This window comes from Camellia sinensis, chromosome 5 (assembly GCF_055761805.1).
Source record: "Camellia sinensis isolate YWXY chromosome 5, ASM5576180v1, whole genome shotgun sequence".
Classification (NCBI taxonomy): Eukaryota; Viridiplantae; Streptophyta; class Magnoliopsida; order Ericales; family Theaceae; genus Camellia; species Camellia sinensis.
In genome coordinates this window covers 25,879,625-25,951,713 of record NC_138965.1, presented here as the reverse complement: position 1 = coordinate 25,951,713, position 72,089 = coordinate 25,879,625, and the positions used below count along the sequence as shown (strand labels likewise).

Below are 72,089 nucleotides of genomic sequence, written 5' to 3'. Positions count from 1 at the left end.
TCTTTCTAAATAATCACATACGGAAAAAAAAATTAAAAATTAAAAATTAAAAATTAAAAATTTAAAAAGTCAAAAAGTCAAAAAATTAACAAAAAATTTGTCATTTCAAAGTCAAAAATTCAAAAAAATCAAATAAGAAAACCAAACAAATAAAAAAATCTCAAACTAAAAAAGTTAAAAAAATCAAAAAATTAACTAAAAAAGTCATTACAAAACAAACCCTTAAAAGAATTTGCAAGGTTTTTAAAATTATTATGGATCCTATTTTAATTATTTGAATTGTTTATTATATAAAAGCTCCGTTTGGGATGCCAATCTTGAGACTTTTTAAAACTATTTTAGTCACAAAAAACAAAGTATGTTTTTTAGTCCAATAAGACAAAACATCACATCCAACCCATAATCATTACATTAATTTTCTCACAAAAAGCTAAAAAATCTAAAAGTCATTTCCAAACTAGGCTTTTTAACTCCAGGCTAAAATAGCCAAAAAAACAAAAAAGTTAAAAAGTCAACTCACTTCCCAAACGAAGCCAAAAATCTTAATGTTCATGAAAAGTATTATATACATTCAATAATTATAATATTTTTATTATATTACAGTTGTTTTAGAAAAATAAATAAGTATATTTTTTAAAATAAATTATTTATTTTCTTAAAAATAAACACAATAAAATAAAAAAATTATAATTATCAAATTAATTTAATTTTTTTATAAACAATATAAACAAAATTTTTTTACAAATTAAATAATTCAAATTATTAAAACATAACTCATAATAAAACCTACAGACCACTCAAACTCTCCCAAATTAAACCATAACCATATGTCCATATGCAGCCGGCGGCGGCTATCTAATGATGATTAGTAGATTTTAAATAATAAAAAATTATACATAAATGATAAACATTATAAATGTTAATAAAATTTAAAAATATTAATAATTTAAAATTTAAAATTTTTCATACATTTGTAAATGTATTTTTTAAAATCTCATTGAATTATAATTTTCCTTTTATTTTATAGTGTATTTTTAATCTCTTAAAGCATTTTTTTAAGAATAATTATGTGTTAAAAGTTGCCTTAAGTGATTAAAAAAATAATAAAAATAAGATTTAAATTTGTATGTTACGTATTTGTTAGTATAAAGAGTCAATGAATTCTCCAAGGGAATGTTTGTTTGCCTCTTATGAATAGAGAATGACTGGAGTATGAGCGAGGTGGGCCCCAATTATGGTATGTTTGGTTAGAAAAGTTATAAGGGAATTAGCACTTTGGAGTAGTAGTCCACTAGGGGTGGATTAGCAAAGATGGGTGAGAGATGGGATTGGATTAATTTTATTTTTACACACTTACTTATCTCAGTACATACACTTGATGAAACTTTATTTTAATGATAATTGTATCCTAAAGCAAAAATACTGTAATGGACATCAAAATACACTCACAATATTATATCAAAATTTTCTCTATACACATCTTTTTTAAAAATAAAAAAAAAATCTCAATACATATCTTTTGAGTAAAAAAAAAAAACTAAACCTACTTTTTTCATTGTACGTTACTTCCATTATTTCTCACATAGTCTCTTGTCCATTATTTGCTGCACACTCTATAGTCATCTATTGCTTACAAAGCAACACTCTCATAATAACTCTCATAGGGCTTTACTCTCTATGTATACTCCATTGTTTATATCGGCTTCTCTTGTCCATTATTTGCTACACACTCTATAGTCATCTATTGCTTACAAAGCAATACTCTCATAATAACTCTCATAGGGCTTTGCTCTCTACGTGTATACTCCATTGTTTATATCATTTTCTAATTAGAACCCACAATTATTTTTGATTTTATGATGGAAGAGTTGCAAACCAATGAAAGTTTAAATTCAAATAAAAATTTATCTGGTGATAGCAAAAACAGTGACGAAAAGATTAGGTTTTTTGTGTATAAGTTTAATTTTTTTTTTTTCGTTCGCGATTTTAATTCGACAAACCAGTGTCGAAATATTTTGCTCTTTTTTTTATATCAAATTCCGATACTAATAACTATATTTGAAAATCAACTGTCGATTTTATAACTTTTATTCGACAATAAACTTCCGAAAGTATGAAAATTATTCGGTTTTAAACTACTAATATATATATATATTTTTTCTGACTATAAAGTGCCGAACATATATGTTCTACTTGGCTTTGAAGTGCCGAATGAAATTTTATTTTTCCTCTTTAGATTACACGCACGTAAGAAATTGAGGTTCGATCTCATACGATGGTGGATTGTACTAGTCATTTTACAGCTAAATAGGTAACCTTTAATGATAATTTCATAGCTTGATAATTTTTTATTTGTTAGTTGTGACAACAAGGATGAATTGCTGACTTGGGTACGTAATATTAGAAGTGCCAATGGCTTTGTTATTATTATAAAGGCGTTAGATTATGGTGGCGGTCATAAGAGAACGAGGATTTATCTTGCTTGTGAGAGGAATGGCAAGTATAGATCACGTAATAAGTTGAAAAATAGCTCGAAAGACTTGTTGAGATAGACTCGTACGAAAAAGTATGAATGTCCATTTGATTTGAGGGTATATAAGTTGAAAACAAACGAAATATGGACATTGAATGTAGTTTGTAGACTGCATAATCATCTAGATCCATGCATAGCATCTCCAATGGCATTTATATGCAGGGAGATTATCAGCTAATGAGAAGTCATTGTTAGTGGATATGTCAAAGAGTCTTGTAAGACCAAAAGAGATATTAATTACACTCAAACAAAGGGATGCCCTTAATATGAGTACGATGAAAATAAGATTTAATTTTGTATGTTACGTACTTGTTAGTATAAAGAAATGAATTCTCTAAGGGCATGTTTGTTTGCCTCGATGAGTAGATGGATTGGATTATGAGCGAGGCGGGCCTCAATTATAGCATGTTTGGTTAGAAAAGTTGTAAGGGAATTAGCACTCCAATTGGAGTAGTAGTCCACTCCATTACTTGCTACACACTTTATAGTCATCTATTGCTTACAAAGCAATACTCTCATAATAACTCTCATAAGGCTTTACTCTCTACGTTTATACTCCACTGTTTATATTGTTTTCTAATAAAAATCCATAATTATTTTTGATTTTATGATGGAAGAGTTGCAAACCAATGGAAGTTCAAATTCAAATATAAATATGTGTGGTGACAGCAAAAACAGTGATAAAAAGATTAGTTTTTTGTGCATAAGTTTAATTTTTTTTTTCGTTCGCGATTTTAATTTGACAAACCAATGCCAAAATATTTTACGCTCTCTCTTTTTTTTTTTTTTTTTTTTTTAAATTTCAAATTCCAATACTAATAATTATATTCGAAAATCAACTATCGATTTTATAACTTTTATTCGACAATAAACTTCTGAAAGTATGAAAAATATTTGGTTTTAGACTACCGATATTTTTGTTTCTTTCAGCTATAAAGTGCCGAACTTATATGTTCTACTCGGCTTTGAAGTGCAAAATGATTTTTTTTTCCCTCTTTAGATTGCATGCACTTAAGAAATTGAGTTTCGATCTCATACGATGGTGGATTGTACTAGTCATTTTACAGCTAAATAGGTAACCTTTAACAATAATTTCATAACTTAATAATTTTTTTTTTGTTAGTTTGTTCTTATAAAAGTTGTGTAACATTATATACAAGTTTTCGACAACAAGGATGAATTGCTGACTTGGGTACGTGATATTAGAAGTGCTAATGGCTTTGTTATTATTATAAAGACGTTAGATAATGGTGGTGGTCGTAAGAGAACGAGGATTTATCTTGCTTGTGAGAGGAGTGGCAAGTATAGATCACATAACAAGCTGAAAGATAGCTCGAAAGACTTGTTGAGATAGACTTGTACGAAGAAGTGTGAATGTCCATTTGATTTAAGGGCATATAAGTTAAAAACAAACGATGAATGGACATTGAGTGTAGTTTGTAGACTGCATAATCATCCAGCTGCATAGCATCTCCAACGACATTTATATGTAAGGAGATGTTCAGCTAATGAGAAGTCATTGTTAGTGGATGTACGGGGGCGAAATATCCTCTGCTTTCCGTACCCCTTGTACTCCAAGCTTCTCTTGACGGCGTCTACTTGGTAACACAGAAACGGTGAGCTGCCCGGCGGTGGTGTGCCGGAAAGACCCTCCGACGATCAAGTCAGTCCACTTGAGGAAGGAGAAGACAGATAGAGAGAGAGTGTGTTTTCTCTGGGGAAGAAGTTGCATACCTCTAACGTTTGTCCTCCTCCCTCTTTCAAGGCTGGCCATGCAGCCTCAAGATTATGTGCGCACTACCTCTGATGTCCTTCCCAAGACAGGTGGCAGTGCTCGCCTCTCATCACCTTACGCGTGTAAAGGCTTAGTCCTCCCATCAGTACACGCAGAACTGTCTAACGGTATTGAGGCATGCGTGGAGTGGATGTCCCTTCCCTCGTGCCATTGGCCCAGGTGGCACACCTGACTGCAGTACCACGACCGGCCTATCTCCCACGAAGAACTATCACTACAGGCGCTCAACCGCATTATGCTCCACCGGACTGCCCCTTGGCAAAGGGGCGGCGAGGTGATGCTCATGGGCCGGGCAGGTATTGACCGGTTTATCGTGGCATACCGGTCGCGAGGCATGCCGGCCTCCGTCCATTCTACCTTCATCCGAGGTTATCTTGAATCTTCCCATTTCGGCTCACCGGTCAGAGACGCGCCATCCCTCCCTTGTCCACAGTTTAGCCCGAGCTATCCGTAGCCCGGTCTCGCCACTTAGCTGTGTGTACCGCCGAATGTTTGCTAGTCGCAGCTCGGCCAGGCTTAGTTCACGCCCGGTCAGCTGACCCTTTAGACCGAGCAAAACAGGCCCGTCCAATCTCTGCTCAGCCGCACTAACGGCGTAAATCTCCCCTCTCAATTGCCCCTCAACCCCATCCGACCTGGTCGTGACTGGGGTTACCATCGTAACCAAGCTAACGGATTGAGTCGCGCCATCACCAAGCCGAGCATGATTGGGGGCAAATCTATCACCGAGCTGTCCCGTTTGGTTGGCCATTTCCTCCGCAGTCTCATCAAAGGTCGTACAACCGTATTGATAGTCGTGTTTCCAGTGCCACGTGGCTTCACGCCACTGGGTCGTACAGCCAGCTGTTTTGCACGCACAAAATTCAAACGGCGCAGCCGTTTGGGGTTCCTTCCCCCCTCTTTTGTATTCCAACGAAGGGCCTAAAACCCTTCACTTTTCACCTTCTCTTCCTCACAAGCCCTAAACCTCCCAAGCTTTCGAACCACTGCCATTGCTGTTTCTGTGCCATATCCCCCATTTCAAATCCTTTCGAAGGCCACAATCGAGCTCTCGAGGTCGCGTTCACCCTCGCACCTGTCCTTCTGGTAAGTCATACTACCCCCCCTTGCATCTGTTGCTTCTACTTCTCAAAGTTTTTCCATACATGTTCTTCATTCCCGTGTCACTATGCTTCGTATTTTTGTTTATTTTCAGGGCCATTAAAGTTGCTTTCCCTTGCTTAGATCTTGCACACCCTAGGGAAAACAAGAATAGTAAGAATGGATGGGACTTTCATGCCCCTTGTTTCTCCTGGGTTCGAATGAGTTCGTCCTATCTCTGGGATGAACAGTTTGAATCTGGGTAGAACCGAGCAAAACGCTCGTTTAGATCCATAAATGACACATCGGCCGAGCAAAAACTAGTTTGTGACTTCTCGTAGAGGTTGTAGCCGAGCCAAACTACTTATTAAAACCGGTAATAGTACTGAACCGGGCGAAAACTTGAGGTCGTTACTTGGGCCTTGACCGAGTTAGCTCGTCAAGTAGAACCGACCGAGCTATAACTTTGATTGAGCCAACTTCGGAGAGTTAGAACCGAACTAGGAAATCGACCAAGTAGCATAACCGAGGTAGGGGTCGAACCGGCCAAACACCAATAATCCCTTCACTGAGCCAATTCCCATAGGGGCCGTGCAATTTATGCCGTGCTAACCCTTGGAATTATTTTTTAATCATGCAGAACAAATAGGACCGACCAAGCCAGTCCAGCACTAACTGGTGGAGCTCAGAGTCCGAGCAGACCCACCAACATTTTTGACCGAGATATACACTATATCAAATAAGACCGAGATAGATGGGGAAGTACCGCTATATGGTTAGCTCGCCCGGTGCGATGGCCGAGTTTCGTAGGGATTACAACATCCCAGATGACGTCATCTTAGAGCTCGCCAAAAAGGGAGACACCCCTTGGGGAGATCTAGACCGGTGCCCCTTTACGGTCGTGTCAATAGTAGAGGGAGGGCTCCGCTTCCCGGTCCAGCCTTTGATCTGCGAGTTTTTGAGGCAGACAAGGCTTTGCCCGACCCAAGTTTCAAATAACACTTACAAAATAATAAACGAGGTCGCCGAACTGAACCGGAGGCTCAGTCTAAATCTCGGTTTGGCTGAAATTTTCCATCAGTATAGTCTTAGTAGAAATAAGAGCGGGTTTTGCTGGTACCTCAAAGTGAAGAAGGGCCGAGCAAAATTAATAGAGGGTAACCCGGACAAGGAGACCAACGACGACGACTTCCTGTGGGTGTCTGGTCGCTATGAGAACACCGAGGCACTCATACCAGGATGGTATATTAGAAAGGATTTTGGTAGTGCCGGTAAGTTGCTCGGCTGGCCGCGCTATTTTCTTTATGTATCAATTTTTTTTCCATACTGATCTAACACTTGTCTTCTTTTTGCAGATAAACATCTAGCAGCAGACTACTACCGGGCCAACCAAGAGGCCATCAGAGTCCTGCTGTGCCATCCTACCGAGGAGAGGGAGGCTTCGAAATTGCTCGGCTTCGATCAGACCTACCATTACACCGCACCGCGCAGGAGCCGGGTTACCGATTTTTTGCGTGCGCCAACCCCAGAACCGGATCCAAACCTACCACCGATCAGGCTTATTCTACTCACCGCCGAGCAAGAAATGGCGAAAATCAGGGCAATCAAGTCCTTGATCACCGGGGAAGAAGATGAGCCCCAGAACCTAGAGGCAACCGGTGAGACATCCTCCACACCCGCCGTGCAAGGAGATGGGGCAGTGCTGGTGCTTGCCAGCGAGCAACCAGCTAGTCGGTCCAAGAAGCGGCCGAGGAACGAGAAAACCGGGCCGTGTCTGGCGGATGAAGACTCCACCGATCACATCTCTACCGAGCTCGGGGACCAGACCGAGCAACCACAGACCAGCAAATCCAAGGGCCTAGCCCCCCCGGTCTGGGCACCCGAGTTCAAATACCAGGGCCGAGCAGTTTTTACTGAAGACTCTGTGTATGCGGACAAGGACTACTCGCTTGGTTTCAATTTGACCAAGGGGTTGATCTTGCCCGCCGATATGAAAAAACATGACGAGCTTTCCGACCTCAAGGTCCTTTGCTCGGCGGCGAAATCCATAGTGCTGGTAAGTTCTCCATTTTTTACGTCAAACTGTTTGCTCGGTTTTTGCGCGGTTTTTCGAATACTGACGATCTCTCACTTGTTTTCAGGCCGCGCAAAAGAACTACTTGGCCCACGACCGGATGATCAAAGTGCGACAGAGCCTGCGGGATGCCATAGCCGAGAATAAGGCTCAAAAGGACGAGATAGCGAAGCTCAAAGCAGCGCAGGAAACAGTTGAGGCCGAGCGAGATATCCTGAGCCATAAGGTTGACCGAGCTTATGAGGACAAACTTTGGGCCGTGAAGTCGATAAAGGCTCGGTATCTCGCCGAGCTGAGGAAACTGCGCGATGCGCACAAAGCCGAGAAGGACAAGGCCGTAGATGATGCAGAAGACCGGGGATACGCGCAGGGCGAGAAGACCTACGAACGGTAGGTCCAAGCGACCAAGGACATCTTTTTCCAATGCGGCTGGAAAGCTGCCGTGGAGAAAGTCGGTCTTGGTCAGGATTCTGACATGTTCATCAATCCGCCTGCTGCCTATATCCCGGTCTACATGCAGGCGTACTCCAAGGCCACCCAAAATCGGCTCATCACGGATGCATGGAGAGAGGCCGAGGAAGAAGACGCTGCCGCGAAACTAGCCGAACAAAATCCTCCCGAAGCATCTCCAGGTGCAGAGGAAAAGGCTGATCGGGATGTTGCCGTGGTGGAAGGAACTGACGATGACGCCGAAGAAATCCTGCCCGAGCAAGACTTGGAAGAGGTCGAGCAAACAGTGCAAGTCGCCGAGCAAACGGTTGATGTAGATTTGGATTGACCCTTTCTTGTTGTTGTTGTTGTTGTTGTTTTTTTTTTTTTTTTTTTTTTTTTTACGATGTAACCAGGCTATGTTCCCCCCGTCTTGTACTTAAATATCCTTTATCAATGAAGATTTTTGGCTTTTTGCTCTCTCATCCTATTTCTGTTCGGTTTGCATCTGCATGGATTCCTTGATTCAATTGTTGACAATTCACAACTGCCAGGTCGGCTGTGCCGTACAGCTTGCCGAGCTAAAATCATCTCAAACGTTCTCTAATCAGAACTAGTAGTTCGGTTCCATGAACTTTCAAATGAACTGACGTTTTAACTCTTCCGAGCAAAATCTGCTCGGCCTTAATTAGTTTGTAAATTTCATGCAATTTCGACGTGGCCGAGCAAAATCAGTTCGCCTTTTAAGTTGGGCAAGCCGCCAACATTTCTTTTAGGCCGAGCAAATTCAGCTCGGCTTCTTATCGATTGGACAAAATTCCAATATTCCGAATTCTGCCGAGCAAACTCCGCTCATTTTCCATATTGGGCAAGACACCAATGTCCACTGGGCCGAGCAAAATCAGCTCGGCCCTTATACTAGGCAAAACACCAATGTTTCAGTTGAGTTGGTCATGACGCCAACATAATTGCCTTGCGTCCTTGCGAATCCATTGTACAAAGATGTAATTCCAAACAACAAGAGGGCTATTTTTCATTACAAAAGCATTGCTATCCTTTACATTAAGTGCCAAAGGGCTAAAGGTCCAAAAAAGCTAAACAACACAAGCAAATTACATCTTAAAAGTAAAAGACCTTAAGGTTGGCCGTATTCCATGGTTTGGGGACAGCTTTGCCATCTATATCTTCCAGATGGTACGCCCCTTTACCGGCAAGACCAATCACTTTGTATGGTCCTTCCCAATTCGCACCGAGCTTTCCTTCACCAGGGACCACTATGTTGCCAAGCACCTTTCTTAATACCCAGTCCCCAATCTTGAACATCCTGGGATGCACAGCCTTGTTGTACTTTTTGGAGAGTTCTTGTTGATAAGCTACTATGTGGATCAATGCTCGCTCCCTCCTTTCTTCAGCAAGGTCCAACTCCAAGGCCAACGCTTCACTATTCAGATCTGGCTGGAAACCTTCAGAGCGGATGGTTGGCATGCCAATTTCCAACGGGATGACGGCCTCCATGCCGTAGGCCAAAGCAAAAGGTGTTTTCCCGGTTGACCGCCTTGGGGTAGTGCGGTATGCCCAGAGCACATTAGGGAGTTCTTCAGCCCACTTGCCCTTAGCCTTCTCAAGCCGTTTCTTCAGCCCGTCCAAGATGGTCTTGTTTGAGGCCTCTGCTTGACCATTTGACTGAAGGTAGGCCGGCATCGAATTGTAGAACTCGATCTTCAACTCCTCACAAAATTCGCAAAAGAGTTTACCATCAAATTGAGTGCCGTTATCCGAGATGAGGGCCTTGGGAATGCCGAAACGGGTGATCACGTTTTGCCATACAAACTTCTTCACGTCCTTTTTCCTTATGGTCGCTAGTGGCTCGGCCTCAACCAACTTGGTGAAATAGTCGGTGGCGGCGATGAAGAACTTACGGTTTCCTGGTGCAGCTGGGAGTGGCCCAACAATATCCAACCCCTAAAGCGCGAACGGCCAAGGACTTGTAAGGGGGAGCAAATCTCTAGCCGGCTGGTGGATTTGGTGGGCGAACTTCTGACACTTCTCGCACCTGCGAACATATTTTTGTGCATCTGTCTGCATGCGCGGCCACCAATAACCGTGAGAAATTGCTCGGTAAGCCAAGGATCTGCCCCCAATATGGCTGCCACAAATGCCCTCATGTATCTCATAGAGGAAAGCCTCCACCTTGGTGGGGTGGACACATTTCAAATACGGGCCGGTGAAAGATTTCTTGTACAAGGCCCCGGACGGGGAGAGCCAAAACCGCTCTGACTTTGCCTGGATCTTGTGTGCCGCCTTCTTTTCTTCTGGTAGAATTCTATCTTTCAGGAAGGCGATGATAGGATCCATCCAAGAAGGGCCCAAGTCGGCGCAGAGTACCTCGGCTGATTCTGGTTCCTCAATGCTTGGCCGGGGTAAAAATTCTATCATCAAGGGGTTAGGAAAAGCTGTCTGAGCAGAAGCAAGTCCGGCCAATTCATCAGCCGCGTTGTTTTCCTCGTGGTCGATTTGTTCCAACCTTATTGCAGCGAACTTCTTGATCTCTGCGCGTACCAGCGCCTGATACTTGGCCATTCTTTCGTCCTTTGCCTCATACTCCCCTGAGACCTGATTGACCACCAACTTGGAGTCACTAAATACCATGAGGGCTGTGGCTTTCATTTTCAGCGCGCTTCTTAGTCCGGCAAGGAGAGCTTCATACTCAGCCTCGTTGTTGGATGCTGGGAAGCCGAGTGTAATTGCCTGCTCGATGATCAGCCTGCCCGGCGAGTTTAGCACGATGCCCAGCTCGGCCCCATGTCTGTTGGACGCCCTATCAACGAAGAGCTTCCACATTTCGCCAATAAACAGCTTCCAGCAATTAGAGGGGTTCTGGGAGCTTCTCATTTCCAAGTCTCTGATCGATTCATTCTGGTCCCTTTCCTTGTCTTGGTTGGGTTCATCGTCGTCGGACTTTGTTAGTCCAGTCATGCTTGTCCCTTTTCCTACTTGCGAACCAACACTCGTTTCTGTTGCCAGAATCATGGGTTGCGCTAAGTCTGCACCAACCAAATCAACCGGGCATACTGGATACATCCCAGGGGCAAATTCCGCCACAAAGTCGGCAAGTGCTTGAGCCTTGATTACGGTGCGCGGTCAGAACTTGATGTCATATTGTCCTAATTCCACGGCCCATTTCAAAATTCTTCCAGTGAAGTCTGCCTTTTCAAAAAGCACTTTAAGCGGGACTCGGTTAACACAACTATCGTATGGGCATGAAAATAGTGTGCCAGTTTTCTTGACGCCATCATTAGGGCCAACGCCAATTTTTCCAAGGGAAGATACCTCCTTTCGGCTGGGAGAAGAGTCTTGCTTACATAGAAGATCGGTAGGTGCTGGATGCCTTCAGCACGCACCAATACCGCGCTGGCTGCATATTGAGAGATAGCCAAGTAGAGGTACAACTCTTCGCCTGGCTGAGGTGTGACCAAAATAGGGGCTGAAGAGAGATATGCTTTCAGGTCTACTAGTGCGCGGTCGCACTCGTCATCCCAGAAGAACTTGGACTTCAGAGTTTTAAAGAAGGGCCTGCAACGATCAGAAGACCGGCTGATAAATCTGTTCAACGCGGCTACCATCCCGGCAAGATGTTGCACGTCCTTCGTGGAGTTGGGACGCTCTAGGTCTTGTATTCAATCCCTCGATTTGTGACCAGAAAACCCAGAAACTTTCCGGTGCCAACTCCGAAGGCGCACTTTGTGGTGTTCAAGCGAAGCTTGTGGAGCTTAAGTATGGCGAACATCTCTGCAAGGTCGGCGAGGTGTTGAGACTTCTCCTTACTCTTCACCACCATGTCATCGATATAGGCCTCCATTGTTCGGCCCAGAAGAGGAGTGAACATTTTCGTTACCATCCTCTGAAAAGTTACCCCAGCGTTCTTTAGTCCAAACGGCATGACTTTGTAGCAATATAAGCCTCTGGGGGTTGTGAACGACGTGATCTCTCTGTCCGGTTTATACATGGCTATCTGGTGGTAGCCGCGATATGCATCCAGGAAGCTAAACCTCTGATGGCTAGCGGTTAAGTCCACCAGTTGGTCAATTCGTGGGAGGGGAAAGCTATCCTTGGGGCAAGCTCGGTTGACAGTCTTGTAGTCAACGCAAACTCGCCACTTGCCGTTCTTCTTCGGAACAACCACCGTGTTGGATATCTACCGAGGGTACTGCACCTCCTCTATGGCCCCAGCTTCCAACAAATTCTTCACTTCTTTTGTGACTACTTCAGCATGGTGCAAGGCTGAGCGGTGCGTCCTTTGAATGACTGGCCGTGCATTAGGGAAGACATTCAACTGATGACAAATGAAGCTCGGGTCGATGCCAGGCATGTCGTAAGGCGTCCAGGCAAAGGCCTCCAAATTGGAAACCAAGAAGTTTACATAATCCATCCACTCGGCGCTAGACAAGGATGATCCCAAGAGGAAGAATTTAGTGGGATCGTTCTCGTCAATGCGCACTTCTACCAAATCTTCGACCGACTTTTCCTCGGCCTTTCTTCCTACATCTTCAAGGACCTCTTTACCCTCGGGCCCTTCAATCATTTGGACGAACCCTTTGGCCACTCGGCTGCCATTTACCGCAATGAAGCATTGTTTCGCCATCACCTGGTCCCCCCAAACTTCCTCTATTTGTCCGTTTGGTGCCGGAAAGCACATGACTTGGTGGAAGGTCGAAGCCACTGCTTGCATGGCGTGCAGCCAACCCCTGCCTAAGATCAAGTTGTAAGTTGATGGAACTTTAAGCACCCAGAACTCTACTTGCTTTACGACCGATCCCGCTTTGACCGGCAAAATAATCTTTCCGATTGGCCATTCTGGCTGCGAGTTGAAGCCGACCAAAGGGGACGTTGCGGGGGCCAAGTCCTTGTCTTCCAACTTCATTTGTTTAAATGCATCATAATACATAATTTCTACCGAACTCCCCTGGTCGATCAAGATTCTCTTGATGTCAAAATCTTTGACGCGAAGAGTGACTACTAAAGCATCATTGTGCGGCATCTGAACTCTTTCCAAGTCCTTGGTTGAGAACGAAAGGATGTCCCTTTCTTCGGTCTTTCCTTTCTTCACAGCGGGCTGAACAAAGAGCACTTCCCTCATGTGCTCGGCCTTCTTGATCATCCCTCTCAGCTCGCAAACCCTGACCGGTTCAATGATACCATGGATGACGTTGATTACACCTTGCGGGGGCGTTTCTAGGGCGGCCAGGCCGTTTGGCTCGGCTTGGTCCGCTGGCGTGGCCTTGATGCCCCCATCTATGTATTGGTCAAGATGCCCTGCCGCCACCAACTCCTCTAAGTGTTGCTTGAGCGGCAAGCAGTCCTCTGTTCGGTGCCCCCGTTCTTCATGAAAGGTGTAGCGATATTTTGAATTGAAGCCCCTCTGTGTACTCCCCAACTTGGCCGGCCAACGGACGAAGGGTTTACCTCGAATCTCGCTCAAAATGCGGTAGATGGGGATTTTAAATACCGTGGTGATCCCAGTCCGCGCCTTCAATTTTCTTTTGGCATCCTCCGCCGCATCACGGGGAGGGTCAGCCCGGTCGTTTCAGCGGCCCTTTGTTTCTATCATCACGGTTTGAACCATGGCGCTGGTCTTTCGACCGGTTGTTTGGGCGGTTATCCTCCTGCCTTATCGAGTGAACTTTCCCCGCAACCCTCCTGTCCGCCGCTACCGAATTAGCCTTCTCGGTCGCGGAGGCGGCATCATCCTCCACACGAATGTGCTCATTGATCCGCTGCATCAATGACTCCATGGTTGTAGGCTGATGCATCGTGAGTGAATCTCGCAGCCTATGTCTAACTGGGAGACCCCGTTTGTACTGAGTGATCGCCAGATTGGTGGGGCAGTCGAGGATCTCATTGTAAGTTTCCCAGTATTTCGCATTGTATGCCTTCAACGAGCATCCAGACTTCATCTTGACGCCCAGGAGATGGTCGACCTCCTTTGGCGTTCGTGTGTTGGTTTTGAATCTGGTGACGAAGGCTTTCGCTAGTTGCTGCCACCCCTCAATACTCCCCTCCGGGAGCCTTTCGAACCATTTCAAACCCAGCTCTCCCAAGCTCGCTGGGAATATGAGGCACATCAAGGCGTCGTTCCACCGGTGTCCAGCCATTACTTGCTGGTAATGGCTCACGTGCATGTATGGATCCGTCTTGCCGTCATACAAAGTGAACTTTGGCTGGTGGAATCCGGCGGGGAGTGGCGTACTCTCAATCTCTGGAGACAGCGGTGTGGCTGTAAGTCGCGCCAGCTCTTTGTCCACCAGCGCAGGGGCCATCACTTTGGGGGCTGGCATCGCCACTTCCTCACTGTAACGAACTGGAACGCTTAACCTCTGCAATGCCGGCACTCTCCGAGCCTCCCGACGGCGCACCCTTTCCTCCAATACATCCCTCAAGTCCCTGGAACGTGTGGATAAAGAGGATCCCGACGTTGGCGTCGGGTGTGAGGGGCGGTAGGTGTTGTCGCGAGAGAGGGACCTGCCCTCCCCTTGGTCGGAACCTCCAACCCCATAGTTCCTGGTGATAGAGAGAGAGTGAGTCCTTCCCTGGCGGCGACTGCTACAACGAGGGGACGGGGTGCGCTCACTGAGGTTGCCCTCTCCAGTAACACCCTTCTCTTTAATCTGGCGTTTCAGAAGCTCCATCTCCGCCGCCATCTTGCGAATGACGGCGTCTTGGTCCTTGAGTTTGTGCTCCAAGCGCTGCGTATGGGACTCCTCCCGGCGTCGGCGGCCCTCAGGACTCTGCGAGCGATCAGTACTCCTCCCGCGTTTGTCTCGTGCACTTTGCGGAGGAGTCTCTAGGCCCGCCATGGCTGGAATATTCGGAGGGCCTTCTCTCAAGCGGACGTACTCAGGTGTGACGCCATCGACGACGGACAGTGGGGCTTCGCCGTTGTTGGCCATGGAAATGGTCGAAGAAGCTCTAAGAACAAGGGTTGAGTATCAAAAAACTTCCCATAGACGGCGCCAATTGTACGGGGGCTAAATATCCTCTGCTTTCCGTACCCCTTGTACTCCAAGCTTCTCTTGACGGCGTCTACCTAGTAACACAGAAACGGTGAGCTGTCCGGCGGTGGTGTGCCGGAAAGACCCTCCGACGATCAAGTCAGTCCACTTGAGGAAGGAGAAGACAGATAGAGAGAGAGAGTGTTTTCTCTGGGGAAGAAGTTGCATACCTCTAACGTTCGTCCTCCTCCCTCTTTCAAGGTTGGCCATGCAGCCTCAAGATTATGCGCGCACTACCTCTGCTGTCCTTCCCAAGACAGGTGGCAGTGCTCGCCTCTCACCACCTTACGCGTGTAAAGGCTTAGTCCTCCCATCAGTACACGCAGAACTGTCTAACGGTATTGAGGCATGCGTGGAGTGGATGTCCCTTCCCTCGTGCCATTGGCCCAGGTGGCACACCTGACTGCAGTACCACAACCGGCCTATCTCCCACGAAGAACTATCACTACAGGCGCTCAACCGCACTATGCTTCACTGGACTGCCCATTGGCAAAGGGGCGGCGGGGTGATGCTCATAGGTCGGGCAGGTATTGACCGGTTTATCGTGGCATACCGGTCGCGAGGCATGCCAGCCTCCGTCCGTTCTACCTTCATCCGAGGTTATCTTGAATCTTCCCATCTCGGCTCACCGGTCAAAGACGCGCCATCCCTCCCTTGTCCACAGTTTAGCCTGAGCTATCCGTAGCCCGGTCTCGCCACTTAGCTATGTGCACCGCCGAATGTTTGCTAGTCGCAGCTCGGCCAGGCTTAGTTCACGCCCGGTCAGCTGACCCTTTAGACCGAGCAAAACAGGCCCGTCCAATCTCTGCTCGGCCGTACTAACGGCGCAAATCTCCCCTCTCAGTGGATATGTCAAAGAGTCTTGTAAAGACCAAAAGAGATATTAATTGCACTCATATAAAGGGATGCCCTTAATATGTTTGCAAAGCATAAGTACATTGAATGTCATCGATATGAGTAAGGCACTATGACTATCACAGACTTGTTTTGGACACATCCAGTCAGCTTGGATTTGCTTCGTACATTTCCTTATGTGTTGATAATATATTGCACATATAATAAAAATAGATATTGTCTTCCTCTTCTTGAAATTGTGGAAGTGACATCAACTGACATGACATTCTCTGTGGCTTTTGTGTACTAGAAAATTAAGTGGGTTCATAACTATGCATGGGCGTTACAAACATTGTGTGATGTTATGGACAACAATATTTTACCTGAAGTCATTGTCACAGACAGAGAGCTAGCCTTGATTAATGCCATTAAGAAGACCTTTCTGAATTCTCGACATTTGTATGTCGTTGGTATATTAGTAAGAATGTATTGGCGAAATGTAAGAAAATGTTTGAGACAAAAGAAAAATGGGAAAAGTTTAACATCGCATGAAACTATTTAGTATTGTCATCGACTAAAGAGGAATACACTAATCACCTTGCTATACTGCATAAGGATTTTAGTAACTATTCTGAGGCAATCAAGTATGTTACTGAGAGTTAGTTGAATCTGTATAAAGAAAAATTTGTTTCGATACATACAGACAAGTGTATGCATTTCGACAATGTTACAACCAATCGGTAATTTTTTTTTTTCATTTTCTTTTAAGTCATATTGTTTTTTTTTAATTATTATACTTGACTATTTTTTCTTTACATCCATATGAAGAGGGCTAAGAGTGCTCATGCTAAATTGAAGAGGCAATTAGATTCAAGTCAAATGACTTTTGAGGTATCATTTGAAAAAATACATTGTCTACTTGAGTTGCAACATGTTCACGTAAAAGCATCATTCTAGAAGAGTTTGGCTGTTGTACAACATCAATTCAAACCTTCTTATTTCAGAGAGCTTCGGGGTAACATGTCTATTTGTGCATTGGAGTACGCGTTAGTAGAAAGCATGAGAGCAAATTCAATTGGTATTAATGCTGCAGCATGTGGGTGTGTTATTAGGCACACGCATGGTTTAACTTGTACTCATACATGAGACAAGGGCATCCTATTCCATTTAGTAGCGTATATGCACACTAGACACGACTTAATATATGTGTACACAATCTTATGATTGACAAATTGGTATTGACTTGTATCCCAGAACTTGAATTGATTTTGAAGTGGTTCAATGAGTCTGATATTGCCATGTAATTGGATATGTTGAAGAAGTTGAAGGAAATTGCAAACCCAGCAAGCACTTTCCGTATTGAGCTTGATGTTAAGCCTAATCCATGTCAAGGATATAAGAAAGTTGATATATCTTGTCGTCGTGACGCGTGTGCATTTGAGTTGGTTGAAGATAGATATGATAGCTACTCAGCTAGGGATACACAGAGCACCTTGCCTTCAAGTCAATCAAAGAAAAAGCAAGCTTCAACGAAAAATAAGCAGAAGTGGAATGTGAAGACAAAGACATATCGTACTAGAACAAGTTTACCAAGTGCATATGTTGGTGACTTCGCCCCTATGTAGATGGTGATGGGAATTTTGATTTTAGAGTTATTACGGATTTACTTGGTCTTGGAGAGAATGATTGGGTTCAAGTTAGGCGTGATCTGCTACACGAGTTGCACAACCACAAATGTGAATATGTCGTACGAGAAAGGTTACATGAAAAGGTCGAGGAACTGACACACATCGTGCCATACTTTGAAGACAACCTAGGCTTTGATCATTGAATGACTATGCCCAACATGGGGCATCTTATTGCATTATTTTATAATGTAGTCTTGTACCACTTGTCATTGCAACAATATCTCGGTTTCTTACCTTTGAGACCACCGCCCATAACCCTAGTTGATCATCGTGAGATTGCTATTGGATTTGTCAATGGAAATCATTTTTTGCAGGTATAACCTATGTAATTACCTATCATTGTAGTTTAATAATTTTGTAATTGAAAATTTGATGAATTTGCTAAATATATGTAGTTTTTATTTTGATTATACTAAGTTGGTTGAATTCTCATTAGATATTTCATGTAGGTATTTTTGGAGCACGGTTATCCAGTTTCTATTGTTGTGTATTGGCGTGTTCACCGTCACCCTTGTACATCAGAATGGGAGAATGTATATGTTAGCTGCATTTAGAACTTCAAAGACAACATAAGACCTAACGTAGTTACTCAAGAGACATTTGATATAGTTAACATTAATTGATGTATTAGGGAGTAGTTCTCAGATATTTAAAAGATTTAAGATATTACTTTTTGTGATTTTTTATTTTGATTTATAGTAGCACGAATTTATGAAATGGATGTCATCATCTTACTGCATCATTTTGTCAGCTAATGGCCTTTTTTTGATCGAATGAATATGAGTTATAGTGGTCGTGTTTATGGAATGCTTATCATATTATTTCGCTTATTTGAACACAAAATGTGATGATAGTTTTCACTATTGTTAGTTAACAAGTATTATGTTATCCAACCAAGTGTAATTATTGTCAAAAAGTAATAATATTAATCAATAAGTATCCACAAAGCAATAATAATGTTAACCAATAGTTCAATTCACCCATATCATTACAAAATACATGTCCCATTGTACATCATCTAAGAATTGCAAACATATTCACTTACTATTAAATCCACCAAAGTCGTAATCGAATACATATTCCAAAGAGTAGTAATAATATTTGAGTACTATTCAATCCACAAATGCCATCACAAAATACAAAATATTTCAAAATATCACGTCTTCTTGACAATACTATCAATTACATAACCGGCAAGTGTAATGTGCTCCAAAACGACCCTGAGTAGAAGAGCTAAGTGAAGACTGACCCTGAGCAGATGTGCTGGGCGTAGCTTCACCAATGTGCTGATTTTAAAGAACAAGTTCAATTGCATCAACTGCATAGTCCTACCATGATATTGAACACTGTCCTCATAGTCATCCTTAACAAAAGGATAAGTAATTTGATAAATATGTGACATACACTACATTATAAGAACAAGAAAAACATTATATACAAACCTATAACATTACATAAATCATTCGTAGTAAATGAAAAACGATGATACCTGTATGTCTTGACTAGGATACTGATAATAACGAATATTTGAGTCCACTTGAGAATGACGCTCTGGGTTTTGAACATACATATGCATAATAGTTTGGTACTAATCCATGTAACCAGGAACATAATCCCAAGCATTGTTTTGAAAACTGGACCGGTGAGCGAACCGGAAAAGGGACCGGGTGGATGGGTCACTGGTTCAACCGTCGGGTCGAAGCGGTCGAACCGTGACGTCATAATTAATATTATATAATTAAAATTAAAATTATAAATTATAAATAAATAAAAATATATATAATTACTGAAATAATAAAAAAAAGTGTTGCATAATATTTACTAATAATATTTAATAAAGTCATAATTGTTAAAAAAAAGTCACTAGTTTTAAAGAAATTAAAAAAATTTAACATTCCCTCCAAACAAATTGATTGAATGCTAGATTTAATTTTGGAGGGAAATAAAATTTTCAACTTTCCCTCCAATCAAATATGATTCAAACAATTTGATTGAATCCCACATTCAATTTTTAGGTTCTCTTTGAACAATTGTTTTCCTATAAATAGGAATAGACTTTCATTATTTCTTCAAGCTTCCAATGAGACTCCTCCTCATGAGAGGAGACTCTTGAAGTAAGAATTTTTAGTCAAAATTTTGATATAATATATATATATATATAAATATATAAGAAAGAAAGAAAGAAAAGAAAGAAAGAAAAAAAAAGAAAACCGAAAAAAAAAAAAAATCAACCGGGTTGGTCCACCGAACCGGCGCCGGTTCACCGGTTTTCCCGGTTGGACCACCGGTTATTCCGGTTTTCACTAATAACACCGGTTTTTGGCCAACCCCGGGTCTTGAGGGTTTTCCGGGCCGGAGAGGGGACCGGTTCCACCGGTTCGACCGGCCGGGCCGGTCCGGGTCTGAAAACCATGATCCCAAGGCTGTCGTACCGGTGTACTCCTCCTTCTCTCAGATAACACATGGTTGTCCTATGCCTCTTAAATGATATCCAGATTTGCATACATAACATTGTTGTGTGGAGCTATGGCTCTTCGAGATGCACGCATAGGGCCAAGTGGTGAAATTGGTATTGTGTGCACTTTGCCAAACTGTCTCAAAACTTTATGAAGGTGTCATTGTTTAACTACTTCCAAACACTTTAGGCAACCGTTGTAGAACATAACTGGGTGACACGGATGGACATCTTTGCAACTCTGATAAGTGTCCCAAATAACTTACAAAAATAACAATTGTCAGTTATAACTTACAAATTTTTTATTATTTGGAGTTTCAACTTTGAAAAACTTTTTAACTTACATCATGTATACCCAATCTATCAAGCTCTTCTCGAAAAGCCTACAATTGTGTCTCTTCCCAGACTCTCTTTGAGAAGTCCAACGGTAAACGTGTGGCATGTCTTGAGAATAATTTATATTGAGGTGTGATCAGAATCCACGAAAATACTCAAAAATCCAACCCTCAAGGAGTGTCATGTAACCGGTTATTTGTTTCACACTGGATTTGCTAGCGTACCCCAACTGTTTGTATAAGTATGCCAATGCAGTAACACCTCAAGCATATGAATGTACAGTTGTCAAGTCAGACAACAAACTCAAATAAACAACGGGGACTCTAGTATCAGTCTTGTCACTAAAAAGTGTAGAACCCAACAAAAATAACAAGTATGCTCTACCTACACATGTAATTCTTTCCACTGAATCATCGCATGTAACATTATGAAAGTTTTCCCTCAACCACTCAAGCATCACTGAATTTTCCCCTACACTAGATATCTCATGTCTCACCTCTTGCTCATCAATTCCTAAGTTATTAACTACTAATACAATGGCCTGCCTTTCTGACAACTTATGCACACTAATATATTTGCCTACAATGGGAAGCTCTAGGATAATGGCGACATCGTCTAACATGATGGTCATTTCTCTATAATCAAATAGAAGATATTTGTCTTTGGTTGCCATCTCTCTAGACACAATAATCTTGTTGACGAAGCGGTACGTGCAACGAACTAAGTATGCAAGTCCTGACATCTCTACAATGTTTACAAATGTAGCTTTGTTGCCTTGTTCCCACCACACCTACGAACAAATCTTACTCGAGTGACTATAACACTTCAAGGCCCCTATTTCATCAAGACTATTCCAAATAGCTGAGGTAATATGACTTTTAAAACTTTTACGAATTGATGGATTAGTTAGCCCTCCTGAAAATGGCTTAGTAAAGATATCTTCATAAATATACCAGCATCGTCACCAATAGGGTCATTGTTCATAGCATTATTTTTCATAACTGGTGCATCATGTATAAGATCATCATCCATAGCAATGTCTGCATCATCATTATGCACTCGAGCACATCCACGTCCGTATCCACATTCACATTCACGTTCAGCATTCTCTAATTCACGGAATCTTTTGTTCGACGCTATTACTGATTGACGTTGATTGGGACCGGCATCCATCTACATAATGAAAATAGTTCTCATCAACCCAATAGAGCATTTATTGTGAAAACACTCTAATAAAAATACAATGAAACTTTCAAATTGTAGTTATCAACCTATATAGTAATAACTTATATCCTAGGAGTAATAGAAGTTGCAAAAACTTTTCAAAAACAATAAAATGTCAAAATTGATGACCTAAACGATAAAATTGGCCTAAAATTCAGCAGGGTCCAACATCCCACCAAATTTCACGCGACGTGCCATTTAATTCATATTAGTGTTTTTTACCTTGTTTGGCAACATGCTTGTCCATTTGATATAAGAATTGCGAACCAAGCACATTGCATTTAAATTCTTTTAGAGAAAAGTTAGTGAAATAAAGATAATATATACATACCACTCATCCAGTTCTTGGAAAGTTGGAAGTGATAAGAAGTTTTGTATGGTTGGTTTGGTGAAGGTGGTTTGTCAAGTTGGAGAAGAAGATTGCCAAGAATGAGATAGAAGAAGCTTGCTAACAATAGACAAAAACTAACATGTGCTATATTATTTAGGATTGAAGATTTGAAGTTTACCAAGAAGACTAGTTGCCTACAGAATAAAAATTTAGAGATTCACAGAAAAAAAAAAACAAAAAAACAAAAAAACAAAAAAACAAAAAAAAAGAAGAAGAAGGAGAAGAAGAAACAACTAGATGAAATTTCACATCGATATGAGTCAAGGTTCAACCATTAGGAATGTTTGTTTGATATGTATGAACTTAATGAATATTGCTCTACAAATGAAAACAAATATAATATAGTAGTTTAGGGTCCAATTCAACCAATTCAGCATACAAATAGCAACTTCATCTAATTCATAAGAAAAGAATAAAGAAAAAAAAAATCATTCGGCCTTTCAAAGCCAAAATTATACCTTTTAATCGAAGATCAAATGCCGAAAACATGTACCATATTCGGTACAATAGTATCGAAATATTGTAAAAAATTCAAATCTCAAGTGTTGAATGGATCATTTTATTTCGGAACTCAACGTCAAATGGAGCATTTTATTTCGAAACTCAAGTGTCGAATGAACAAAACAATTTCAGAAAACCAGTACCGAAGGCCCAAAATCCCAACTCTTCAAGGAAAACACGAGGGTTTATTGTAGGTTGTCAATGCACTCCACGGAGAAAATGAAATGATATGAAGCGCGATAACGAAATCGAAACTAAGTAATAGTCACCTTCAAGAGATTTCGGAACTCAAGTGTCGAATAAAGCAGAAGGGTCTTCAATGGAAGGTCTTTGGGTCTTCGATAGAGGGTCCCTTCAATGGATTTTCTCTTTACTATGTGTTGAACTGAAATAGGGTCTAAACCATTCCTTTACAATTTTGAACATGTGTATGGAAAAAGGGTTGAGGTGCTGTGTGTACAAGGATATGAGTTAAGGGTATGATTGGAAAATTTGGTGTTTGAAATGAGAACAATTATTAATAATCAAATTACCAAGTGTATGCACTGAGAAATGATGTACACAGAGGTAAGCAGATGTGTGGAAATAAAATTTTCTGTGGGATTGAGAATTAATCCCATGGGATTAATAGTAAAAAGACTATTTTGTCCCTTCGTTTTAATGATGTACATAGAAGGGTAATTATGTAATTTTACGAGTTTAATCCCAATCAATTAATACCACCACACTACTACGGTAATTCAATTTCCACACACTACTTCCTCTCTTTCCACACACTTAATGATTTTTTTTTTATTACATTTTTTTCTTAAAATTAAATTACTAAAATATCCCTTTCTCAAAACTCTAACTCTAACTCTCTCAAACCATTAGTTTCCACCATCACCATCCATGGTGGCCACCTTTCCTCTCCTCTACTCTTCCCGTTGCCTCTTCCCTACCACTGCGACCCCCTTTTGCTTGAGAAAAAGATCGGCGCACTACTGCGATCTCCCTCCGCCTTCAAGTTTTGATGTACCAATGAGCTCTTTGGTCATCAACAATGTAGGGCTGGTTCTTCCGAAGAGCACGCTCAGTCAAGTTGTGTAAATACTTCTGCTATCAAAAAAATGAACTCATATCATCACTGTCCAACTCCTGCTTACAACCAGGCGAACTCTTGATCTCCTCATCGAAGCAATCAGATTCTTTACTATCAACGTGTACTCCCTGCATGCACAATTTTACAAGTATCATTGATAGGCAAATTAAATGATTTTCAAGAATCTTTAATCCTCTATGATACATGATAACACAGTGTGTCACATAGCCACAAATTGAATACCTTTCATCCCAACCAACCAACCCAAATGGTAAATTAGTCTTTAAAAATGCTTAACAGCTTGTATAAATTTCTAGTTTCAACACGATCTATCACATTGTTAAACATATTGAATTACTACAAGAATGAAATTGTTAAACATATGGAGGTCGCGGAAGTGGTGTCGATGAGTGGAGGGAGGGGCGGGGGTAACGACTGGAGGTGAAAGGGAGGAAAGAGGTGTCGCTGTTACCGTCGGCAACAACGGTTGTGGCTTATTAGGATTAGGGCTTGGAGGATGAAAATGGTAAGGGTATTTTTGGTATGGTAGAATGTGTATTGAGTGAAAGTTGACAATTTAAATTTATTTAGTCTGTGTATTGAGAAAAGATGTGGAAAGAGAGGAACTAGTGTATGAAAATAGAATTTCTCTACTACTACACAAATAAACACACTTTATTTTATATTTCTAACTTAATACCACTACATTACTAATTTCCTTATTCAATCCCACCACACTCATAATCTCATTCAATTTAATCCGCCAAACAAATGTAACCTAATAATAAAGCTAGAATATGTGCTAAGTAGATATAAATTAAAAAAATTAAAAATACATCCTACTCCCCTCTCTCTCTCTCTCTCCTCCTCCTCCCTTTTTATCTAGAGTAACTAGCATACTACCAGTGCTATGCACGTGATTAAATTTCAAAAAATTATTTATGTGAACCTAATAAATACAATCTAATTTTTTTTTCTTCAAAAACATAAATAAAAAATACAATCACCATGTGATTGTATTCCAAAAACATGAATACAATTTTTTTTTTTTCAAAAAACACAGATTAAATGGAATGTAGAAAAACACAATCATTAAAAAAAAAAAAAAATCACCTTGTGATCAAAATGAAGTGTAAAAAAACACAATCACAAATTAAGCTAATTAAAAAAAAAACAATGTAGTCAATTGATAATTAAAAAATATAATTAATTTTTTTTTCAAAAAACATAATGAGTTAAAAACCCAATAAAAAATTAAGCTAATTAATAGTTAAAAAGCACAACTATTTTTTTAAAAAAAATACAGTGAGTTAAAAAATCTAATTACAAAATATAATCTAATTATCATCATCAATAGTGCATAATTTATGTGAGCCTAATGAATATAATCTTTTTTTTTTTTCAAAAAACATAGATTAAAAAAATAATCACCATATTGAAAAATAAATTAAGTCCAAACACAATCACAAAATACTATCCAATAATCATCAATCAAATAGAGTGTAAAAATAATATCACCATATTGAAATACAATGAAGTCAATTGGTAATTAAAAAATAAAATTATTTTTAAAAAAAACATACAAATTAAGTTAATTGATAGTTGAAAAGCACAACCTTTTTTTTAAAAAAAAAACAGTGACTACTTTATGTGAATCTAATAAATATAATTTTTTTTTAAAAAAAACATAAATTAAAAATACAATTACCGTGCGATTGTATTAAAAAAAAATATGAATACAATCTCTTTTTTTTTTCTTTTTCCCTTCAAAAAACACATATTAAATGGAGTGTAAAAAAACATAATCATTTGAAAAAATAAAATCACCTTGCGTAGTTTATGTGAGCCTAATGAATACAATTCAATTTTTTTTTTCTTTCAAAAAAGCATAGATTAAAAATACAATCACTGTATTGAAAAATAAATTAAGTCCAATCATAATCACAAAATACTATCCAATCATCATCAATCAAGCAGAGTGTAAAAATACAATCACCGTATTGAAAAATAATGAAGTCAATTGGTAATTAAAAAATAAAATTATTTTTTTTTTAAAAAAAAACATACAAATTAAGTTAATTGATAGTTAAAAAGCACAACATTTTAAAAAAAATAAAATTACAATGACTACTTTATGTGAATCTAATAAATACAATCTATTTTTTTTAAAAAAAATATAGACTAGAAATACAATAAGTGTGATTGTATTAAAAAAACATGAATAGATTCTTTTTTTTTTTTTTTTAAAAAACACGTATTAAATGGAGTGTAAAAAAACATAATCATTTTAAAAAAATAAAATCACCGTGTGATCAAAATGGAGTGTAAAAAAACACAATCACAATTTTTCTCATAAAAAAAAAGAAAAAAAAAAGCAATGAAGTCACTTGATAATTAAAAAATACAATTATTTTTTTTATCAAAAAACATATTGAGTTAAAAATCCAATCACAAATTAAGCACAACATTTTTTTTAATGAAAAATATAGTGAGTTAAAAAACCCAATTACAAAAAATAATCTAATCATTATCATCAACAGTGCGTACTTTATGTGAACCTAATGAATACAATCTAATTTTTTTCCAAAAAACATAGATTAAAAATAAAATATTGAAAAATAAACAAAGTTTTAATCACAATCACAAAATACAATCTAACATCATCAATAATTAATATTTTATGTGAATTTAATGAATACAATCATTCTTAATCAATTTAAAAATATAATCACTATATTAAAAAATAAATGATTTACTTACCGACTTTTGAATGTTTTTCTTCCAAAATTCTATCCCAAAGCTGCTACCGCTGTGATAAGAAGGCTCCAAGATTCTGTCTTACTTTATGTGAACTCTCTCTCTTGCCCAAATTTTTTCTTTAGGTTGCCGTGTGCTGTGGTAAGGTTTAGGTGAGTAGGTATTAATGGGTAATAGGATTTAGGGTTATACGGGAATTTAATGGGTAGTAGGGTTTAGGGTAATACGGGATTTTTTTTTTAAAAATCAAAAAATTAAGAAATTAAGATTGAAATAATGGAGCTCTCACAAAGTTTGTGAATTAAAAAGACCCTTCTCCTTATATATACAGATTATTTTGTCTTCTGAAAATTTCATATCAATGATGTGTCCAACTAATAACAAAAGATCTGATAATTACATGACACTAAAACAAGATAATGGAGTGTAGGGCCTTGTTCATTTTGTTTTTAGAAAAAAAAAAAAATTTAATTTTTTTTTGAAAAAATAAAAACTAATTTGATAAAAATAAATATTAAAAAGGTATTTTTAATTTTTTAAAAAATATTTATGATCTCCCAAAAGATAAAATTATATAAAAATAATAGATGTTTTTAATTTTTTTTCTAATTTTTTTTAAAAAAATTCTGAAATAAATTTTTAAAAATCAAACCAAACATGAAAGTTTTTTGGCGATGACATAAACTTCAAAGTGAATAGGTAGTTTAACAGTTGTGAAAAGAAAAAGAAGATTCATTGAACATATATATACATAAAAAGAATGATAAAGCAAGAAATGATAACTTGCAAAGAGGTAACCTAATTGGTCATTGGTATGTTTTCATATGCCTAACTTATGTCGACTTTAGTAAATCCCTCTTATTATAGCCTGAATTATGTGAATAGAGATGTCATTTTATTCTCAATTTTACGCTTTTAAAACGAGCTCAAAAAATACTGAGAACACAGTTCAAGTTATAAAATAATTTTTTTTAAAAAAAAAATGGCATGACAAAGCTATAAATGATAATATCTATGGAGATGATGAAAAAGCTTAGTTTACAATAAAATGCCTCAGCTAATAGAAGGCATCACATGTTATCATCCCTATCATGGATAAAATAATAATTCACACTGTTTGGTTTTTAATTTTTAAAAATTTTAATTTTAATTTTTATATTTTTAATGACTTTTTAAAATATTTTTATCAATTTTTTTTTTATAATTTTTAAATGCACTTAATCTTAATACACTTAAAAAGTAAGAAAATCTATACAACCAAATACAAAAATGTATTGAATTTTTATTTTTTTTTGTATTTATTGAATTTTTAAAGTTTTTTTTACAATTATTATATTTTTAAGTGTATTTACATTAGGTATATCTAAAAAATAAAAAAAATTGTGTAAAATATTTAAAAAAATCACTGAAAACAAAATAATACAAAAAAATAAAAACTCAATTTTTTGAAAAGTATACTCCATTTTTTGAAACCAAACCTGGTAAATGGTTTTTTGCTAAATGCATATCAATTAATGGTCTCATAAAAAGCAGTGGAAGATAAAAGGAAAATGTTATAGGCCCAAAATTTTTTACTAAATGAATGACCAAATGTCTTACATGAATATGGGATTCTGAACATAAAATCTGATGTGGTAATGGTTGGAAGATTTGGTTCATTTTAGCATTAATTTCTAATCAAAATATTGCATTATTTCAAGGCTTTCATACTCAAAACAGTAATAACAATTATTTGTCAAATTCAACCAATTAACTTTTAAGGTTTCGAGTTTGAGTCATCCCAATTAAAGTTTGTCAAGCCATTAATTTTAGGGTTTCATATTTAGTTAAAATGCGCACAAACTAAACTAGATACCTGGTTATTAAAAAGAAAGGCTAAATAATAGTTACTAGTTGGTTCAATTAATCAGAATATTTAAAATGTCTAATTTAAGTTCGAAATGTTCTTAGATGTCATAGATTAAGCATTTTCATACTTTTTAAATTTTTTTTTGTACTTTGTTATTTTTATTTTGTTGACATTTTGTGTAATAGCAAATTACTAATTAAGAAATGACCATGAGTAACGCTTTTTTTTTCTTGTTTTGATCATGTCTTTTTAATTTGGTAACACTACAACTATGATTTCATTTAGAACAGTTTATTAAAAGTTAATAATTAGGGTGTTAAAAAAATAGAATCTAAAAGCATTTTTAAAATTTTTTCAATGATTAATTTTTTTAATTTTTTTATTAAAAAAAACTGCAGCAAAGTACAAAGTTCCAAAAAAAAAAAAAGTAAACACAATCTACCAAACAAGATCTATTTCCTATTTATTTTCTGGAAGCTATAACAGTTCATTAATGAATCTTTTTCTTGGGTAAGTTCATTAATGAATCTCGCTCACATAATAAAAGGTAAAAATTAAACAAAAATCTGTTTTTTTTTCCTAACAACCAAATCTAGCAAAATCCTAATAAATATTCCAATTGTATGTTCTTTTTGCCGCCAAATTAGAGAGACCACCAAACTAAATTTAATTAGGGTAACTTAAGGTTTGAAAAAAATATAACTAGTTTCATATTTTTGATATAATTATACCAATCTCTCCTAAGATTTTAATTCACCTAATAGTTAGGTTCTCTTTCATCAATAATTTGTAAGTCGTATGAATGAAAAAATTGTATTGTAATTTTTTTTTATTATAATGTATATTTATGTTTATTTATCTCAGTACTTACCCACTATCTGTATTGTATTATCTTAATAAAAAGAATATATAATTTTAGGATAAATTACAAATATAATTAATCTCACACTTTTGACATAATTATACTGACTTCCTTTTTAGTAATATATTTTTTTTAATAGTTTTTTTAGTGTGATTAAAGTAAACAAAATTAAGCCAAATGATGAGTAAACATTAAAAGAGATCATAACATTATTTTTTATTATTAAAATTAATAAATTACTAATAAAAAAGAATTTAACTGTTATGCAAATTAAAATTTCAAGTAAAACTAATTTAATTATGTTAAAAATATAAAATTAACTGTATTTTTTTCAAATTACAAAAGTGGGTGTAATTTAAGGATGATTTGAGAAATTAGTTAAAAGTTGAGATTTTAGATATAAAAAATATGGGAAATAATATAACTAAAATGACAGGGGGGCAAATGATGACATCTGCAGTTCAAAGTCAAAAGACTTCTTTTTGAAAACAAACTCGTTTTTTTCATTGGCTTTTGTCAAACAAAATCACCTTCACTCTCTCACCTCCGAATTCCACTGCTTTCTGTGGTGAGGCTATATATATACATGATACTGAATCTAAAAAATTCGATTCTTGAAGTGGTTTTTTTTTCTTTGTTTTTTTTATGTGTGTGAATGAATTGGGTTTTGAGATAGAAAGAAATTAGATAATCATTATTTTCCTCCTAATGGTTCAAGAGCTTATTATTGGTTCTAATGAAGCTATGTTCAATGGTGGTTTCTTTGATTCTTCTGAACAATTTCATAACTCAGTACTAGATCCAACAACCAATAATAATGTTGTTTCTGGATTTCCGAGCACTGATTTCAAGAGAATCAAACTTTCCTCTGAGTCCAATCAACAGGTATTATATCATTTTGATCTCTGTTTCTGCAAATATACAATATTTTAGTGTTTATGTGAGGTAGGAGTGTTGAGATTTATGTGTTTAGTATTGTTTTCGTATCCAATATATTTCGTTTTTGTTTGTTTTTCATGTTTTTGAAAACAAAAGCATGGTCAAAAGTGTTTTCCTCAAACAGGGTGTTGTCAGAAAATAGTTTTCGAAAATATTTTGTCAAAAAAAGTTTGCAAGCTTGATATATGGTTTCAGCCATTATTTTTTTTTGTTTTTTTTCCTTTTAAATTTTTGTTTTTAATTGAAATTTCTGAGTTTTTAATTGAAATTTCAGTGTTTCCAATGAATGCAACACTCTTTAACTAGTTTTTTTTTTTTTTAAAAAAAATTTATTTATTTACTTTCCATTCCAATCCACAATTGTGCATTCATGAGCTCTCACTTTTGCTTTTCAACCTCTCTTATTCATTGCTTTCCTTTTTCTTTTTTCTTTTTAATCTGAAAAATGTGAGGTTTATATTGCTTATATGGTTTTGTTGCATTTGTTTTCAGCCATTGCATAGTAATTATTGTTCTTATATATATATATATATATATATATATAACACGCATTTTCTCATGCCCAAATTTCCCATATGAAATTGTCTAGTTTTTTTATTTTAAATTTTGATTTTTTCCACTTTCATCTACCTTCAATTTTTTAGATGATGGTTACAACTGTCTTTTTACACATATATTGCATGTGCATGTAACTTTGTAGTATCTATTTTATTATATAAATCACAAAACTATTTTGATGTGAATCTTTATTTTAAAATTTTGATTTCCAAAAATAGCGATGGAATTGCCAATGAAATAAATAAACATGTCACATTTTAATTAGTTTTCAAAGTCAACTCATATTTCTCACTTTAAAAACTGTCAAAAATTTAGATATAAAATTGCAAACGCATTACGTGTGCATTCGCTGCTAGCATGTATATGTATATTACGCTTCAATACCTCCCATTACTTAGTTTTTTTTTTTTTGGGGGGGGGGGGGGGTGGGGTGGGGTGGGTAGGAATTGGATTTTCACACTTGTGGAGAAGCAAGTCCTCTTGGTTTGACATTGAAGAAGACACCATCTTTTCTCAACTTGGTAGAGATGACCTTATCTCACTCAAGGAGCAAAAACTGCTCAACTGGGACACATCACACATCGTCGATTCAAGAACTTTGTCGAGCAAAGAAGGATGATTTTGTGTATCAACCGATGTATGAGAAGTTGAAGGCCTCAAACTTCCCTGCATTGTTGCTCAAAATTGGCTCGTGGGAGGTAAGAATATTTGGTACTAGCATTTTCATTTTGAATAACTTTGTTTTCTGTTTTTGTTTTCCGTGTTTTCAGTAACAAAAACAATATAACAAAAAAAAATTAAAAGGTTAGAGATTTTGAAAATTCAAAAAACAACTTAAAAATTTCCTAAAAAGTGGAGTGTTTTCAAGAAAATTTACTGAATGTAGAAACAGTTTGTAAAACAAATTTTTTTTGGGTGTGTCGGTTTCATTTTCTCTGTTTTCCAGAATGAAAGGCAACCCTCAAACTCAAAAGACGAAAACAATAATAATAATTTGACTTAATTCATGAAATACAGAGAAATGACTAAAATTTATTGAAATTGTTGCAGAGAAAATCTTTGCACGAAGGCAATTTGGTAGCAAAGTGTTATTATGCCAAGAAAAAAATTGTGTGGGAAGTTTTAGAGGGGGCTTTGAAGAGTAAGATCGAAATACAATGGTCTGATATTGAAGCGATTAGAGCCATTATTCGCGATGATGAGCCGGGAATTTTGGAAATTGAGGTTAGTGAATTTTATTCCCACTCTTCTAAATGATGACATTTAAGTTTAATTCTTCAAGAAATTTTTATTCGATTTTTTGGGTGAATTATGTTCAGTTAAACCAACAACCTCAGTTCTTCAAAGAGACAAATCCGCAGCCACGGAAGCATACACTTTGGCAACAGGCAATGGACTTTACTGGAGGTCAAGCTGCCATTTACAGGTTTGAAATAATCTTTCCTTTTTCACTGCTTCCTATTACTCTAGAAAAATAATAAATAACAAATTTAGCTTGAATAAAATATTATATAAACAAAATCTTAATTGGAATTAAGAACAATAGCATGTGAGATTCTGCATTTCCTCAAAGGTGTCAACGGAGTAAACAGTTTCTTTACTTGTCTTCCTGTTTGGGAGACAAGAAACTGTTTGTGAGATTGCTAACAAACAGGCCCAGGTGGTTTCAGTCAATTTTTATGTCAGCTGATGCAAAATATCAGTTCATTTCTAAAAACAGTTTTTTGCCACAGCAGACTGTGGTCAGTATCTTCAAACACATCTAAAAATGGTAGTGCTTTAAATTTTGAATACTTCCATAGGATGTGGACAATCTTGTAGATTTACCTTTCGAAATTTAAGCACTACCATTTTAATGAATTGTGACTAACAAAACGTTCATTTATCATACATTAGTTATCACATTTAACTTGTACATACAAGTGTATGCACATACATATGGCACATTTAATGCAATGATTTGTTTGATTTTTTTTTTTGGTAGGAGACATTACATCAAATTTCCTCCAAGAACGCTTGACAAACACTATGAGAAACTTTTGCAATGCGACAAACGATTGTTAGAACTCAGCCAAAAACCTTTCCCAAGGATGGAAACTCCTTATTTCTACTCAAACATCTATGAGGTTACCGACATCCCTTTTGATTTCACTGTGCGTCAATCACAAGTCCCTCCCACATTGCAACATTCTTTTTCAACTATTCCTAGATCTTTAGTTCCTCCTCATCCGATTCAAAATTTCAAGCTAACAACCAGACAACCCTTTGGTATTATGGACTCAAATTCACCAATGTCAGGTATACAATTTAGTCTTTTGAATTGAACCTTAAAAAAACTATTTGTGTTGATTTCTTTTCATCAAATATGTTTTTGTGATAACCAGTTATGGATTTTCCACGCACAGATGAGAACGTTAATGGCTACACGTTTGATAATCGAAGGATGGTGCATTGGGGTCAACAAGGGAACATTGTCGAAAATGTTTTAGCAAGGGAAGATCAAATACAAGCCAATGCCAATGCTGCCTTTTCTAGTCAAGGATATCCAAACACTGGGTTACTTGGTGACCTCGAAAACCATTTGCTAGGTGACTCACAAAATGTATGCTCCAATGAGAGAACGCTCCTTGCCAGAGTGAGTTCAATGTGTTCACTGCTCGATCCATTTGAGGTGGCAAACCCCCAAAACAACAATTCCATGAATCAATCGGAGTATAAACAAGGAAAATTTAGCGATGATCACTTAATTTTGGGTACAACCGAGCATTCTGGAGTAGATGGCGGGCTATGCTACCCACAACCCATTTGTTGCTTGGCTCCACGAGTTTCTGACGAGAGCCATATGATGCATCTTCCAAGGGACAATTCATCGTATCCGTACAATTTCTATCATCCTGAGGTGAATGATTATGGATTTGTTCACACTGGCCACGGGGTCCACCAATAGGCGTGATGTGGCGGCAAAAATGAGGAAAGTCGTGGACATAGCAAGGGGATGTGTGGGCTAATGTTATTACACCATCACTTGTTTGTTTCATGAGTACACATTTTGTATATAGGCAATGAAAATAATCCCCCAATTTTATCTAGTGAATAGGGTTTTAGTTTTTTTTATTTTATATTAAGTTTCCATTCTTGGTTATCTTAGAAGAAAGATTTCAGAGTTTGTTGATCATTTTCTATAGGGGAAGAGGGATGTTTTGATTATCTCCCTATTATCAAGTTTTTAAAAATGTTTCAAACTCCCATATCTGCTTAAACACAAGCAAAAAACCACCCACCCTTCCATTGTCTCTATTCTGTGACTTTTTGTGAAATTGTTTTGTTGTGAGCCCCACTCACCCTTTGTCTCTCATTTGTGATTGTTTCTATGAAATTCTTTGTGTGCAGGTATACTTTGTGTTATTGAGATTTCAATTTCGTGTAGTTTCTTATTTCTTCAAATTAAATATCTAACAACAAAAATGTCTAAACATTATTAACCTTGGCTGTCGGAAAAACATATGGTCAAAACCAAGATTTGACAAACAAAAATGATTTCTACAATGGCTAAAATTGACTCTTTTTTTTCACCAGCACACAATGGCTACAATTGATTTTCACAGTGCACATTTTATGATAGAGCTTAGATTTGTGTGTGTAATTGTGATGTTTAAAACGTTGTACTCTATGTGCACTTCATTTCAACAATGAGCCCTCCAATATTCAATCGAATTAATGTTTGTGGCTTGATGAATTATCCTTCTTGAAACAACTTTTATTTAGATGTTTTGTTTTTCACTCTGAGAAATTTGAACTGTAATTAAGTGTACATATTTAACGATCTCAAAGAAACTTGTCATCCTAAGTGCCCTCAACAGCTTTGTCCGCTGTCTTGAATGCCTAGGAGGGCAAAAAAGAAAGGGAAATTTACCAATAAATCCTATTTTACAAACTGTTATACCAAATAGTCCAACTTTTATTCTATTATACCCAATAGTCCTGCTGGTGTATTGATTTGGTCCTTTTTGTTTTTTTTTTTCTTTTTTGTTTTACTCTGTGGACGAGAGTGCCCTTTCATTGATTTACAAACTGTCATTTTTGGTTCACTGATTTGGTCCCACTTTCATTCCGGTGTGGCACACCCTCAGAGATTTGCGTGTGTGTGTGTGTATTAGTGTGTGTGTTGCAGAATGGGTCTCCATGAGAGAGATGAGTGAGGCGGTGGGTCACCATGAGAGAGATGTGTTGCAGAATGGGTCTCCATAAGAGGGCTCGATCAAGCGGTCATCAATTCGTACCCTCGGTTTCCATTCTCGAAGGATCGAGGCGGTGGAATCAACGATCCGATGTATTTGATCTGCTTGTGTGAGTATAAAGATGCTGAGATGCTGAGGCTGCTGCTGGGTGTGTGCGTTAATGGTGTCTTCTGTGTCTTCCAGTACGCCCAATCGCTCTGCCTCTCTTCGATCTGCTCCACCGCCGCCTCTCTTACCCTCAACTCCGGCTCGCGCATCATTCTCCGACTGCCGCGGAGGCTCGGCAGGCGACGCACGAACCGACGGCTCAGGAAGATTAGATCGGTCAGCAACGGCGTCCCTGTGTGTATCTGTGTGTGTGTGTGTCTGCCCTCACAATGTATGTGTGTATCTGTGTGTGTGTGTGTATCTGTGTGTGTGTGTGTCTGCCCCTCACAATGTATGTGTGTATCTGTGTGTGTGTATCTGTGTGTGTGCCCCTCACAATGTATGTGTGTATCTGTGTGATAGGAGAAAGAGCCCATGCCAGCCCCTGTGTGTGTCTTACGGTTAGATGAGGGTAATTATGTCCTTCACAATTAAATGGGACTAAATGGTTTAATAGAATAAAAATGGGACCAATTGGTGCATAAGTTCAAATTTTGAGATTTATTGGTAAATCTCCCAAAAAGAAACCAAGCTATTTGAACTTGAATTGTGTTGGACTAGTTAAAAACTTGTTCAAGATAACAAGCTTAACAGCTCGGCTTGTTATGGAAAGCAATCAAGCTTAAACACACTTTAACTAGAGTTTGACTAGTGCTCCGCTTGTTAGAAACTCATCCTAACAAAAGTGATAGCCCAAGTCTCATCTGAAGCAAAACAGTTACTTGCATCCAGAAGAGAGGTTAATAATGGATGTATTGACTTGTAAACAACAATTCTACATAAGGCTACCAATGCAGAAAGCTTATATGCGAAACTAGGGCTGGAGACTTCTTGTTACTGCTTGTTGCTTTTACACTTCATTGACACAACCATTAATTCATCAAATTCATTAGCCATCGAATTTCTGAACGGTTGGTAGTTTTGGTGAAGTGTATTGAGTCAAAGTGTCACTGCTCGAGTTTTAGTAAACATAAATTTGAAAGTCATTCGTGTCGTAAAATTTAACAATCTAAAAAACCCATCACATTAGATAATTCCATAAACTGATGCCGATATTCTACGCAGATCCGGTAATACTCTTGTAATATGAAAAAAAAAAAGAAAAAAAAGAGGATAAAAAAAAAAAAAAAAAAAACAAAACTATGATCAAGCTCAATGAATCAAAGACTCGTGTTTCTACATTATGCAGTGAAGTTTAAATCAATGAAATGCTCTTTTAAACTGTACTTTCGATGTACCAGCTGATCACATCCATTTACTAATGACAGATTGATTAAAAGTCAGCAAGATATGAAGAAAATAAGTACCACACAGATATGTTTGTCAACAAATGACAAGAAAACATATTTCAAATCATGGAAGACATTCCACAAATCAGGCAGGGCACTCACCTGAGAAGAACTGATACATTGTAAAAACCATTGAAACTTGAGAGCTCGATGCGAAAGGCATCACCCTTGCTGTAAGCTCTCCTCAAGGACTGCACAGAGAGAGAGAGATGGGGCAAAACAACTTGAAGTAGAGAACTTGACATACTCCTATTGAAAGCAACAATTGTGCAAATCCCCACAGGCTGATGATCAGGAAGCCATTGATGTCTCCTTTCAAACCTTAGCAGAAAGCAAGAAGTCTTGTTGCAGTATAGACGATCAGATTTTGCGTTTCAGGGAACAAATGTAAAAGGATACAACCCATGATGCAGAGAGAGATAGACTACACAAGACTTGTAGCGTTGGCAATGTTTGTGTAAAGTGTGTGCTGCTTTAACAGTTGAATCAGCCTGAGCTATAGAGTTTCAGAAACGTGTGAAAGTTAAAACTACAGAGTTCACTATGTGTAAAGGTATGCTAAATCTCATTCTAATCTCCAAGATCCACTGAAACAACTATATGGTTGGGTCATGCATTAGAAGCAGGATGAAATCAAACCTTACGTAAGAGTTGCTGTTCTTACAGCCCTCGAGAACTTGTGGTAGGACTAGCTTTTCACCAAGCCAGTGGTAGGATTGAATGTCCCTCATGCTTTCACATTGATCAGAAATTAATATCAATCCGTTAATGACAATCAATTCGAGTTTTGCCACTAGCAATTAGCTTAAAGGGGGGAAAGAAGAACACCTTCTGAGAAATTTTATATTAAGATTATAGATTAAGCACCTACAAATATCTGATCGAGTAACCTTTGGAGTGTATAACAAGCTTGATAAACTAAAGCATAACAGCTGATTTGACAAAATGTTAGTTTCATTAGAAGTTGTATGGGTGAATAACACAAGCTATTCCTACACCCAAAATTGATCCCAGGGTCTTGAGTAAACTGAGGCCACCCCAAACCTTGGGGTTAAATTGATCCTAGGGTCTTGAGTAAACACCACTTCTGACACAAAAAAGGCATGAAGACAATCAAGATTGTAAATACTCTCTGCTGGGAACTCCGAGCATCGATGAAGTCCTTGAAGCGACCCAAAAAAAGACAAAGCACCGTGTATTGCTGTAATCAGTTTAATGCATCCAACAAAGAGGTTATAGAAGATAAAGTTCATAAACTTCAGCTGCCAACCAAGCTCACTTGTAAGCAGGTCCCCAACTTTTTGGCTCTCATCAAAATCACTAAGCTCATGGAAGGCTGGGCTTATGTTGTCATACACTTGGCTGAGGCACTTTACTAGAATCTTCTGGCACGGCTGGAGGTTTGCTACTTCCATTTGCACCTTCTTATGCTCCCTCTTCAAAGCTCATCTCGTCGAATTTTCTTTTCTTTAATGGAGAGACCAAATTCTCCTTCCCATTTTCTGTCTCTTTCCCTTTTCCTTTCTCGTTCTCTTTCTCTTTCTCTGATTGGGTTTCAACATTTAGAGGAAACAAAGGAGGCTCACAGCCACTTAATCGACAGAATACCCTTTCAACTGTTTCACTTATTTCCTTCCCCAGCCCATTGTTGTCCAGAATCAAATCCCAAACTGATTTAGAGGATTTCTCAAGCACTGAAGTCCTGCAGGGCACCAACAAGGTACGAGGAAAAATGAAGTCAAATTAAAGTGCTTGCCAATAAAATGTCAGAGAAATAGGTTTAATGATTAATGACTCTTTGACTTATACATCATGAGAATGTAATGTACTGCAGTACAATACATAATGAACACCTAATGCATACAACCACAATTGATAGTTACTATAATTGAATCAAACAGTTCTCCAGAAACAAGTGCACGAGAATTAATGCAAGGAACTCTATTTGGCAGAGTAAAACTTACAGAACTGAGATAAAGAACTTCATATTATACTTGCTGAATTTTTTTTGGTAACGATAGCAATTTACCATTTTTTTTGTTTTCAAAAAGGCGACATGTCTATTTTTATTTTGTTCAAAACAAAAACAAAAAAACGTGGCTGATGCATAGGGAGTTGCCACAAGTGGTAAGTGACGGGTGCGGGTGGTCAGAAGTAGTAGCCACTAGGAGGTAGTGGTCGGAGGTGGTGGCCGGCAGGGAAGAGTGGGGGAGGGAGAAGGGAAGAGAGAATACAAACTTGTTTTTAAAACAAGTTGAAAATTATTTACATATTTTGGAAACGAAAAACATTTGTCAAAGATGTTTTTGATTGGAGTTTACATATTTTTTGAAAACAAAAACAAAAACAAAAAACAGTAAGGGCATGTTTAGTAATGTTTATGTTTACAATTTTCCATTTATATTTATAAAATTTTTAAAAACTGTAAATAAAAACTCGTTTGGTATCTATTTTGGTTTTCTAAAATAGAAAATTTGGCTATAAACCCCTTTTCCTTCCTTTAATTGTTAAAAGGATTAAGAAAAAAAATTATACTTTTTAAACCCCCTCATAATTATAAAGTTTTGCATAAAGGACAAAATTTATTATTTAAATATTTTATCAGACTATTATACCCTCAACTAAATCTTCCCACCTTCTCCACTCACTCTCTCGCCACCTCTCCGTCTCTCTCCTCCCCCTCTAAACACAGCTTCTCTTCATAGCCATGTCAGAGGCCACCCGTCGATCTCTCCCCCTTGTCGCCACCGTCCGTCGGTTTCACTCCCTCCATCGCTGCCACCCGACGAGATCTAACCACTACTAGACAAGATCTGGTCGCGTAGTGAATAGATCTGGTCCCGCCGCTGCTCTGCTCTTCCTCTGTCGTTGATGGCGCTAAATAATTGTTGCACAAGATAAATACATACATACACAGACATGGACATACATTCTGTATGTAGGTATGTATGTATACGTGGAGATATATATATGTGTGTGTGTGCGCGCGCGTGCGCATTTATGTATGTATATATGACTCATAAATACATGTGTATATGTATATATATAGGTAAGTGAGTGTATGTATGTATATCTGTGAGTGTGTGAGCGTATGTATGTATATCTGTGATTGTATGTATGTATGAGACAGATTTGGAATAGTAAAATTTTAATCTGGCTAAAAATATGTTGATTTTCTTAGCAACCAAACTATATTTGGTTTTCTTGTTATGTTTCTGTGATTTTCTCAACAACCAAACACGCAAGGTTATTAATACATGACACTTAATGTGATTCAAAGTGGATACTCTCCTTAGATCATAGTAAAATTGTACTTTGAGAGTAAAATTTTACTCTAAATCAGAGTAAAATTTACTATGATTCAAAGTAAAATTTTACTCTGAAATTTTACTCTGGTTAAAAACATGTTGATTTGTTAAACGATATAAAATTTTACTTTAAATCATAGTAAACTTTACTCTGATTCGGAGTAAAATTGTACTTTCAAAGTAAAATTTTACTTCGAATCATAGTAAACTCTGATTCAGAGTAAAATTGTATTTTCAAAATAAAATTTAACTCTGAATCAGAGTAAAATTTTACTCTGGTTAAAAACATGTTGATTTGCTTAACAATATAAAATTTTACTCTGAATCAGAGTAAAGTTTACTATTACTTTGAAATACACTGTGAAGATGGCTTAATAGGAGAGCTGATAGATATGAGGGTAATATAGTAAAAGAAACAAGTTTTAAAATGTTAAGGGATTTTGAAAGTACCAATATAATTCTTGTCCTTTTGAAAGACAAATTAGACAGTGAGGCGTCTATCACAAAATTCCCCTATTTTGTTTCATACGTCATTTTGATTCCCATATTTTTAATTGATTTAATTTTAAATTTTGCATTAATTCAATTCAATTAATAATGTCAATTAGTATTTTTGAAGTAAAATCGTTAATCATATGATTGAGATTGACTCACTTAGTTAAGAAAATTTACAATTTTATTTTTAAGGAAAATTCAAAGCAAAACCTCTTCAGTAAACCCTTATTTTGTGAAAATGACAGCTCAATTTATTTTATTTCATAAACTCCATAAGAAAAAAATACATAATTGAACAAAGACAAAATAAAATATCTTTTTTTTTTCTTGGATAATATTGTCAAAGTAATATGTTACTGTAAACCAGAGTAACATGTTACTATGAGACAGAGTAACAAGTTACTGTAACTATTTACATCAATTTCGACGGTAATAATTATTGTTTTTTTTAAGAATTTCATAGTCAACATGGATCTTATTTTATAGATTTTGATGAGAAGATTCTAAAAATACTAATTTTATTAAAAATCGACATCTACATCAAAAATTATATTATTTTAAAATTTAATATTTTGATAATAGTGGTATGTGTTGGACTTTTCAAGAAAAACTTTTTATGCTTATCCTTAATGCATTAAAGTTTTATTATGAGGGGGTTTTGACCAAATCCTCCTTCTAAAATTTGTAAACATTTTACAAATTTTACTAAATTTTTGTAACAATTAAAAAGTTAGTTTCACTTGTTTTTTTTTTTTTTAAAAAAAAAAAAACAAAAGCTTTCATTCTCCCACATCCTCAGACCACCATCCACTACTCATAACCACTATCGGGCACCCCCACCTTCGGCCACCATCGCCACTGACCTCTTATGAATATTAGCACCAGCCACCACCTTTGATGGCTGATGACCATCTTCGACCTTCAACAACTACCTTCAGCCACCACCTCATGCGGCTGTAACCACCTCCAACCACCATCAACCATCTCCAGTGGCCAACAACAACCTCTGATCACCACCTTTGCATGACCAGCAACTACATCCATCCAGCCACCATCTGTAACCCTTGACAACCACCTTCAGCCACCACCACATGTGTACCAAACATGTTTTTGTTTTTTGTTTTTTTTTACAAAAAAATAAATATGAACACGTTTAATGTTATTTGTAAACAAAAAGCAATAAACTGTAACCAAACAACACCTACGCATAAACATTGCCAAACATACCTTTAGGTAACTATTGAAAATTATAGGAAGCTAAAAAAAATTAAATTCAAAGAAACAACGATATTTCAAAATTGGCATAGTTTCAAAGAAAAGCTTATAGCAACCATATATAATCACTAGCAGTTGGAGCACGCTATGTGTGTGCAATTTGAAATAAGTAAAAATAAAACAAAATATTTACTATATATTGTGTGCCACCCAAGTGATAAGAGTCTTCTTCATTAAACCTAAGGTCCAAGGTTTGAGTCCCACACTCCTCCCATCTATCTAATTTTTTTGTTTCAAATAGAAAAATAGACACTTGGCAACATAAGGAGAGAAAGCTCAAGGCCGACTCAAGGGGGTTGCAAACAAAGCACTTACTTTAGGCCTCGATATAACAAAAGGCTTCATTTTGAATTGAAATCTTATAGGTAAAACAAAAAAATAAAATAAAATAAAAAATAAAATACAGAATGTCAGTAGCTTTTCCAGACTAAAAAAAGATTATCAAGTTTTCAATCAACTTTGTACATTGGCTATACACCCATGTGAGACCACATTCATATGTGTAATTGGTAAAAAAAAATAGTGATTTAGTAGAGATCCCTATCATTTGTGTAATAGCAAAAGTATATTTCCCACTCTCTCACTCATAAATTAAGAAAATAAAATTTAGTTAAAATCAAATATTCTTATGAACAATTTCATTCAGTAGATATTAATTTCACTAAATATAACTTGCAAGGAAAAATTTTAATTTTTTTTATACTCTTGACATTTTTAACTAAAAATAAAATTTATTGAAAAGACACATGAAAAAGGTTGAGGTATTCATTCGGGTTTCTCCATCACAAAGGGGCTTTTATGAAGGTAGGCAAATTTTAGACGTGGTTTTGGTGGCAAATGAGGTGGTGGAGGAATATAGGAGTTTAGGGAAGGTGGGGATTGTCTTTAAGATAGATTTTGAGAAAGCTTATGATCACATGGATTGGCAGTTTCTGGATTTTGTAATGGAAAGGGAAGGTTATGGTGAGAGATAGAGATCATGAATTAGGGGGTGTTTAGCAACTTGTAACATGTCGATGATCGTCAATGGTAAGCCAGGGGAGAGCTTCAAGGCTTCGTGAGGACTCAGTGTCATAGACTGACAAATTTTGATGTTGTCCCTCACTAGAAAGCCCTGGGAGATTGTGGAGATTGCTGGAAGCTTCTAGAACTCCCTAGAGTTCTGTAGATGGTTATAGATATTTGCACATCCTTCTAGATATGTATATTCTAAAATAGTCTATAAGATGGAGTTAGAGGAAGTGTCTAGAACAATCTTTATCATTGTAGTTATAGAATATTCTTTGTAGCCTATAAAAGGGGGAGGGCCTCATTTGCCCAAACAATCCAAAGCAATACAAAGCAAGCATTCTCCAAGAGTTTCTCTCTCTAGAATAGTTTCTCTCTCTAGAAATCTTCAAGTAGGTGTGAATCTCTCCTAGCTCTCTTCCACGAAGGCTTACTTAGTTACACAAACTAGGTGGGTGTCAAGCATCTAAGGCCGCACGGTTGGCTTGGAAAAATCAAGGCCATGACAGTTGGTATCAGAGCCAAGTTACGAAGGCATCGTAACTAAAGAAGGAAGAACACCATGTCAGAAGTAATTCTGACAAGAACTACGGAAGGAAGACTGCTGCTAATTTGGGCAAGAAGGCCAAAGATAAGTCATGCGACATTGTGAGTGCCATGGAGACTCGAGTGGTCAAGGTGGAAGTGGCCGTGGCCGATGTCAAGGAACGGTTAGATCGGTTGGAACAAGGGATGGAACAACTTGACGGCAATGTGCAAAGCCAAGTCGAAGAATTGCTTGAGTTCGTGCAGGACACCATCTGGACCAACTCTGAGACCCAAAAGCAGGAAAGCTATGGCTTCCAAGAACGGATCTTGAATGCTATCCCTAGAACTACATAAGGTAATTTATAATTTATGTAAATTTCAAGGGGTGTTGTGGCTCGGCTTTTCGCGCTCCCTTTCGGAAGAATGAATAGCCCTTACAGTTCGGACTCCACTTGTGTTGGTTCTGAATCTGATTTCACAAGTGCAATGTCAAACAGTGAAAACACGAAAAGAGTCCAAATCCAGCAATTTCTTTTGGGAAATCGATGTTTGAATCAAATGCCAAAAATGGACTGCTTTGCCAGATTTTAGAGTCGCCACCTAAATATTTATTTTGGAAAATTTCGGAAACCCGTGACTCATGCCAAAGGACATTAGTCCGTCGTCACCAAAGTGTCTTGGTTCGGGAACTTAGGTATGAGAGGGAAAGGTCAATAATTGAACACCCCACTCACCCGATCAAAGATCGGCCTCTACTAATCATGATGTGATTTTTATGTACAATATATGTTCTTGTTCTATATGTAACATACAAGTATAGACTAATTTCACGAAAAGTTGGAGCGTTTGATTTTATGTTTGTTTTGAAAAAAAAGTGTTTTGAATATGTATCACTTAAAATGGTGATCTCATATATACATGAATCAAAGTATCCCAATTCAAGTGATTAGCCTTCATCCATAGACATTCAAACAGGTATATCAAATAAGCAGTTAGCCTCATGGTAGTATGTTTGATATGACAGCATTCATACTTATGCAATATGCTAAAGCAAAAATGCTTACCTTAATGTCTGAAGGCGAGTCCAAAAAGAAAGCAAATAGTTAGAACAAAATGCATGATCCTAATTTAATGACTAATGCAACACATGCAACGTGCAATTTAAGGTTCGGCTACTAGTATGGGATGTGAGTCAATTCAAGGCATGTGATAGAGCATGTATGCAAGTAAGGAGTTTGAATTTGACATTTGAATAATATGATAAGCCAAACTTTTATGCATGCAAACGAATGGATGCAAATCATAGAAAATGCTAATTAAACATGATGTCCCTAATCTAACCATCATAAGCTGGTAAATAAAAGGGAGAAAGAATGGGGGTTGGAGGACATACAACTTATTACATATTTGTCCTTGCGAATGAGGGTCCGAATGTCCAGGTGTCCGAACAAATAATTATCACAAAGCCAAATGAATAATAAATGAAAGGGGCTGTCTAGTTTATTACAATAATAATATGCAATGATTGCTCGATGCTCCTCAGGAATTATTCTGTCTGCCTTGTTGGGATTTGTTTTGTTTCACCCCTAGTTACTGTTTTCAACCAAAAGTGTATTGTTTTGAAATTTATTGGAGCCTTGCTGACCCCAAAACACGACTCAGTCGAGCCCCAAATAAATCCAATACTTTGTTTTCTTGTGAAAATCTGTTTTTTGTACCTAAGGTGAAACAGCGCAGACAGGGTATTCCTAGCCATGTTTGTCTTCTTTTTTACCCTTCTCCATCATAAAAATACTCAAGAGAGGGTTGGAATCATTTCCAAAACCATCAATTAGCAAGTTGATTGCTTGATGATCTCGGATACAATTTGGACAATGATCAATAACTGCAATGAATAAACAACCACCCCTCCCTCCTATCATGAAGTGAATTCAAGAAGAGAGGTAGAGACACTTTAAGGTTCATCAAAATAGCATGAATTGATGTAAAATAAGCCTTGACACAATAGACTCGGTATAATGTCCGACTGAGTCCAATTAATCTTGATAATTCTTGATGTCGGTTGTAATCCAATTTTAACTAATTTTATTAGCCTTTTTTATTACCATTCCATTTATTTATCTTTTTTCCTGTTTGTGCAAAAGTGATATTTACGTCCACTATGTCCAAAACGCAATAAAGAGAAACAAGCATCAACTTAACCCGAGAAACAAATCTTATTTTCTTCGGGGGAAATTATAAAGGAAGAGTCAAACTTATTTACAAGCGATAAGGGATTCCAAGTCAAACTCAAGATGTGCAACAGGGATTAGTCAAACTCAAAAGAGTGATAATGACTTAGAAAAACCCAAACTTGAGTGATAATGACTTGAAATCCAAACTTAATAATAAGTGATAATGACACTTTCCTTGGTAATTTCCAAGGATCAATTAGTCTCTTAAAAGTAAACACACTGATGAATAAAGAGAAATGGAAAGATTGTGCTTTAATATAAGAACATGTATACATTTGGGGTAGTGAACCTCCAAAGAATTTAAACCGTTAAGTATAGAACGTTTTATGCCTTTGGTAGTAAATCCCCTAAGAGATTAAATCAGTAAGCATAGAGCATTGTATACTTTTGGTAATGAACCTTTATGCCTTTGGTAGTGAATCTCCAAAGAGATTAAACCATTAAGTATAGAATGTTTTATACCTTTGGTAATGAACCTCCTAAGCATAAAACGTTTTATGCCTTTGGTAGTGAATCTCCAAAAAGATTATACCATTAAGCATAGAGCGTTTTATACCTTTGGTAATGAACCTCCTAAGCATAAAACGTTCTATGCCTTTGGTAGTGAATCTCCAAAGCGATTAAACCATTAAGCATAGAGCATTTTATACCTTTGGTAATGAACCTCTGAAGAGATTAAACCATTAAGCATGGAATAGTTCCTTTCTTATACTTGAACCACAATCTTAATTTTTCATAACTTTTTAATCGAAATAAGCAAAGAATGGAGGGAGGTTGCAGAGATGATTATGCGAAGTTGATTAATTGGTTAGTACAAACAAACTTGATATTTAAAACATAAATCATTGAAATAAATTAAACAGCCCCCTAAATAGCATACAATAGTGTTGAAATTAAGCTATAGAAAGCGAGCAAAATTAAATAGGATCAAGTTAGTAAACAAGTAGAAAGAAGGGTGGCTAACCCCTCCACTTTTACAACTTCAAATCACATAGTTTAAATGTTGAAAAACAGCCCCAAAATAGTCCCAAATCAGCCCCAAAACAGTGGGAAAAATTAGCGAAAACAAGTGGGAAACACAAGGATTCAAGCTTGGAATAAGGTTTAAAGAAGGGTGATTAACTCCTCCACCTTTGGGTAGCTTTTAATCACAAGTTTCAGCCCTCAAAACAGTCCCAAAATAGTACCAAAATAATAGGAAAACACAAGAAAAAGATGAACAAAGATTGAAATGAAAGTAAGGAAACTTTACCTCTTGTAGAGAAGTGTTCTTGTTATAAATCAAACTTGATTCCAAAGTACCCTCAAGTTTGAGTATGATTTTCAATTCTCAAATCAAGATCCAAGTTCAAGCTCTTGTATGGTATGGATGGATGGAAGAACAAGGAAGAACAAAGATAACACCTTGATATTTCTCTTCGTTGATATTTCTAACTTGGTATTTCTCTTTGATATATGATATTTCTAACTTGATATTGTTTTCTTAACTCTTGATAATGTTTTTTTTTCTCCCCTAAAACATCACTTTGAGCCTTGTATTTATAGGCCTTGAGCTGCTGCTCCTCAAAATATCAGCACATTTCGACAGCTTTGAAAAGTCAAAAGGGGCGGCATGACCTCGGTGAGGTCTGATCGGATTTCAGAGTCTGCATTCAGGCCCGACTTCAAATAGGCATATCTCCATCATCTGGACTCTGTCTCAGGTGATTCTTGAGTCTAAAATGAACCCCTAGAAGTCCTCTTTCCAATGGAGGTGGCCTCATATCTAAATTCTAAGTTTTCGAAGAGATATTCCTATTTTAGTGAATGTTGCTCTGTTTTGACCTTATCGGATTTATGCCTAACTTCAAATAGCCATATCTCCCTCATCCGGACCGGTTTGAGGAGATTCTTGAGTCTAAAATGAAGCCCCGGAAGTCCTCTTTCCAATGGTGGTGGCCTCACATGTAAAGTCTAAGTGTAGAAAGAGATAAGCCTGATTTAATGAAGGCTGCTCAGTTTTCTCTTAACGATTTTATACCTAATTTCTCCCCAACTAGTTTTCTTCCCTTTCCTTCAATTTTCTTCAAATCCAAACCTTTAACTAGGATGTTTTAAAGATTTTTTTCTTTTTAAAGAGTTCCCCTCCTTTCATTTATTTCCACTTTGTCCTTGCTCGGTTTACCGACAAGTGTAGTTTTAAATGAAATGCGAGCCTCGGAACATCGTAGAAGCATTTGGACAAATATTTTGAAACAGGGTTTTGGTTTAAAATAGTTTGGCCAAAATGGGGTGCAAGGTTTGGGATTAGAGCTTGAATCCAAATTTCTTCGCTGAGAATTCAAAAGATTGCATAGTGTAACTTTTATCATCGGGTGTTCGGAATAAAGCGCCTAAGTCTTACTGTAGACACCCCATTTTTGACCGCCCTTAAGACTTGGGCTCTACTGATTGTTTACTTGGTGATGAAAGGTGTGTAGTGCAAAGGTTCGATTTCTTTGACAAGAGGAGAGTCAAATCCTAACCTCACACCCCATTTTGGACCAAAGCTATTTTGAATGGTTTTTAGACCTTAAAACCCTCTTTTTCAAAATGTTTTTGAAATAAAGTTCCTACGATGTTCCAACACTCGCATTTTGTTAAATGTTGTGCTTTTCGGTAAACCGGGCAAGGGCAAAGTGAAAATGAATGAAAGAGAGGTGAAATCTTCAAAAATTCTTTCAAAACATCTTGGTTAGAGGTTTGGAGTTGAAGAAAAGAGGAGAGGAGAGAAGAAAGCAAGTTGGGGAAGAAGTTCGGCATGAATTGTTAAGAGAAAGTCGAGCAGCCCTCGCTAAATCATGCTTTTCCTTTTGTATTCTTGGATTTAAGTTATGAGGCCACCATTGTTCGAAAGAAGACTTCCGGGGCTTTATTTTTCACTTAAGAATCTCCTAAAGTCGAGTCGGGATGGGGGAGGTATGATTGGTTAAAGTTGGGCATCAATCCGGATAGGACCGAAACTGAGCAGTCTTCACTAAAAGAGTGATATCTCTTAGCACACTTGGAATTTTGAGGTGAGGCTGCGACCATTGGAAATATTACTTCTGGGGCTTCATTTAGACACAAGAATGACCTGCAAAGGAGTCTAGATGAAGGAGTTATGCCCATTTGAAGTCGGACCTACAGAGCAGAATTTGCAGTCACCCAACATTAGTAGCTGGTCGGCCATCACAAGTAGCAGGTTGGCCTCAAAGATGGCCGGCCGGCCAAGAGTGAACCAAACTCAGAATTTTTGAAGATATTTTTTCCTCCAGTTGTTTCCAGGTTGTGCCACCTGTCCTAGCTCAGATATTTTTGACCAAATGCTCTCTTTTTGCTATATATGAAGCTATATCTCATATATTCAAGGGGAGAACATTTAAAGCAATGGTGGGAGCCTCTCTCTCTAGAAAATTTTCAGAGCTAAATCTCTGCCTCTCTCTCTAGAGTTCACTCTCTCTTGCCCTTTTGTGCATGAAAGCTTAAATACACCATACATTTGCATACAGGCCCTTAACCAAATTGAACCACCTTGGAGCTGAGGCCTCATGGGACTTATTTTGGGCTGTTGAAGGGTCATTTGAGCCAAGAAAGAGGCTGTTTTGCTGCTGTGCATCAAGAGGTATAACTCTCATCTTTTGTATTTGTTTTGCACACTTGTTTCACCAGCCTTTTTCCATTGTTTTGGGCTATTTTTTGGGGTGGTGTTGAACTACAAAAAGGTCTGATTTTTAGTCTTAAAAATGTTGGTTTAAGCCTTATTTGGCTAGTGGGTGTTTCCTCCCTTTTGCTCCTTGGCTTGTAAGGCCTTTTGAGCTATCTTTCAAGCTTTTCAAACAACTTCTTTTTGGCCTTAAAACCACTGAATTCTAGAGGAATTTCAGTGGTAGAAAACTTGTTTTGAGGCTCAAAACAGGAGGGGTTGGTCCCCCCTCCTCTTGTCTTGTTAGCATGTGTTGTTGGCCTATCAAATGAGCATGTATTTCTCCCTTCTTGAGGCTTAGTTTGAGCATGTTTTTGTGACTTTTTGGGCATGCTTTAACTCTGATTTTGTCTGGTTTGGTCACTTCTTGCTTGCATTTTGTATTTGTAGTGCAAATCGTGCTTACTAGCTTAACATGCTTGATGTTGTAGCCTATTATTTTAGCATATATTGGCTCCATTCCAGCACATTTTTGATAATTTTTTGACATGCTTTAGGACTATTTTGAGTGGTCTTGGTCATATGAGCCATGCTTTGTATAGCTATAGTGCAAGTGCCTTCACTAGTCTTAAGTTTTGAGGCACTTAACATGCTATATTTGTGATGTGTGCATGATATGACAATCATTTGGTATGTAATTTCAGAGCTTATATCTTTGCCATACTTCCACTTAAATCACTCTTTCAATGCTTTTGAGAAGTTGTGCCTTATGCCTCGTTTATGAGCCAATACGTATGCATGCTTGTCTAGGCTTTTGGGCTACCATTTCAGCATGTTTTGGTCTTTATTTTGGCCTAATTGAGCTCTGTCCAGAGCTAGTTTGGACATTTATGCTATGTATTGCATGCCTATTGTGTAGTGCCCTTTATTAGCCTTGTGTTTTAGGCCTCCTAGCATGCCATACTCGTGTTATTTGTGTGATTTGGCATCATTTCTCATGTGATTTCAGAGTATAAACTTCTGTCATACTCTCATATTTATCACTCTTTAATTGTGTTTAAGAGTTATGCCCTTATGCCTTGTTGATGAGCCAATGCATGAGCATCTTTATCTTGCCTTTCATGCTATCATTTCAGATCATTTTGGCCATTGTCTTGGCATGCATGAGGTCTGTTTAGGGCTGGTTTAGTCCATTTAGCAATGTATTACATAGTCCTAATGTTGTGTACTTCATTAGCTTTGATGCCTAAGTCTTCTAGCATGTCTTGCATGAATTGTTTGCATGATTTAATGTTGTTTAGCATGTCATTTCAATGCTGGAATGTATGCCATTGCACTCCATTAATTCACTCTTTCATGTGCTTTGAAAATGGACTTAAGCCCTTTGTTGGTTTGAGCACGAAATTGATGAGTTCATGCCCAATGGCATGATGCTTCTTTCATGCTCAAGAAGCTTGTGGCTTGGTCCGTCTTTCAAATTAGAGGACTTCTCACTTTTGGACTTAACCGGTTAAATGGCTTATCGGTAATCTAAAAAGAGTAAACAAATGAATCAAAGTAAAACATGCCAAGATAACATGTTCGTGATACATTGCATGTGTTTGGATCGGACGTTAATCCAAACACAAGAAATGAGAGACGTTTCATACTTGAAGTGACGAAACATGCCTCATTTCTTAGTTGCCGTCCTCCTTGATTGTGCATGATAGGGTGGAGGCCTTTTGAGTCTTATGTGTGTATTCATCAACATTGCGCAAGCTTGACTCTTTGGCCATCATGCATTGAGATGTGTGATTGATGGCTTGAGAGCTGAGCATTACACTCTTTTGAGCTTGAGACATGATAAGGAGTGTAGTTGCACACTCATTTCCTTGCAAATACACTGCTATGCCTCTATTTGTGCTTTGTTGTAGTAAAAGGAGAAATTGCAGGAAGGAGTGGCCGACCGGCCACCAAGGCTGCCGACCGGCCACCAGTACTGGCCGATGGCCATCCCTTTTGGCCGACCATCCCTTAGCATGTTCCTAAGGTGGGTTAGAAGCATTCTGGAAGTTGGCATAATTTTCAGAAGTACAGAAGTGTGCAAACAGAGGCATTTAGAGGCAAGGTAGTGGATTTTCGGGAGGACGCGACCGAGCATGCATGCCCTCCACTCGTCCGCAAGGCTATTTTGTCACTTTACTAGCTAACTGTAGTTAATTACATGTGTTGTAGTTAATTAGAATATTTGCTTTGTAATATTTTAAATTAGCTTAGCGCAGCTAATTTTCAATTTGTGTTGTAATTAATTAGCTAGAATAGCATAGTTAATTAGTTGATTTGTAATAAGTAGTTTAGCTTAACGTAGCTAGTTAGCCCTTATTTATTTGGACCCTCCGTCGAGAGGGTACAATGTTGTAATAAGGGTGTGTACGTGTGTTCATGTCTTCTAACCCCCATTTCTTTCTCCCTTTTACTTATCAGCTTTTGATGGTTAGTTTAGGGCATAGTTCAATTAGCATACCTTATGCTTTGCATGCGTGCCTCATTCATTTGTCTTGCATGCATCGGGCTCGGCGCATCATTCAAACTGCATCGTATTTCAATTCCTATTTGAATACATGTATTAATTGTAGCATTCATATGTCGTCTTAAATAGTCGAGCCTATTTAGTTGCATTTTGTATGTGTTGCATTAGGCATTGTTGATATAGTTAGGATCATGCATATTTCTAACTAGTTTCCTGTTTTGGCTCGGAGTACACTGTAAGTGTTTACCCTTTAGCATATTGCATAAGATGTGTATGTTGCCATGTTAGCATGCTTGCCATGAGGCTATTTGCTTAATTGCTATAACTGCATGAATGCCTATGGATGAAGGCTTGATTGCTTGAATTGGAACAATTCATCAAAATGTGTGTTTTAAACCCATTTGAAGGTGGCAAAATCATGTTGTTTTAAGCCCACTTGAGGGTGGCAAATCCGCGTTTTAGCTTATTTGCGAGTAGCACTTTCAAACCATTTTCAAACAAACAAACATGTGATGTTTTGTTCCAACTTGAGCGATTGAGTCTATACTTGTATGTTGCGCGCATCACATAGTAAATTAGATTAATAATCGGAATAAGAACACATGTGTTTTCAAAAACAACATATCATGTTAGTAGAGGCCGATCTTTGATCGGGCGAGCGGGGGTGCTCATTTCAAGACCTTCCCCTCCCGTACCCAAGTTTCCGAGCCAAGGCAACTTTGGTGATGATGGACACGTGACCCTAGGCACGAGTCAGGGTTTCCTAAATTTTCCAAAACAAAATATTTAGGTGGCTACTCTGAAATCTGGCAAAGCAGTCCATGTTTGGCACTTTTGATTCAAAATCGATTTTCCAAAACAATTTGCTGGATTTGGACTCTTTGGTGATTTATCAGTCTTACATTACACTTTGTGAGATTAGATTCAGAACTGTGACAGAAGTCCAAACTATAGTACCTAGAACACAATTTGCGCTTTCGCGTGCGGAGCGGAGTTCGAGCGGTCTACACTTACGAGCAGTCAAAATTGGGGTGTCTACAGTTGCCCCTCTTTGACAGAACTCGAAGTCATTTCGTGACATGAGTGAATGTCAAAGCCCAAAGACGACCCATTTGATAGGATCGTAAGACTTTGGCAAAACAAACAGATGCAAATAATTGGTTGAACCTGAGGGTTGCCTACGTGTCCCGTTTGCAAGGAATCAAACCTGCATAGTTCAGAGGCAAGATGTAGAATGATATGTAAAACATAACTTATGATCATGCAATGAAATGCAAAACATAACTTATGATCATGCAATAAAATGTAATCAAGACAATGATGTGACACTGAATGAAAGCATAAATGTTAGATGTAGTGAATGCGAGATCCAAACGCTTCGTACGTGAGAGGAGTATGTGAACTTAAGATCCAAATGTGTATGTCATATGCGAGAGGAGGAATAGTGAACTTGAGATCCAAACGTGTCTTACGCGAGAGGAGTATGTGAACTTGAAATCCAAACACGTTTTACGCGAGAGGAGTATGTGAACTTGAGATCCAAACGCGTCTTACACAAGAGGAGTATGTGATCTTGAGATCCAAACGCGTCTTAATCGAGATGAGTATGTGAACTTGAGATCCAAACGCGTCTTACGCGAGAGGAGTAGGGGTGGTGTAAACAGACAGGCTCGCCTACTGTTTTTAACCGATTTACAATCCTAACACGTCACACGCGAGAGGAGGAGGGGTGGTGTAAACAGGCAGGCTCACTCGCTGTTTTTAACCGATTTGCAATCCTAACGCGTCTCACGCGAAAGGAGGAATAGTAGTGTAACCAAAAAATGTTCCTAGCCGTATCTCATACGGGGAGGGGGAAGGTTTTAACCAAGTAGACTTGCAATCCTAACACGTTTCACGTGAAAGGAGCAAAGTTGGTGTAACCAACAGGCATACCTAACCGTATCTCATACGGAGAGGGGGAAGGTTATAACCGAGGAGAATAGCAGGGAGTTAAGATAATGCGAGTTAGGTGCACAAGACAGTGCGATGCGCAAGATAGCATGATTGAATTAATGCACAAGACAGTGCGATGTGCAAGATAGAGCGATTGAATTTGAATTGTGCGGTAGATGCTCGAAGTAAGATTATTGTGCGATAGATGCACAGAATTTAAACCAAATACCGTATACATATACCATATACATAATATAAATATGTATACAGGCACACACATGCAAGCTAAACCATATATGGAGATACACACACACATAGATATATAAATACACACATATATTTACATACGGTATACACATTCATATACAAGCAAAATACATACAGATATATACATACGATATACATATATACATTTACAGACAAAATACACACAGATATGTACATACTGTACACATATACAGATTCATAGAATATTCTGTTTGCGGCCGTGAGCAAAAAGATGGTGTTACTGAGAAGGCATATTCCGTTTACTGATGTCAACACGCGTACGCACGAAAACACAAAATGCAAGGACACGGGGGTTCGACCCTTTGATCTCAGGTCCTCAACCACTGAGCCGAACCACTGAACCAAGCAACTCTTGTGACAAAATATTCAAACAAATATATATATATACTTATGCAAGACATATATACATAAAACCAAAACAAAACAAAACAAAAGAAACACTTGTTGCTATGGAGGTTCGAACCTCTGACCTCAGGCTTAGCCTTTCAACCCTCAAACGCCGAATCAGACCACTTTACCAAGTCACTCTTGTGACAAAAATAGTCCAATTAATGTATATAATACATAAATATACAATACATATACACATATATATGCAACTCTCCCGCTTCTCCTATTTTTGTCTCACTCTCTCTTCCTTTATCTTCTTCGAGCGTCGTGTCTATCGCGCGATTTTAATAATCGCGGCGCCTGACCGATAGGCTATCCAATCCTGCGCCGACTGTCAATGATCGTCTCGTCCTTCCTCCTTCTTTGTCTTCTTCTTTGGTTTCATCCTCTTATTACGTTGAGGCCTGCGAGAGACGGCAAAGCAAAAGCCTGCAAACTTTCTTTGCCACCATTCTGCGACCTCTTTCTTTTGCATTACTCTCCCTTGTCATGGCCTCTTTACACGGTTCTTTTATACTTTTTCCAGACTTGAATGAGTCCACGATAGAGATGACCGATTCTGACTCCCCTGAACCTCAACCACGGGCTCCTCCTCCTTCCCCTGTTTTCAGCTTTCCAGCGATGTCAGTTGAACAAATCATGGTGGCACAGTCTGACATCGAAGCAAACTCGTACACGCTGAGGTCATGTGTGGAGACCGTGACTGCGATCTCCAACTTGTCCCGTCGACTGTAGAATAGGACGTGTGAAGTACATCAGTTAAATGCACAACTCTCTCTCCTCCAACGTATGTACAATGACGCTCGAGTAGAAATTAGTGCGCTGAAAAAACAAAACAAAGAACTGAAACGACAGGCCACCTCTGTGGCTCGATTCGGAGTTTCTTCGCATAACCAATTTGATGGCCGGCGACGAATAATCTCCTTCAAAAGCTTTGCCAAGGCCGAGGCAAAGTCTTCAAGAGCTTCGAAGGAGTAAAGATGAAGTGAGGTAGCTGATGATAAAGTCAGGCAACGAAGCTGTGTGCAAATGAAGTCAGTTGTAATCTTCGCCGCCGAGTTGCTGCCAAAAAATTAAGAAAATGCTACTCTCTTTTATTTTTTTTCTTTTTTTTTTGCTGTTGTTGTTGTTGTTTTTTTTATTTTTTTTTCTTCTGTATATATTTTGTACAAATATGATCAGGGTTAATCCCCGAAATTAATAAAATGAGTTTGTTTGTGAATTCGAATGGCAAATCAGAATGGTTTGAATATTTAGATATTAGAAATGGTTGTATTTCAAACTAGACAATTTGAGCCTATTACTGAAAACGTAAAAGAAAACTCAATGAACTAAAATTAGGCAAAACACACTTGCGAATAAAAAGGACACAAAACGGACACAAAACCAATTTACGAAATTTTTATTTTATTTTATTTTCTTTATTTATCTTTTTTTTTGTTTTTTCTTTTTTTATTTAAACAAAACAAAACGAAACAACAAAAACAAAATTTTGTTGTGATTGTAATACACAAAATAAATTACGACCTATCGGGACAAAAGAAACGAAAACAAAACAAAAATAAAATGCTTCTCTTTTTTTTTCGTTCATTTTTTTTTTCAGATAAATAAAAACCCTTTCCTTTTTTCTTTTTTTTTTTTATATTCAGGTAAACTAAAACCCCAACAAACCCTCTCCTTTTTTCTTTTTAGATAAACTAAAACCCCAACCAAAAACCCCTTTTGTTTTTTATACTTGTTTTGTAGTTTAAACACTAGCTTCAGATAGACTCTTTTCTTTTCGAAAGACTTCTCTTATATTTTTTATTTTGTAAAACAATGATCGGGGTTGGACCCGCTAGTTTTATCAAGTGTTATTGTGGATGATCTCTTCTTGCAAATATCTTGTACTGTGTTTGCATATGATGACTGGATAACACTTGCATGATAATCTTTGAAGAACACTTACGCTTGAATTAGTTCATGAATCGGATAATAATATCAACCAGACAAAATGAAAAAACTACAACTTGATAACAAGAGAAACATAATGAAAACAACTTGAAACAAAAGACTTGGTAATAAAACAAGACTCAAAATACAACCACAACACAAGAGGACAAAGAGAATCTTTTGGGAGTGCACTCCACAACTACAACAGAATGTTTGGCCCACCCACCACTAAAGGCTATCATCACTACTCCATCTAAATTCTATAAATGGTACTCCCATAATGTTGTTTCTGGCAAAAGAGCAAGGTTTTACATTTTGCTCTCAAAATGGAGATGTTGCCCACCAATAGGCTCCAAGACTAGATAACCACTTTGGATGGCTCGGAAAAGATGAACTTTTGCGGTTTCAATCTAAATGCTCTTTTTCCGTTGAGACACACGTCACTTTGCTTTCCATTTCTTTATGCCGTTGCTCGGTGCTGTAATCCAATCACACATATATTTCGTTTCGGTTCACAAGAGATGTGTCCGACACTCGAAGAATTTCAAGCATTGATGGAATCTCAACGTGATGAAGAAATCATGCTTCAACCCTGTTTTGGCCATGCTCAAACTTTAGGACGAATGTGTGGGCTTACCTTACATGAAGCTCGATCCTTGGCTCACAATAGGGAACTAGATATTCCAGATTTGATTCCTCGGTTTTCCATCACTGGTGACAAAGACGACCTCCTTTGGCGAGGTTATCATCAGCATGCCCTTTGCTTATGCTTACTCGCACATTTCCCTCTTGCCCCTAGTCGCGGTGGAGTTAGCATTAAACTGATTGAAGTAGCACAATGCCTTAAGGAGGGTAAGAGTTGTATGGGCTTAGTGTTGGCCGAGACTTTGACGGGCTTAGATGCTTTTCAACGGGGAGAGACTACTCGATTTGCGGGGAGTCCATTACTTCTCCAGGTATTGCTTCCCACCCTCCTTATTTATGATCCTTACATCACTCAGCATTCAATATCTCTTTTTTTTTTTTTCTCTCAAAATCCTTTTCTTACTTTTGTCTCAACGTACATCTCTCTATTCTTTTATCTCTCTTATTTTTCATCCCTTTTCCCTAGATATGGTTGATGGATAAGCTGAAAGTGGTGGATCCTTGCCCCAAGTACTCGGCCAGGACTTACTTTCTTCGTCCACAGCTAGTGGAGTTCTCCTCAGAGGGAATGTGGTGTGACTGGATGCACAACAAATCTGCGGCTGACATTGCTTGGCGTAGCCCCTAGCTTAACTTGGCTAAGATGAGTTACAGCATGTACCGGCAACCAGGTATACAATTGATTGGCCTTACACACTATGTATTCTATTTTCCATTCAGGTTCAGACGCTAGTTTGGACGTGCTCAGATTTGTCCGGATGAAGGGATAAAATACCCAGCTTCATTTCTCGTTCGTGGTTCGTACTTGCCTTGGTACCTCAGTGCTTGGAATACGAGAGAATTTCTGGCCCATGCCCTTACATTCAGTTCTATCCTTCTTGACGAATACTTGATTTAGCTCGAGGATGAGGAACAGATTAGGCCGACCTCGGTTACAGAAACTTCCACAGGCATGAAAAAGAGACGAAGAACTGACACTTGACTCATTTATGCCCCTAGTTTATTACTTTGTCTTTTCTTTTCAAGTTTTTATGTAAAATCAAATTTGGTTTGGAGAATGTACTTGTGATAAATCCATAAAATTAAAGTGAGTATTAAAAAGTTTCCTTTTGTGTTATAAACGGTAAAGTTTTGAGAAGAAAAACAAAAATTGAATTAAAACTTTTCAAAACAAATTTTTTTTTTTTTCGGGAAATGGTCACCACTGGATACATACGGAATTAATCCTAAGGCTGTACAGCGCCAAATCAGAAGATCATAACCAAGTCGACAAACGGTAGAGAATGACGGATTGATTAAACCAGATGAATAGGACAATTGGGTTGAAAAATAGTGATGGCCGAACTTCAGGATGAAGATGCCTAAGTATCCCAAAGATGAGAATCAGGCTTTATGTAGTTCGGAGAGGGTTCACTCAAGTATTTATTCTCTCCTTTTGCGCTCTAACTTTTTCCAAGGTTGCCCTTTCGGGTTTTCGGCCTTGCGAGCTCAGTTTTTCTTTATTTCTAATTTATTTATTTATTTATTATTTTTTTTGTGCTCTAACTTTTTCCTAGGTCGCCCTTTCGGATTTTCGGCCTAACAAGCCTCTCAGGGGTAATATTTCTTCAACTTGTCCATGTTGATCGGTTGCGAAAACTCCAGGCCATCCAAATCCATAAGAATAATTGCTCCTCCGGACCAGATTGACTTGATGATATAAGAGCCAGTCCAATTGGGTCTGAACTTGCCCCTAGGGTCATGGATGGGGGCTCGGTTGTCTTTAAGCACCATGTCTCCTTCCTTGAGATTTTTGGACTTAACTTTTTTGTTAAAAGCCCTCGCAATTCTACGCTGGTAACCTTGGATATGATACAATGCCTTCAACCTGCTCTCATCAAACAACATCAATTCTTCAAATCTACTTTGTTGCCAGTCTGCCTCCGCTATCTGACACTCAACCATAATTCTTAGCGACGGTACTTCAATCTCGATTAGCAGAACAACTTCCATCCCATAAACAAGAGAATAAGGGGTTGCTCCTGTAGATGTTCGGATCGACGTTCTGCAACCCCACAGTGCGAATAGAAGTTTTTTCAGCCAGTCCCTGTAGGTTTTTACCATTTTCTGCAAAATTCTCTTGATGTTTTTGTTTGCAGCCTCAACAGCTCCATTGGTCTGCGGCCTGTATGTTGATGACTTATGGAAAGCCACGTTATATTTCTCAAGCAGGTCTATTACCTCTTTCTTGAAATACGAGCCATTGTCTAAGATGATCTCGTTGGGCACCCCATACCGACAGATGATGCTGTTCTTGATGAACTTAGCCACATGCGACGCCTTTAGAACGGCATAGGATTGGGCCTCCACCCACTTTTTGAAGTAGCTGATTGCTACCAAAATGAACTCATGCCCGTTTGACCCCTTTGGCGTGACTGCACCGATAACGTCAATTCCCAGACTGAGAAAGGCCATGGTAAAGTCATATTGTAGAGTTTCGACGGTGGAATGTTCATGCGATTGGCATGGATCTGACATTTGTGGCATCGCCGTACAAAGCCAATACAGTCCTCCTCCATGGTTGACTAGTAGTAGCCTTGTCTAAGGATTTTCCGAGCTAGCATCACACCATTCATGTGAGCTCTGCACTCTCCTCCGTGGATAGCTTCCATAAGGCGCCTTGATTCTCCTTCCTCAACACACAACTTATGCATTCCAAGATGGTCTCTTTTGTACAACTTGTTTCCGTAGATGATGAATTGGATGGCCAGACGCTGTATTCCCCTTTTGTCCTTGGCACTTGCCCCTGGTGGGTATGCCTTTTTGTCTAGGAAATTCCAGATTTTGTAATACTAGGGGTTCGTGTCTTGAACCTCATCTATCACGGCGATGGTCTCATACGCCGATGTATACTTCTGTTTAATGATGATCGGGTACATCTTCACTCCAAGCGGAATGTCCACCATGGAGGATAAAGTTGCCAAAGCATCAGCAAATCGGTTGTTCTCTGAGCAAATGCGTGAATGTCAATTTCACAAACCTTGGAATTAACATATCCAGGGCTTGATGATAAACCTTTATTTTCTCTTCCTTAACCCGCCAATCTCCATTATCTTGAGACACAACCAAATTCGAATCTCCGATAACATCTAATCTTATTGCCCCTAGTTCTAGGGCAGCTTCCAAACCAGCAATACACGCTTCATATTCTGCTTCATTGTTGGATACTTTAAACTGGAGTTTGAAAGCTAGAAGTATGTGTGAATCATCGGGTGCTATGAGCAATACACCGATCCCATAACCAAACTGATTAGACGCTCCATCAAAGTACATTGTCCATGGTTCCTCTTCTATTTGCAGGATGTTTTCATCTGGGAATAGATACTCCACTGCTTCATCATCTCCTACTACTGGGTGATCCACTAGAAATTCCGCTACAGATCTCTTTTTGACTGATTTGCGACATACTTGACGTCAAACTCAGAGAGAAGAAGCAACCAACGAGCTAGCTTACCCATAAGTGTTGGTTTTTCAAAGAGATATTTGATGGGATCTAAGCTCAAAACCAGAATTACAGAATGAGCTAACAGGTAGCGTCTCAACTTCTTCATTGCCCAAACCAAAGCTAAGGAAGCTTTCTCGAGAGGAGTGTAGCGAGTTTCATATTCTAGCATCTTCTTGCATAGATAATAGATGGCCTTCTCCACATTCGCTTCTGATTCTTGCGCTAGCATGCACCCCATGGTTGAATTTGTTACTAATAAATACAAGATCAGTGGTTTCCCTGGCTCTAGTGGCAAGAATACAGGAGGATTTTGAAGGTACTGTTTAACCTGCTCGAAGGCGAACTGACACCGATCATCCCATTGGAATTTCTTTCCTTTCTTCAACAGTCCAAACAGTGGTTTACAAGTCAAGGTTAACTTTGAGATAAATCGTCTTATGAATTGCACCTTACCCAGAAAGCCGCGCACCTCACTTTTCAGTCCTTGGTGGTGGCATTTCTACTATGGCTTTGATTTTAGAGGGATCTACTTCAATTCCCCTTTGTGTAATCAGAAATCCCAACATATTTCTTGCAGTTACCCCAAAGGTGCTTTTCTGTGGGTTTAACCTCAGTCTATACTCCTTGATTCGCTCAAAGAATTTTTCCAGTGCGGTGTAGTGACCTCCTCGCTATTTAAACTTGATGATCATATCGTCCACATACACCTCAACCTCCTTGTGGATCATGTCGTGAAAAATGGTGGTTGCGGCCCACTAATATGTAGCCCCAGCATTTTTCAGTCCAAAAGGCATAACTCTATAACAGTAGGTATCCCACGGCGTAGTTAAAGCAATTTTCTCTTTGTTCTCTGGTGCCATCAAAATCTGATTATACCCAGGAAACCCATCCATGAATGAAAGCAAAGCATGGCCAGCTGTGAAGTCTACCAGTTCATCGATGTGTGGCAATAGAAAATCATCTTTCGGACTTGCTCTATTTAGATCTCAGAAGTCGATGCAGACCCTAATTCTGTCGTCCTTCTTTAGAACCGGAACGATATTAGCCAACCAAGTCAGGTATTTAGAAACCATCATGAAACCTGCATCAATCTATTTACTGACCTCTTCTTTGATCTTTAATGCCCAATCTGGGTGAACTCTGCGCAGTTTCTGTTTGACTGGTCGAGCCTCGGGATTAAAAGGGATCCGGTGCTGTACAATCTCAGGATCTATTCCAGGCATGTCTTCGTAGGACCATGTGAAAACATCTTTGAAATCTTTTAATAAAGCGATTAAACACTTGCGTTCCTCCGAAGACAACGCGGATCAGATCTGGACCAAGCGGGAATCCTCCTCAGTACCCACATTAATTGCAGTGATTTCATCTGTGCAGGGCTTAACGCGCCTCTCCTCCTCTTGGTCAACCAAATTTTTCAAAGCTCGAGGAATTTCTTCCTCTTCGTTTAAGTCAAAATTTTGAAAATCAAGATCAGTGCAACAAACTAAAGGCACAGAGAAGTAAACAAACTCTACAGCATTCCCATTAGTAAAGTCTGGGTCCTCTGTTACAGTTGACTCAAAATATAAACTAAAAGAAGACTTTGACAGGACTTTGGCACCCGGGTTACCACTCCCGGAAGTACCAGACTCAGAAGAACTCGAATCTGACTCCGACTCTACAGACTCGATGGAATCAGATTCGAACTTATTATCTGATTCAGAACTGCTGATGATACCCTTTTCAAATTTCCAGATTAGGTGTGGAGCCTCAGATGCATCCACAACAAGTTTAGAGAAATCCGCTTCTGGTTTATCCCCGATCATTGAGATAATAAAACTATCCCCCAAGTTGTCAGACTTAGTTCCGACAATAGAATTTGCTAGTAGGTCAGTCAGTGTTTTTCCCAACAACTTTTCTTCTTCAACGTTCACAGTTATAGTCCTGCCTTGACCTGTATTAGTACTCAGGTCCATCTGCTCATCTTCCTCTTCCGGTAACTGGTGCCCGAAGAAGATCTCGAACTCGGGATAGATTGTCTTCGTCTCGTGGTCAAACCAAGGCTTTGGAAATCCACAAAAGGGAAATCTTCCCCTTGGCGAACAAAGCGTCCGTTCAAGGTTCCCCGTATTGGTTTGTGAACTAATTCATATTGTTTTCCATCCTTCTTTGCTTTAATTCTTCCTCTCAACTCAGCCCACTTCCTTTGCCAATCCTTAGCAGTAGGTTTGTATCCCAGCCCAAAAGCGTGGGGGTTGTGAATTAGCTCCTTGGTAACAGCGCCTCCTTGCCTACCACTCTTGCCTAGTCCTGATCCAAGCATATGCCCCCGTTTGTTCATCATGTAGATGGACTGAACACTCACATAGATTCTGTCAACTTCTGCCATGATAGATTGGACTACCTGGGCTTCTGTTAGTGAGAAGCCAGAGAGGAACATCTTCTTCCCCGTGTATGATTTCCAACACTAGTGTGGCAGTTCCTTGGGGAGGGTGGATCGACGAATTACCATACACTGTAGTAATCCCACCTTTGAAGGGGGTATTTCACCAACTGATGGACTGTTGATGACACATCTTTTATCTGATGCAGCCAAGGCCTTCCCAACAATAGATTTAAGGTAGCTGGAACATCCATTACATGGAATTCTACCTCATGTTCAGACGGGCCGATCAGGATATGGCTCTTGAATGTTCCTATGACATCCCGACTTGTATTGTCATAAGCTCGGACGGCTTGAGTTCTGGGTGTGAAGTCAACCGGCCTCAAACCTATGGCATAAGTAGTCCATACCGGACACACATTGATCGCTGATCCAGTATCTACTAACACTACTGGAATCCACTTCTTTCGGCTCTCCAGAGTTACATACAAGGGCCGGTTGTGGTTAGCACCCTCAGGTGGCAACTCTTTATCCGTTAATGATATCACTGGCGTAACATCGCCGGATGTGACTAACGACACCAGTTGATCAGCGGTAGTGTCGATAGGCAGTTTGGTGCGATTCATTGCCTCTAGCAATGCTTGCCTATGCTCCCAAGAAGCCATTATCAATCCCCAGATTGAGATATCTACCTGAATCTTCTTGAGCTGTTTCAAAACCAGGTTGTCTTTATAGTTCTTCTCTCTGGTGTTATCAACCTCTTTGTTAGAGGATTCTGGTTGATCTACAGCCACAGGTTTGAAGTATCGACCACTCCGGGTTATGTGATTGATTTCATCCGTATACCATGTATTGTCGGGGGTATTGGATTTCCACCCTTCGTCTGTGTATGAATGACTCAGATCATTATCTTCCCACCACTCTTCGGCAGTCATGGCCAAGCTTTCATCAGACTTTACTTGGAGCATGTTCACATCACGCCCCTCAGCAACATTCCTTTCCTTTCCAACTATGGTTTTGGTTTCTGGCAAGGCCATCTTCCTTTGAATTTCTTCCATTCTCTCCTGCTGGAATTGTTCCAGCACTTGTTCTGCACTAGTAATGGATGTGGTCTCGACTTTTTCCTCCCTGACCCTTTTTGCTATTCCACCTCATCTAGCTCTTCGTCACCAAACCAACCGTTGTTTGTTTCCGGCTAATTTGAATCCAACCAGCCTATCTGGACACTGCTTGTTTCCTCTTCTTCAAAGAAGTAGAGGTTGGCTAGGTCTTCTTCTATCTGAACTAGATCCTCTTCCAGTTCAGCCAAGTCATTTAGGCCTTGTTTAGGCCAATCGTTCTGATGTTGCCCTAACTGGCCTTCCTCGATAGCATTGACACTGAGAACATCCGACAATAGGACCACTAGTTTTGGTTGATCAATGGTCACAATGTATAAACTGGGGTCATACTCCTCTGCATGCAAAGCCCCTTTTTCTACGACACAGGTATTAGATAACCTTGCCTTTAATGCACTCTCCTCTTTCTCTGTTCCTGCCACAACCTTTTTAGGTTGAATTTGTAGGGTTAGATCCAATATGCACATATCCATGCCTTTTGGAATAACCACCTCCGGTTTCGGTAGGTGGGACGAGGTAATATATATGCATGGGTTGAAGGTAGGTGGTAGTGTTTGGATGTGGTTAATATTTCCAGGGGGCAGGACTTGGTTATGTGTAGGAAGTGGGTTGGTTGTCACATTTGGTTTAGGAAGGGTGATGACTTTGTTGTCAATGAGATTATGAATCTCATGACGTAGACGATAGCATGAATCTGTATGATGGCCATGTTGTTGGTGGAAAGTACAATATTGGGTTGGGTCGTGTCTAGCAGGCAGTGGGTCTGGGAGAGGGCGAGGATCAAGAGGCTTGAGATGCCCCTTGTCCATCAACACCTTGACGGCGCGGGTTGGACTCATATGGAGAGGGGTAAAAGGTCTTCGGTTCCAAGGTTGACTATTTTGTGCGGTTTGTGAGTTTGTGGCAGCAACAAAGGGGTCGGCCATCTTAGCCGATGATGTAACAATTGTACTAACATCAGCAGGCCGCGAAATAGTGCTAGTACTAGCATTGAATGGCTTTTTAGCAGGTTCACTTGTTCTGTGGATGATGCCCTTTTTGAAGGCGCTCTCAATTTGAACCCTTAACTCATGTAAGGAAGAAAATGTGGATAACGGTGCCACTATCATTCTCTACAACATATCTGGCTCAAGGTTTTGGACCACTAACCTGACTTGTTCTCTTTCGGAAGGTCTGCTTGTCATTCTGGCTGCCTTTGCCCTCCATCTTGCCACAAAATCAATGAAAGGTTCTTTAGGGTTATGAGTGGTTGCTTCCAGCTCACTGATTGTTACTTCTATCTGAGTATTGTATGAGTATTGGTGTAGACCGCCCGAACTTGCTCCGCGCGCCCCCCTTTCGGAGAGGGCATGAATTGTGTTCTAGCTACTACAGTTCGGACTCCTATCACGGTTCTGAATCTAATCTCACAAAGTGCAATATAAGACTGATAAATCACCAAAGAGTCCAAATCTGGCAAATTGTTTTGGAAAATCAATTTTAATCAAAAAGCGTCAAACATGGATTGCTTTGCCAGATTTCAAAGTCGCCACCTAAATATTTTATTTTGAAAAATTTAGGAAACCCTAACTCGTGCCTAAGGCCACGTGTCCGTCATCACCAAAGTTGCTTTGGCTCGGGAACTTGGGTACGAGATGGGAAGGTCCTGAATGAGCACCCCCGCTCGCCCGATCAAAGATCAGCTTCTACTAACATGATATGTTGTTTTTTAAAACACAAGTGTTCTTGTTTGATTATTAGCTCGCTTACTATGAGATGCACACAGCATACACGTATAGACCAATTCGCTTAAGTTGGAACAAAACATCTCATGTTTATTTTTCAAAAATGGTTTGAAGTTGCTACTCGCAAGTAGGCTAAAACGCAGATTTGCCACCCTAAAGTGGGCTTAAAACAACATGATTTTGCCATTTCAAGTGGGCTTAAAACGCACATTTTGATGAATTGTTCCAATTCAAGTAATGAAGCCTTCATCCACAGGCATTTAGGCAGTTAAACTCTTAAGCAGACATCCTCATGGCAAGCATGCTGTCATGGCAATCACTTACACACATGCAAGGATGCTAAAGCATAAACACTCACAGTGTACTCCAAGCCAAAACATAAGCTAGTTAGTAATCAATGCATGATCCTAGCTATGTCAACAATGCCTAATGCAACACATGCAGAATGCAACTAAGTAGGCTCGGAATATCTAAGATGGCATATGAATGCAACACTCGATAACATGCTTTGAAACACATATTCAAGTAAGTATTGAGATTCAATGCAGTTTGAATGATGCGCCGAGCCCGGTGTATGCAAGACAAATGAATGATGCAAACATGCAAAGCATAAGGTATGCTAATTGAAATATGCCCAAGTCTAACCACCGAAAGCGGATAAGTAAAAGGGAGAAAGACACGGGGTTGGAAGACATTCACACACACACGCACACTTATTACAACATTTGCCCTCTCGACGGAGGGTCTGAATAAAATAAAAGCGAACTAGCTACGCTAATTAAGCTAACTATTACAAACCAACTAATTAACTAACTATTCTAGCTAATTAATTATTACAAACCAAATTGAATAACTAGCTAATCTAAGCTAATTAGAATATTACAAAGCACTAAGCTAAATTAATTACAGCACAGGTAATTAACTACAACTAGCTAACAAAAGCGATAAATGGCCTCGCGAGCGAGGGAGATATGCATGCTCGGTTGCCTCCTCCCAGAAATCCACCGCCTTGCCTCAAGACGCCTCTGTTTGCACTCTTTTGAACCTTCAAAAATTACATCGATTTCCATATTGCTTCTTTCTGATCTCAAGAACACCTTGAGAGATGAAATTCCTCCTGTTGCTGCAACAGAGCACAGACAGAGGCAAGCCAGTGTATTTGCAAGGAAATGTATGCACTTCCACACTCCTTATCATATCTCAAGCTCAAAGGAGTATGGAACTTGACTCTCGAGCCAACAACCAAGCATTTTCAATGCATGGTGGCCAAAGGATCAAGCTTGCGCAAAACTCAATGAATGCACACATAAGACTCGAAAGGCCTCCACGCTATCATGCACAATCAAGGGCATCGGCGATCGAGAAATGTGACACGTTTCATCACTATGAGTATGAAACATCCCACATTTCTCGTGTTTGGATTAACGTCTGATCCAAACACATGCAATACAAACAACATGCTTATCTTGGCCATGTTTTACTTGATTCATTTTGTTTACACATTTTAAATTACCAATTAGTCCCTTAATCGATTAAGTCCAAATGTGAGAGTCCTCTAGTTTTGAAAGAGTGAATTAGTGGGATGCAATGGCATATATTTCAACACTGAAATGACATGCTAAAGACGCTAATCATGCAAGACATGTTAAAGGCCCAAAACACTAAGGCTAGTGAAGAGCATCACACAAGAGGCATGCAATATCAAGCACAAATGGTCAAACCAGCTATGGACAGGCCTAAAACATGCCAAAACAGAGGCCAAAACATGCTAAAATGATAGCCCAAAAGTTTAGACAAACATGCATGACAGTTGGCTCACAAGCGAAGCATAAGGCTCGAACCTCAAACACCACAAAAGGGAAATAAATGTAAGAATATGGCAGAGCTATATGGTCTGAAATAACATGCCAAATAATGCTATGCACCCTTTTTGAATTGGATCACCGCTCCCATCAAATCTATCGATGTGAGGCATTTTGAATTTTTCTGGCAACCTGACTGAAGCCTCAGTGTACCCGTCTTCAATGTCAGGAATTGAATTGAAACCCTGGGATTTCTTTAAGGTTTTCTCAAGCCTAGCAATTTTGATCATAGCTGGATCAACTTCATTCATATCAAAGGGAATGGTTCCCGTAGGAGGTTGTACCGGAGGTCTGTAAGCTGAAGCTGTTGGAAACATCTCCTGAGGATCTGGGACCTGAGGAATTTCTAGTGGTGGAGGGAGATCAGGATTTGGCTGGGTAGCCAGGACCGGATGTACAGTAGATGCAGATGCCCCAGATGGGCGTCTCAGATCAGCGATGATTTCATCCTGTGCGGCCATCTGTTGGTTGACCGTATCCATGGTCTTTTGGATTGTTGCCATCATGGCAGCAACTTCTTCTGTGTTTTGTGCTGGGTTCTGTGCCATTGTTGGACTGGATGAATTAGATGCTGGTGAGTGAACAGGAGTTTGTTGAGTGCTTGGTACTGATGCTGACTGTCTATTCCTTCTTCGTCAAGTAACCGACAGGAAAGAAACTAACACTAGCTGATCGTCAACAAGATCTTGCGTTTTACAAAGCCTACGAGAACGAGTTCAAACAACTCGGGGGATATCGAGTCTTTCTAAAGTTATGATGAAAAACTACCTAGCAAAAAGAAAAAAAAGAAAACATATTTTAAAAAAAGAGACAGCACTTCGTTCCCAATTCTCAATTAATCACAACACGCAACTGAACTGTGATCCCCACTAAACTTTGTTCTTAGACTGATTGCTCATTTGTACCACTGCTATGAACCACCCTGTATATTTCACTGTAAAAGCACATACCACATAAAAATAACCAAAACACCCCTATGAGGGGGTAGGGTTACCCGGTCCTAGATTTTGACATGATCTAGGTTGCACTATTTCAAGCAAGTGGTTTCATAACATCCTGTACGGGTAGCATCTTGTCCTAATTTGAATAGTCACTAGAGTGTACTATATGCATTAGGTCAAATAGTCACAAAGGGTACCTTAGCAAGACTACCTAATATACCTCTCACACCTAACATCGAGGAGTGAAAGGAGGATCCAGTGGTACAGGGGTAATCCAGAACCAAGGGTTGTGTTCCCAACTTGATAGAGCCCATGACCGGTCAGCCTTTTGGCAAGCTTTGTAGGTAAGCCTCCGGCAAACCGTCCAGGAATAATAGATGGAAAATACAGGGACTTAGGTGCACCAATGCAAATACAATGCAAAGAACATATTTATGTAGATAAAATTTCACATCATGAAGTTTGAGTCAAGTTCTCTAATTCCCCAACAGAGTTGCTAGAAACTGTAGCTTAGCTTTTCGCACTCCCTTTCGGAAGAATGAATAGCCCTTACAGTTCGGACTTCACTTATGTTGGTTCTGAATCTGATTTCACAAGTGCAATGTGAAACAGTGGAAACGCGAAAAGAGTCCCAATTCGGTAATTTCTTTTGGAAAATTGATGTTTGAATCAAATGCCAAAGATGGACTGCTTTGCCAGATTTTAGAGTCGCCACCTAAATATTTATTTTGGAAAATTTAGGAAACCCGTGACTCATGCCAAAGGCCATTAGTCCGTCGTCACCAAAGTGTCATGGTTCGGGAACTTAGGTATGAGAGGGGAAGGTCAATAATTGAACACCCCACTCACCTGATCAAAGATCGGCCTCTACTAATCATGATGTGGTTTTTATATACAATATATGCTTTTGTTCTATATGTAACATACAAGTATAGACTAATTTCACGAAAAGTTAGAACGTTTGATTTCATGTTTGCTTTGAAAAAAAAGTGTTTTGAATATGTATCACTTAAAATGGTGATCTCATATATACATGAATCAAAGTATCCCAATTCAAGTGACTAGCCTTCATCCACAGGCATTCAAACAAGTGTATCAAATAAGCAGTTAGCCTCATGGTAGTATGTTTGATATGACAACATTCATACTTATGCAATATGCTAAAGCAAAAATGCTTACCTTAATGTTCGAAGGCGACTCCAAAAAGAAAGCAAATAGTTAGAACAAAATGCATGATCCTAATTTAATGACTAATGCAACACATGCAACGTGCAATTTAAGGTTCGGCTACTAGTATGACATGTGAGTCATTTCAATGCATGTGATAGTGCATGTATGCAAGTAAGGAATTTGAATTTGACATTTGAATAATATGATGAGCCGAACTTTTATGCATCTAAACGAATGGATGCAAATCGTGAAAAATGCTAATTAAACATGATGTCCCTAATCTAACCATCGTAAGCTGGTAAATAAAAAGGAGAAATAATGGGGGTTGGAAGACATAAAACTTATTATATATTTTTCCTCGTGAAGGAGGGTCCGAATGTCCAGGTGTCCGAACAAATAATTATTACAAAGCCGAATGAATAATAAATGAAAGGGGCTGTCTAATTTATTACAATAATAATATGCAATGATTGCTCGATACTCCTCTGGAATTATTCTGTCTGCCTTGCTGGGATTTGTTCTGTTTCACCCCTAGTTACTGCTTTTGACCAAAAGTGTATTGTTTTGCAATTTATTGGAGCCTTGCCGACCCCAAAACGCGACTCAGTCGAGCCCCAAATAAATCCAATACTTTGTTTTCTTGTGGAAATCTGTTTTTTGTACCTGAGGTGAAACAGTGCAGACAGGATATTCCTAGCCATGTTTGTCTTCTTTTTTACCCTTCTCCATCATAAAAATACTCAAGAGATGGTTGGAATCATCTCCAAAACCATCAATTAGCAAGTTGATTGCTTGATGATCTCGGATACAATTTGGACAATGATCAATAACTGCAATGAATAAACAACCACCCCTCCCTCCTATCATGAAGTGAATTCAAGAAGAGAGGTAGAGACCCTTTAAGGTTCATCAAAATATCATGAATTGATGTAAAATAAGCCTTGACACAATAGACTCGGTATAATGTCCGACTGAGTCCAATTAATCTTGATAATTCTTGATGTCGGTTGTAATCCAATTTTAACTAATTTTATTAGCCTTTTTTATTACCTTTCCATTTATTTATCTTTTTTCCTGTTTGTACAAAAGTGATATTTACGTCCACTATGTCCAAAATGCAATAAAGAGAAACAAGCATCAACTTAACCCGAGAAACAAATCTTATTTTCTTCAGGGGAAATTATAAAGGAAGAGTCAAACTTATTTACAAGCGATAAGGGATTCCAAGTCAAACTCAAGATGTACAACAAGGTCTAGTCAAACTCAAAAGAGTGATAATGACTTAGAAAAATCCAAACTTGAGTGATAATGACTTGAAATCCAAACTTGATAATAAGTGATAATGACACTTTCCTTGGTGATTTCCAATGGTCAATTAGTCCCTTAAAAGTAAACACACTGATGAATAAAGAGAAATGAAAAATAGAAGATTGTGCTTTAATATAAGAACATATATACATTTGGGGTAGTGAACCTCCAAAGAATTTAAACCGTTAAGTATAGAACGTTTTATGCCTTTGGCGGTAAATCCCCTAAGAGATTAAATCAGTAAGTGTAGAGCGTTGTATACTTTTGGTAATGAACCTCCTAAGCATGAAACGTTTTATGCCTTTGGTAGTGAATCTCCAAAGAGATTAAACCATTAAGCATAGAACGTTTTATACCTTTGATAATGAACCTCCTAAGCATAAAATGTTTTATGCCTTTGGTAGTGAATCTCCAAAGAGATTAAACCATTAAGCATAGAGCGTTTTATACCTTTGGTAATGAACCTCCTAAGCATAAAACGTTTTATGCCTTTGGTAGTGAATCTCCAAAGAGATTAAACCATTAAGCATAGAGTGTTTTATATCTTTGGTAATGAACCTCCAAAGAGATTAAACCATTAAGCATGGAAGAGTTTCTTTTCTTATACTTGAACCACAATCTTAATTTTTCACAACTTTTTAATCGAAACAAGCAAAGAATGGAGGGAGGTTGCAGAGATGATTATGCGAAGTTGATTAATTAGTTAGTACAAACAAACTTGATATTTAAAACATAAATCATTGAAATAAATTAAACAACCCCCTAAATAGCATACAATAGTGTTGAAATTAAGCTATAGAAAGCGAGTAAAATTAAATAGGATCAAGTTAGTAAACAAGTAGAAGGAATGGTGGCTAACCCCTCCACTTTTACAACTTCAAATCACATAGTTTAGATATTGAAAAACAGCCCCAAAACAGTCCCAAATCAGCCCCAAAACAGTGGGAAAAATTAGCGAAAACAAGTGGGAAATACAAGGATTCAAGCTTAGAATAAGGTTCAAAGAAGGGTGATTAACCCCTCCAACTTTGGGTAGCTTTTAATCACAAGTTTCAGCCCTCAAAACAGTCCCAAAACAGTACCAAAATAATATGAAAACACAAAACAAAAAAAAATGAACAAAGATTGAAATAAAAGTAAGGAAGCTTTACCTCTTGTAGAGAGTGTTCTTGTTGTAAATCAAACTTGATTCCAAAGCACCCTCAAGTTTGAGTATGATTTTCAATTCTCAAATCAAGATCCAAGTTCAAGCTCTTGTATGGTATAGATGGATGGAAGAACAAGGAAGAACAAAGATGATTTCAACTCTTGGATATTGCCTAATACCTTGATATTTCTCTTTGTTGATATTTCTAACTTGATATTTCTCTTTGATATATGATATTTCTAACTTGATATTATTTTCTTAACTCATGATAATGTTTTTATTTTCTCCCCTAAAACATCACTTTGAGCCTTGTATTTATAGGCCTTGAGCTGCTGCTCCTCAAAATATCAGCACATTTGGACAGCTTTGAAAAGTCAAAAGGGGCGGCATGACCTCGGTGAGGTCTGATCGGACTTCAGAATATGCATTCAGGCCCGACTTCAAACTGGTATATCTCCATCATTTGGACTCCGTTTCAGGTGGTTCTTGATTCTAAAATGAAGCCCTAGAAGTCCTCTTTCCAATGGAGGTGGCCTCACTTCTAAAGTCTAAGTGTGCTAAGAGATATGCCTATTTTAGTGAAGGTTGCTCAGTTTTGACCTTATCAGATTTATGCCTAACTTCAAACAACCATATCTCCTTCATCCGGACTCGGTTTGAGGGGATTCTTGAGT

The 72,089-nt window shown here is 38.4% G+C and overlaps 3 protein-coding genes and 1 long non-coding RNA gene across 5 annotated transcripts; 1 reads left to right on the top strand and 3 right to left on the bottom strand.

Annotated features, from left to right (window-relative positions):
- Window positions 1–9,030: 9,030 nt before the first annotated feature.
- On the bottom strand, window positions 9,031–10,887 carry LOC145791282 (uncharacterized). Its single transcript, XM_082871625.1, has 3 exons — window positions 10,195–10,887; window positions 9,522–9,873; window positions 9,031–9,374 (listed from the first exon to the last, which is right to left on the bottom strand). The coding sequence occupies exons 1-3, from the start codon at window positions 10,885–10,887 to the stop codon at window positions 9,031–9,033; spliced, it is 1,389 nt and encodes a 462-aa protein (XP_082727751.1).
- Window positions 10,888–12,106: 1,219 nt separating this feature from the next.
- LOC145791281 (uncharacterized) lies at window positions 12,107–13,069 on the bottom strand. The gene has a single exon (XM_082871624.1). It carries the CDS (start codon window positions 13,067–13,069, stop codon window positions 12,107–12,109), a length of 963 nt encoding a protein of 320 aa, XP_082727750.1.
- Window positions 13,070–29,422: 16,353 nt separating this feature from the next.
- Window positions 29,423–33,690, top strand: LOC114288229 (uncharacterized). 2 transcript variants are annotated; one of them, XM_028231713.2, is made up of 6 exons: window positions 29,423–29,823; window positions 30,879–31,133; window positions 31,486–31,659; window positions 31,755–31,861; window positions 32,420–32,733; window positions 32,841–33,690. In XM_028231713.2, the coding sequence occupies exons 1-6, from the start codon at window positions 29,647–29,649 to the stop codon at window positions 33,380–33,382; spliced, it is 1,569 nt and encodes a 522-aa protein (XP_028087514.2). In that variant the 5' UTR covers window positions 29,423–29,646; the 3' UTR covers window positions 33,383–33,690. The 2 variants fall into 2 exon arrangements, with proteins under 2 accessions (XP_028087514.2, XP_082723910.1); XM_082867784.1 differs by having other exon boundaries at window positions 32,820–33,690.
- A 2,319-nt stretch (window positions 33,691–36,009) lies between these two features.
- LOC145789999 (uncharacterized) lies at window positions 36,010–46,471 on the bottom strand. Its single transcript, XR_014328550.1, has 2 exons — window positions 46,210–46,471; window positions 36,010–37,811 (listed from the first exon to the last, which is right to left on the bottom strand). It is a non-coding gene; the product is annotated as an uncharacterized LOC145789999 (long non-coding RNA).
- Window positions 46,472–72,089: the final 25,618 nt, after the last annotated feature.

Bases quoted from the DNA above. Each gene is read 5' to 3' on its own strand.
- LOC145791282 (XM_082871625.1), bottom strand. From the start codon at position 10,887: ATGACTGGACTAACAAAGTCCGACGACGATGAACCCAACCAAGACAAG. The intron at 9,874-10,194 runs GCAAAGTCAGAG...TTCGCGCTTTAG, and splicing joins AGGCGGCACACAAGATCCAG to GGGTTGGATATTGTTGGGCC. The intron at 9,375-9,521 runs GCAAGTGGGCTG...TCCGCTCTGAAG, and splicing joins ACGGCTTGAGAAGGCTAAGG to GTTTCCAGCCAGATCTGAAT.
- LOC114288229 (XM_082867784.1), top strand. From the start codon at position 29,647: ATGGTTCAAGAGCTTATTATTGGTTCTAATGAAGCTATGTTCAATGGT. The intron at 29,824-30,878 runs GTATTATATCAT...TGGGGTGGGTAG, and splicing joins CCTCTGAGTCCAATCAACAG to GAATTGGATTTTCACACTTG. The intron at 31,660-31,754 runs GTTAGTGAATTT...AATTATGTTCAG, and splicing joins CGGGAATTTTGGAAATTGAG to TTAAACCAACAACCTCAGTT.
- LOC145791281 (XM_082871624.1), bottom strand. From the start codon at position 13,069: ATGATCAAGAAGGCCGAGCACATGAGGGAAGTGCTCTTTGTTCAGCCC.